Source organism: Pyrgilauda ruficollis, unplaced genomic scaffold (genome assembly GCF_017590135.1).
Source record: "Pyrgilauda ruficollis isolate IOZ18807 unplaced genomic scaffold, ASM1759013v1 scaffold75, whole genome shotgun sequence".
NCBI lineage: Eukaryota > Metazoa > Chordata > Aves > Passeriformes > Passeridae > Pyrgilauda > Pyrgilauda ruficollis.
Genome location: NW_024529377.1, coordinates 680,261 through 752,349, shown reverse-complemented (window position 1 = coordinate 752,349; position 72,089 = coordinate 680,261). Strand labels below are relative to the sequence as shown.

General features: G+C 39.2%; 1 protein-coding gene across 2 annotated transcripts; it reads right to left on the bottom strand.

The window, feature by feature from the left end:
• Window positions 1–31,424: 31,424 nt before the first annotated feature.
• Window positions 31,425–70,970, bottom strand: SUSD1 (sushi domain containing 1). 2 transcript variants are annotated; one of them, XM_041486299.1, is made up of 16 exons: window positions 70,717–70,970; window positions 68,746–68,877; window positions 67,425–67,580; window positions 66,637–66,789; window positions 65,125–65,301; window positions 63,049–63,228; window positions 60,889–61,068; window positions 55,417–55,511; window positions 53,526–53,715; window positions 52,432–52,526; window positions 51,187–51,373; window positions 41,149–41,242; window positions 39,767–40,022; window positions 36,163–36,202; window positions 35,266–35,359; window positions 31,425–32,500 (listed from the first exon to the last, which is right to left on the bottom strand). In XM_041486299.1, the coding sequence occupies exons 1-16, from the start codon at window positions 70,796–70,798 to the stop codon at window positions 32,362–32,364; spliced, it is 2,250 nt and encodes a 749-aa protein (XP_041342233.1). In that variant the 5' UTR covers window positions 70,799–70,970; the 3' UTR covers window positions 31,425–32,361. The 2 variants fall into 2 exon arrangements, with proteins under 2 accessions (XP_041342233.1, XP_041342234.1); XM_041486300.1 differs by lacking the exon at window positions 65,125–65,301.
• Window positions 70,971–72,089: the final 1,119 nt, after the last annotated feature.

Genomic DNA, 72,089 nt, shown 5'->3' with positions numbered 1-72,089 from the left:
CACCTGGACCAAGATAAGAGGTTGTCTTGCCCTGCTTTTGGGAAGGGCAAGCCAAAGCATGGACTTGGTCCCCACTTTTACTACATGCACTCAGGCAGTCTCTAAAAGTTTTATGTTTTCTGTGGCTCTAACCAGCATCAGAAATTACCAATCTGGCTTTATACTACCTGTACATTCTCTGCTGACAGCAGCTAGAGGAGATCTGAGCAGGCCTTAGAGGGAAATGCAGACAGGTTGTGCAGGGATTCCCTGCCTGAAAGGGTGGCTTCCAATTCTGCAAACCCACCCACAAGTGAACCCCAAGGGTAGGAAGAACCAATGAGTTGAAGAATTGGACATGTCCCAGCTGATCTCAGTGAGGATATTTTGTGTGCTGTGTCCTATCTCCACATTTTTCAACAGATGTAAAACACATAAAAAACACAACAACATTTGGATGAGACGCAAACATGATGATCAGGATGATGTCCAAGCTGTGTACTTCAGACCTGTCACCACTGTTTTTCCTGTTGGACGGAAGGATGGTGACAGCCATGCTGCAGTCGCTGCAGTGCTGAGCAGTTTCAGGTTTCCACTCACAGGGGGCAGGTTCGATCCCATCTGGCCAGAGGAGGGGCCAGGTTAACAGCTGACTGCAGAGCCCCATTACCTTTGCCACAGGCTGCTGCTCTGCCAAGGTGACACCAACTCAGGTGTGCATGGGCCAAAATCACAGCACAGCAAACAAAACCACAGGAGCACAGGGAAGGAGCCCAAACCCACAAAACACCCATGATTCCTCTGGTGTCCAGAAATCACAGCAAGACAATGGGTAAGACCCTCCATCTGAAAGATATTTTATTTGGATTGAGAAAAAGGAAACAAATGAAAAAACAAAGGTAGAGACTACCTCTGTGGGGAAAGCCCAGAATACACTTACTTCCAGTTTTTGTTAGCCAATCTTCCCTCACAAGCAGCTACAGTTATCAGCTCCTTGCAGCAGTGTTCTGCACAGACAGTAAACCCCAACCAGTTCCCTAGATGCTACACTAGAGAACAAAATAAAAAGAATGGCATGGTGGAATCTGAATGTCTATGTGCCTTTGTACATTTCTTTTGCACAAACCACTGATTTAATGTATGCATACTGAGGCAAAGATCAATATTTATGTACTTGTACATTAATATTCTGACTATCTTTTTGTTCTTGAGAACATTTGCATTTCAGCACCTTTTGGCCGTGTCTTGGATGAGGTTTTTTCAAAAGGAGACCATTTTCCGAATTGCATTAAAGAAACTCTTTGACTATTTAAGGAATTAACTACTTTCAGTGTCTGGTGTAGGTTCTTTCCATTCTTGATGTATGTTAGAAAGATCTTTGCAGCTGGAACAATTTTTTTATCAAAAAGAAACCTCCAAGTAGCGCTGTGGAGGTGGAAGGAAGTGATTGAGAATCATAATGAAAACAGACTGATTTGGATCTTCTTACTCTGCACCAACAGTAAGTGAAGTCAGTATTGATTCATGCACTGATTCTATCCTTTCCTCTCTGGAAGCCAGAACACCTTGAAGATCTCTACCTCAAGGCAAAACTGGGTGTCTTTTTCTGATGATCTGAAGTCTGGGTCCTCAGGCTCCTCACAGAAACTCCTCACAGGTTCCTTAAGTGCACTAGGGAAAAGTCCAGCCCAGAGGGACATATCATCATTATGTATGTTGTTTTATTACTGTCAGATGTTAAAAAAATCCAGATTTTCATGGAGAGTGGGATGGGATATGTGTGTTGCTAATGGCTCTAGGCACAGCAGGAGGTTCACACCACTGAGTAAACCTGCAAACAAGAGCATGAAAAGGAAAGGAATTCCATTGGTGTCTCATGAGGAGAAAGGGAAAGAAAAAGAAGAATTTTCATTTTACTGTCCAGCACAATGGTAAAGATCCACTGATGACTGTTATTTCAAAAATATTTTGACAGTGTTGGCTGCATTTGACCAGGGGCCTATGATCCTAGGTAACATCAGTTCTTACCTTTTCCATTGAAGCATACCCTTTAATAGTGTCCTTCTTCCTCAAGCATTCTCCACTAGAAAATGTGTTTAGCCTGTATTAGTCATCACAGTATTCACACAGTAGCCCAACCACTAGGCAGATTTCGCCACAAGGCGAAACAGGCTTCACTGATTCAACTTGCTATTTATTATGAAGCCAGGGAGACTTATGTCCTGCTGCCACCTGGGCTCTGCTACTTGAAATCAAGAAGTGGAAGGAGGGCAAAATTACAACTTAAGTAAGAATTGTACCAGGCTGTTAACTAAGTGATAGCAGGGCTACTCAAACCCCATGCACACTGTTTCCATGACAAGATTATGGGTTTAAGGACAGTTACAGCAGAAGTCAGTGGCCATTGTTCAGTATCCGTCATTGGCACAAGCTGGCACTGAGACTCCTAGTAAAGGATGATAGCTGAAAGATGCCAGGGAGCACTGGCAGTACATGTTGGCACTCTAGTTTGCTCCCATCACAGCGAGCTCATTTCCAGGGCTTTTCTTCAATCTGCATTTCCTTGCCCTTGCTTGTCCCAGAGAGAAGCCCATACAGGCAATTTAAGTCAGTGTACAGTATGATCTGGTACCTGAGTGAGGAAAACCAAGTTTCTGAGACTGATTAAGTTGGGAAAATGGAGTCACTCATATAGTCTTTTGCTCTTACAGAATAATTGTGCAAAGGAGGAGATAAAACAAAACTGACGACTATGAAGAAGGATGGGAGAAGGGGCTAGTGATCACCATCTGGGTAGTGATATTGTGGAAAGAAAAAGAAAAGAAAAGAAAAGAAAAGAAAAGAAAAGAAAAGAAAAGAAAAGAAAAGAAAAGAAAAGAAAAGAAAAGAAAAGAAAAGAAAAGAAAAGAAAAGAAAAGAAAAGAAAAGAAAAGAAAATATTTTTATGATTTTGACCTACTTAACAAGAACAATGTGCAAGCTAGTAAAAACTTTGATTAACAAGAAAGGCTTGGTTGGGTAAAATTGTCGTAATACCAGGTAGTAAAACCAGAAAATATTCAGAATGTAACCACTTTTTTTTTTTTTTTGCCACAGAGACCAAAAGTGTTTCGATCCTACCATGCAAGAGAAAGCAGAATGAATGGCAGAAGTGATTTTGCTGCTCATCTGTCATTAGGGTTCGCTGATCCTGCTTACACCTATAAGAAAGGCAGAGCCTGCCTTTGCCTCAGGAAGAGCTGGTTTTTATGGTTTATTCTGACTTCCCACTATCATGTGTTTTATTATTGTTTTATATACATATGTGTATGTAATGAGGCACATAGCCTCTCTGCCTGCACTGCAAGCTAACAGTGTCCACTTTGTCCTGTCTCCAGACTGCTGTTTCAAGAGATGCTCAAGTCCCTCACAAGCCTCCAACATGAAAACTGTTTTCATGTTCATGGCATATGTACATGGAAACAGTCTGCCTCACTCCACCAAGGTGGGAGCCCCAAGCCTCACATGTCTGCCAGAGAACAAAGCCTGTGAGCACACTTAGACTGGAGGAACTGAGACAGCCTCCCCTGAGATGCCTGCCAGTCTCTGAGAACACCAAGATCTAAATGCTAAGGTCTAAAGGAAAACAACTCCTTCCCAATGCTCTCACAGAAAAGAAAATATCTCAGAGGAAGAGGAAATTCAGAGAAGAGATCTGACACAGAGAAAGGGAGATAGAAAGAAGTGGTCTGAAAAGAATTTTCCTTTAATTATGTTTCATGTGAAAAGGGAGTAATACTGTAGAGTGGAGAAAAGTTTGCAATTGTATCAGGTGCAGAAGTCTAAGCCAGCTCATCATCTGCACATGCTTGAGCATCATCTTCACTTGCAGCATCAGACTCCAGCACTGCAGCAGAAAGGCTCACCCCAGAGAAAGTGAACAAATGAAACAATCAGATGAGAGTGGGGGGAAAAAAATGGGTAGGAAAGCTTAATGAAGAGCAATTTAAAAGAGAACAAAAGCAGTCTGAAACCCCTTGAAACTTGAGAGGCTCTGTTTATGTTACTGAGCTACATATTTGTTACCTGATAACAGAACCCGTTTGATGGCTGGCAAGGTTTGCTTGGGCAGATACAGGAGCTGGGGGGTGGCAAGTGGTAGCTGGAGCTTGTAAGAAAGGAACAAGAGGAACAGGTTGCTCTGCTGTATCCATCCAGTGCCAGGAGGCCTTAATACTCAACATGAGTTTTGCAGCTTGAAAATGCGTGAGGGTTACATTGGAAGGGTGAAAGTCTTCAAAGTGGCCATCCCAGAAGAAGACTTTAAGAGAAGGATTTGGATTTATTTTTATAGTTTGTATTGAAATAGTTAGATAAAACAAGTTTTCTTGTTTTAGTTGTGCTTGCAAATGGGAAAACTACCTCATCAAACATCAGAAAGTTCAGATTAAGCATCACAGATTATTGACAGTGTTCAAGTTTCTTGCAGTGAGCCCTGTGTACACCAAGGCTGTCAATGAATTCATGTGGTCATTTTGACATCAGTGAAAAACAGAATGAGATGACAGATAAGGAGAGATAAGAGAGAGAGAAAACATTAATCCATTCTCCGAATAGCAAAATTTTTTCCAGCGTTACATTCTCTACAGAAACCTTTCTGAATCTGTTTCAGTCATGTCAACTCATATTACCATTCTTCTGCGGTCAAGTCAGGAAATCAGTTATCTGATGAAAGTATCTGAATGTGCAAAGTATCAACACTGCCTAAAAGAAAGCCCCACCAAAACAAAAAACCAATAGCAATGCCCAGTAAATACAAAGTTTTTGTTTTGGGCTCTGAAATCACTAAAATATCTGAAAAACAACAAAACAGTCAATTGCATAAGAAGTATATCTTTAAGGGCATTGTTCCCTGATCTCCACTTTTATCTTGGCTGCAGTGGTAAAATGCAAATAATTAGTCAGCCTTGGGCAGCATGAGAGTTATAATATACTCATTTTTTTAATCAAAAATGTAGGAGGACAATGAATTATAACCATGCCCAGTGGCTTCATGTTCTTTCAGCATAACCAAACACATTCAGAGGTTGTCTGCATCCTGAAAACAAAACCACAATTTTTTCATTTGCATTGCTTCCTCTTTTAGAGTTCAAGATTCTTCTTTCCCACGGTTGTTCCTACCAAGTTGCTACAAGTAACACCAGGCTGGATTTCATACTGGCACACTACCACCCACTTCAGGAGTGGAAGCGTCCCTTCCCATGGGTGCCCGTAAGGAATGCACTCAGGCCTCATGCTTCTCTGCGGATTTGTCAGCTGAATATGAAGACCATTTCAAGCAATAGGGGCTTTTCTCAAGACTTACTAGAAGTATGTGCTCATGGGCATCTTAAAACAGAGACTGTATTTCCTGTTGGTATCAGTCTGCCTGGTCACAGCAAATTTAAGAAGGAACAACTCAATTAGTTGGGCTATGCAGACAGTGCAGGGCACCCCTTGGTGCCTTGGAGTGGCTGCCTAGAACAGAGGCTGGACAGGGTTAAGAGAATAAAGTAGACATTTATTAAAGGCCTTTAGTAGGTACACCTTGGGCAGGGCAAAAGCCTTCGAGAGGGGCTACACACAAGATGAGGATGGTGGTCATGGGTTTTTCAGGCAGTTTTAGGTTTGGTCTATTCACATATCAGAGGTCAATTGTCCAATTCCAGCTTCAGGTAATGAAGTCACATACACCCAGTTTGCTCCCCCCCCTAATTCACTTTTGTTCATACTTTTTGGGGCCTGAGGTTGTGACAGTGTCCTTGAATTTCAGGTCTACAGGGATTGTTTTGTCTGACCAAACAATGAGGAGAGCTTACTAACACTATATGGAGTTCAGAGTTATACACTAATGCACTACAGCATCTGAAAAATACAAAAGCTAAAACTTAAGGGGTCACACTTTTACCAAAACTTATTGGTCCTTGAATTACAGGCAGTGAAGAACAGTGCCTAAAAAAGCACTGGTTGGCCTAACCTTCTGCATGCATCTATGTAAGTTGCACTTCTAAATAACAACAGCAAAAGACAAAGCTCAAGAGTGTGGCACTACAGGTGGGGAGGCAAAATAGCTTTGTTTTCGTTTTCTAAATTGGTTTGGATAATAGTGACTGCAAACCGAAATTTAAGAATGACTATTGCAAGCACCAACAAATCACAGCTTCTTCTGTCTTGTTTCAGGTGAATAAATAATTGTTTACCTATTGGACCCTCCTTTTTTACAAATTTATAAAGTTAATTTCGGCCAGCATGATGGCATGGCAGCATAGGGGCAAACTTGTTATTTTCTATTTCCTGTAAAGCTTTCAAGAAATTATTCTCTAATCTGTAAAAGTCCCTTTTGGAACCTCTGACACAAACCATGTGATCAGTCCAGCAATAATCTTATCAGGCTGCCATTGTACTTTACACAAGCACCAGCAAAGAGGGACAGCTGGCATTTATTTTTAAACCTAAACATGACCATGAAAGCTGGAAGTGCTTGGGGACAAATTAGTCATGGCTCAACAATGATAATCTTTGTTAATGAAGTTCCAAGCAGACTTCTATCCAGAAGCAGCAAGTAATGAGGTGCAGAAATATTTGCAAGTCCATAGAGAATTCATTAACCAAGCTCCTGTAGCAAAAGAGCTGAAGGAGTCTGCAGGATTTGAAAGGTGATATTTTTACCTGGGTAAAAGTTAAAATACCATGCTGGCAGTACACACATAGGCAGGAGCTGAGCTTGTTAGCAGATTGCTGACTGTGCCTGTAAAAATCTTGCATTCAGCTGCCCCTCCTTCCTGCCTGTTGAGGGAGCTGAAAGATGGACATTGAGCTTGTGTTTAAAGTTACCTGCGATTTGGAAATCTCTGCAATTTCCTTGATGACAATATAGAAATTCCATGCCCACAGTGCCAAATTTTTCCATGAGCGCTGCCTCCTCCCATCCGCATTGGTCAGTGATCCAGAAATCAGGTCCTCTGTGACACAAGGCACCACAGTTAGTTATGGAGAAGGACCACCTACAAGTGGATTGATCAACACTTATATGTGTTTGAGTCGTCATTTCTGAGTAGGAGATGGCCTTACGTAGACATCAGAGAGGCTGAGTGGATATCCACACATTGAAGGTTAAAGTTGTTTAAACCCTATGTGATTCCATGCCTGGGGCTAGCAGTGACAGATGGGAGAACTTCCCAGAGGGTCATGGCACAGGTGGGATAGCACGTTGCAGAAGCAAGACATCCCAGGTCTTGGACATTTGGCTGCTGATGAAGAACAGCAGATAGCTACTGACTCCTAAGCCTCCCATAAGTAGGAGGGATCATGAAAACAAAGGTGTCTTGATACTGCTTCTGCTTGAGACTTTGAGGAAAACTCAAAATCAATGTAAAATGCATGTGAATGTATGAATTTCTGTCCTTCTTGCTACTCAAAAAATCAGAGTCACTGAGCCACATTTGGCTGACAACAGACATACAGCGCTAACAAATGCCACGTGCTGCAATGCTGCCCCAGGAACAAACCCCCTCTGAAGTCAAAAGCAATATACCCTGCTCTGCCCCAGCACTGAGCTCTCCCTACTTACAGGGTGCTGCCTCTCATGCACAGTGGGGTGCTGACACAAGAGATTAAGGAGGGGATCACAGCAAGGAACAGAATTGTTTTGACTTATAGGCATTTTCTCTATCCCTCTGAAGGGGTAGTACTAAGCAGGAGTGTAGATAGGTATTTGGAGCCAAGGTTGCACATTGCTATCAGACTTGGCCTGAGTTTTCCCTTGAATACATTCTACTCTCAGGTTGCGTGAGAGCTGTACAGAGCCAGAGGATCAGGGGTAGTGATTATCATCTTCTCTGCTAATCCTAAAGGAGGATTATCAAGAAGACAGTGCCACAGTCTTTTCAGCAGTGTTCAGCAGAGGTAACTGTAAAAAGTTTCAGTAAAGCAGATTCTGGCTAGAAACAAAGGCAAAATAATTTACCTTGAGGATGGTGAAGTAGTGAGCACAGTGCCATGAAAGAAAGTAAAATTTTCCTCCTTGGGAGCTTTCAAAATCAGGCAGAATAAAGCCCTCATCAACCTGACCTGGTGCTGAAGGTAACCCAGCCTTGTACAGGAAGCAGGATGTGGGGTTTCTAGTGATCCCTTTCTGTCCATAGCTGTCTGTGTTTCTGCTTTTTTGCCCTCCTGAAGTTCTGAGCAGCTTTTATACTTCCTCTCAAGACATCTCTCAGACTGGGAGAAAGGCTTGTTAAGAATGATGGATTTAAACTAGAAACACCGTCTTGCAGGAGATTTTCATGTCTAGGAGAAGGAAGAAAATGTCCAGAATTTCGCAAAGTTCTTGTGGCCATTTCTGCAGCATATACAAATTTAACATGACCCAGCTGCCTTTAGGTTTTTTTGCATGCAGAGGCATGCAAATAAGGCAGAGGCATGGTCTCCTGGTTAGGTCTTTTATTTCTTTTTTTTTTTTTTTTTGCAAGATTATTTGCCTAGATTCTGTCCAAAACACATGAAATTTCAGATGCCTATCGCCACAGTTGTCAACAGGCATTTGGTTCTGAATTACATACTTAAGGGAGTGATTTGCTTTTTCTTTCTATGTCTTTTTTTTTTAAATTTCTTTTTTTCCCCTTTCATTTCACTTTTCTGAAGAAATTCCTTAGTCTTGATTGTGTCACAATAAATACTTTCAAAAAATAAAAATCAGTCACTGCAAATACTGGTCACCTGCAGACGACCCCAAATGGGAACAGCTCAGGGGCATGGTTGCCCAGTGGAGAGGCAGGGACAGGATGAGAAAGGGAGAAAGGGGCCAGCTTGGATGGGGCAGCCCTGCCCCAGACAGGCAGAGCCCAGCAGTGATGCACTGGAGCCAGGGGCAGTTCTGTGCCCTGGCATGGAGCAAGCAGAGACAGGCCAGTGAGGCTGGAGGTAGGCATAAGCTTTTTTCCCCTACACACGCAGCACAGGGAGGGGAAATCACCTCCGTCCTTGGAGATTTCCAAACCTTAGCTGCATAGAGCCTTGAGCAACAACAATTGATCTCATTTCTGACCCTGCTTGGAGCAGGAAGTTGGTGTTACAGACCTCTTAAGGTCTCTTCCCCTCCTTGCTACTTCTGGTTTTTTTTGGTTTTTTTTTTCCTTGCAAGTCTCTGGAGAGAGTAATTAGATACAAAGGATATATAAGCTTTATATTTAGACTGGAGTATACATTAGTTTTTTTGAAAGGTCTTGTCCTTCCAATGTTTTGCCAGATGCACACAAAGAACAGTAAATTGAGGAGATAAAACAAAACAGAACAAAATCAGAACAAAACAAAACAAGAAAACTCAAAAATTTTGTGTCCTTTCCCATAGAAGAAACTTGGAAAAATCAGCAGAGAACCAGCTGAGTTAGCCAATTTTACGTAAAGTAATGCTAAAAAAGGAAGATTAAACATCCGCCATCAGCCAGTTAAATGAAATCGGAAACCAGGGACATTATTCAGTTATTTTCAGAGGTGCTCCACAAGGTAAATTAGATACTTCACACGTTCATACTTGGTCTGCTGACAGCTATTAGGTGCTAATTTGTTAGCCTTTTTATACAAACAACACTAAAAAACCATCATGTGGAGTGTTATAGCTGAATCAGTGAATATTCTTGCTTTAAACTTCCATTATTTCTGCAAAGGAGAAGTATTTTGTTTTACTCTGATTACTAAGTAGGTACCTTAAGGTTTTCCTGATCTCCTTGTTAATCTTAATTCTTGTAAGAAAGGATGTAGATTTTAGTTTTTAAATCTAACATAGGGAGAGCAATTCTCAGAATTGGAATGGGCTCTTTGATTTTTATTGGGAGTTTTGATTCTCTACATGAGACAGCATGAGCTTGGTCACTAGGACTCTGGTTTAAGATTATTTTTTTAATGGCACTCTCAACAGCACAGCATAAGGAGTTACTTTCTGGTTAGCAGCCACATACTGCAGCCTGACCTGAACATAAGAGGCTTTTGTTTTTTCTGGGCATATTTCTCTTCTTATCCTCACAAGACATGTGGTTAAATCACTTGACTGTTTGGAGACAGGAAAAGCTGTCCAAAATACAGTGTGATGAATTGCAAGGACGCCCCTCGAGGGAGCAAACTGCTGACCCATAGACCATTCTGTGCTGGATGCTGTTTGGAAACCTGCTAGCAAAGGCAGGCTTGTTGTGGAGCAGGGGCCACTGCCTCCTACGTGACCAGCAGACGGTAAATTTATAAGCACTGTTGCACTCAGCTTTAACCTGAGCTCAAGCTATGGTACATGAGACAGAGATGACTGGAAATCTGCTTGGCTTTGACTGGGGCTGCTCCCTAGACTGACAGGGAGCAAATTCTCCCCAGTATTTTCTAGAATTAACCACCAGCAGAGAGTATAAATCAAGTAACTAATTTTTTGTTTTGTTTTGTTTTGGTTTGGTTTGTTTTTTTTGTTTTTGTTTTTGTTCTGGTTATTATTAAGTTATTTAGAAAACAGCTGGATACAAAATACAGAAACCTTTTTCTTGGGATATTATCTGTGTGTTTGAAGTTACAAGATTTGCTATTTTGTTAATATCTCCTTGTTGGTATTTTTCAATTTGAGCTGCACCACCAGCAAGCATTTTAGCCCTGCACAGGGTTTTTCACTGCATCCTCTTCACTTGCATGTAATTTCTGCATTTTCTGTTAAAAGGAAGCATATGAACAACCTAGGCAATGAAAGAAAAAAAATCCACTTTGACATTCTTACAATAAGAAAAAAAAAATATCCATGATCTGATGAATATTAATTTAGAATCACAGAAAAATTTTAACTTCAGCTAGTAAACTCCAAAAAATTAAAATCTGTTTTTTTTGTTGGAGATGCTTATTTCCAGGGTTAAGTGTCATATGTCTTCATTTGGTAAATCTTTTATTTAATTTGAGGCTTTAATAAATGGAAATAGGATTTGGTGCAAGTTTCATATACCTCAGTAATTAATAATAAAAAAATAATAGAATTATAATAAACACTATCAAATGTATAAGACGGAATTTTTTATTCTGACAGAATTGTTCTAAGAAATTAAATTACTTAAATGAACACTCTTTTCATAGGAGTTTTGTATATTTCTATTAAGAAAATAACATACCGTTTTTGGTACTTCATAATATAACATTTTAATAATTAACACATAATTTCAGTAAGAAACAATACAAAAATAATGTTTTCTATTACCCCTCCAGGAACTAATAAATTTTGCATTTGGGCTGCATTTATTTCCTTACATTTAAATCTTTCCACTCTAAGCAAGAATAGGTTTAACAAAAAATGTAGGTAAATTACAAAGCTGATCCTAAAAGAAACGGTAATTCACTATTCTCATTTGCCTGGAGAATAATTAGAATTATTTCTGGTTTAAAATCTTTTGTAAATATTGCTTATAAATTTATCTGGAAAGAGTAGCAACCATAGAACTAGACCAGATGATAAGTGATATTCCACCTATAGTCCTTCTACCTTTCTGCTTGGATTAGTTCATCATCAGGTTGAGACACAGCTGGACTATTTATTCCTGCTCATGACAAACATTCTCAAGGGGGTTTTATGTTCAAAATTTTTGAAGTCTTCACAGGAATGTGGAACACTAGTGAAATCACATTTAGCACAGGTTTGGACACTACAAACTGTCTCATGTTGTATAAGAAAATGTAAAAGATGATTTCCAGAGGATCAAAGCTCTTTCAGATGTTCCTCTCGCTAGCACAGGCAGCTGTTACAGCAGCCTTTTAAATAGAAGCATTTTTTTTGGTATCACTGGGAACAATTTGTGCAATAAACCTTTTTTCTCTTTCTTCAAGCAGACATATAAATTTTATTGACAGAATTACACAGTTTATCCACAGTATTATAGAGGAAGGCAACTGGACTGTAAAGTGGTTTTATCAGGCAAACATTTTTAAAGTCTTGTCTCTTTCAATACTTTTCAAATAATGATTTTGCTTTGTGAATGCCTCTCTTTGGTCTTTCCACTTCTAAGAGATGGATAATTACCGTGGAAAGATATTAACCCTTTTGATTTCACTGCTGGTCAAAATACTCCAGTCCTGAATAAACAGCACAATCCAGAAGTAGCAGCTGAGGTTCAGGAAGGACCTAAAATGCAATTTACCCTAGGACCCAGTCTGCTAACAGGATGTCCCAGTTCTCACTACAGTTTTCTAAAATCTTTTTCAAGGATGAAATTTGTTATTTTTATTGTAGTAGACCTTTGAAGTCAGTAAAGAATAGCTTTATTTTAGTGTTCAGCAGTTGTGTGTGAGCTTCACAGACCTCTCTGGCAAATTATGATCCTTTCATTAGAAATAATTTTAAAGTAAAGGGCAACTTTGCTTTAGGATAACTCTAGCAACGACTTCTGAAGAAGCATTTTTTAAGACTAAAAGTTTAATCCATTTTTCAAAACTGTTGTGGAAGATTCTAGTACTACAACTACGATAAGAATGACTGGTTCCCTCAGGTGGTTGTGGAAGTGACTCCACAGATTTGATCTAGACTTCAGCAGGAAACTGGAAATTGCTTCTGACATTACTTTACAATTAATTTTGTAACAGGTAACTATTACAAAATTTTCAGTAGCAGTTAAATTTGGAATTCACACTCTTGGTGCATTTCTGCAGCTTATTGCTTACTAGAGGTTCTTCTATGACATTTTTGCTTCTTTTTATCTGGAATTCTTTTAAGTGCCACCTACTCCCTAAAGGTTTTCAAATTCCCTTTCTGAGGCTATAAGGCACATGATGTCTACCACAGGAATTAACTGTAAAGCATTGCTTACTTCCTCTCTATAGACAAAATGTTTTCAGGAATTGAGATGGTGGGGGAATTCATCCAGGAATTTATTTTGCCAGATTTAACTGGAACTGAAGAAAGCAGAAATTGGTTTGGTTTTTGTTGTTGTTTGGGGGTTTTGGGTGGGTTTTTTGGTTGGGGTTTTTTTTGGGTTGTTGTTGTTGTTTGTTTTTTGTTTTGTTTTAATAGTATTTCTTCTTTTGAGTTGAAAACATGACCTGCATATTTAATGAACTTCTGTCATGTTGGATCTCCAGTGCTCCAGCCAGCTGCCTCTGCAGCAGCAGGAACAACATAAATCCTTGCAGAAATGGGCTGGCTGGTATCTCTGCATGGTGGTCTCCGACCCATGATCCCTCCCACCCTCCACAACACCCAGCATCCAGGACAATGCAGTGGGTCAGAACTATTTGCATACACCCCTCTCTGCACTGTTTGAGACCTGTGCAGATCTGAACTGGAGAACAATTAATCAGGAACAGCCTCACAGGGATCTGATCCAACCTCATCTACCAGAGACAAAAGAAGGATACTTTTTTTCTGTTGATTCAAAATAATAGGATTTAAGGAATCTAACCAATTTCTGTCCATGTAAAACACATAATAGGTTTGTTGTTCTCTTTCATTTAACATTTCCATTTCTATCAGAGTCAAGAGTCTTGATGCAGCTGAAGCCTGCTCTGCTCATTCTATTCACCTGAATACTTTCAGGACAAAGGAAGTCTTCACTGCAGCAGCACATTCCCGGTTCTCTGTCTGTATGCTCTCCTATGAATGAGGACCAATCATGGCCATCAACTAAGCATAACACAGTGTTATAGGATGGAATTTGCTCAATCTCTCCAAGGCATTTTCAGATTATAGTAATAATCTTTCTAAAGCACTGAATGAATTGCTACTCAGAAGTGTTTAGACATTTTAAAATACACCATGTTTCAAAAGTTTACAGTTTTCTGATTTTCCTTTCATGATCTTTTTCCTAACCAATGCAAAATATAACAAAAAAGTCCATGACTATGCATCTTTTTAGTCTTTCATCAAATTTAGGAAACAATTAATGTTGACAAAACTCTGGACTGTAAAATATTTTCAGCAGCTACTACCTTGGTTTCTCTAAGCGAAACACCCTGAGCCAACAGCACCGAGGTGCCAGACCCTGAACACCTCCCCTTGGGTCTGCAGAGCAGCACGTGTCAGCACTCAACACACCTCAGCTTGCTCCTGGAGATCACAAGGGAAAGGTGCCGCAGGAAGAACTGGAGCAGGAGACATAGAAATGGCTCCCCATCTCCTGGCTAATACAGAAATGAACACAGAAATGCCCAGGCAGGGACGAGCCAGGAGATGGGGATCACCCTGGCTCGCCCATGGCGGGCGACCGGAACGCACCCTGGAGACGATCCGTACAAGAAGCAGTGAAATGCGGGCGAATTCCGTTTTAAAGGTGGAGGTCCTGGCCCAGAGGTGCTCTGCAGCTGGAATCGGGGCCCCTTCAGGCCCTGCTCCACACAGAAAACACCGACGGGGCACCAGCCGGCGCCCGTGTGCCGCGGGCCGTGAGCTCCCGCCCGCAGCTGAGGGCAGGGTGGCGGCTCACTTGCTGAGGGCTGCCAGCCAAGGTCCCCTGCAGCACGTCTCGCTGCTTTCACCCTTCCTTCCTTGCCCGGGGCCGTGCACCTGGGCAGACGCGCTGGCCCCGGGCGCTGCTGGCCCCAGAGAAAGAAAGGCCCTTTGTGCGGCGGAGCTCGGGCTCCCGGCCGGAGCCGGCCCGCGGCCCGCGGCTGCAGCGGGGCTGGGCCCGGGCCTGGCAGCGCCCTGGCTGCGGCTGCACGGCTGCTGCCGCTGCATCCCTGCCGTCCTCACCATCCACAGCCTCTCGGCCACAGAGCGGGGGAACAAAGACACAGTCAGCAAAGGGAATCACGTGAGTGGGATGGCCAGAAATGACCAGTTCTGTGGCCAGATACTACTGAATGTGGGTTGAGTTCTAAGGAAATTAAGCAGATAACCAAACCCATACTGCATTTTGTTTTCAGATTACTTAAAAAGAGTTAACAGTTTCTACGTGATGCTGGATGAACTGATGGTGATACATTCTCAATCTTGATGCTGTAGAAAGATTAGCATCAGTTTGAAGAAGACAAAGGCTACTCCTCTCCTGATGGCTTTAGGTGAAACAGGATTAAGTAGTATGCCATTCTTTGGATTGTCTTGATTTGCCGACCCAGTGATATTTGCTGAACTAAATTAAAACAGATTTATCACAGCAATAAAACAAAACAAAACAAAACAGAAACTGGAAGGCAGAATAGACTGAAATAATAGACATCTCAAATACAGGGATTTTAAGTTTATGAAATATTTAATGGTGCTGAGATAAAAGTAATGGGACCCTAAGGAAGAAAGGGAATTCCACTATTCCACTCAATTTGGCTGCAAAACTGATTGGAACATGTTTGTTGGAGAACTGCTGCTGCTAGACCAAACCACAAAATTTTGCCTGGTATGGGGGAGCAGATGCAGGGGGAAGGAAGAGCATGCATGAGGTGTGAGGGTTATGTGGAAGAACTCACCCTCTTACAGTAGAGCTACTTTGCAGCAAAGCTGGTGGGGGTGATCCAGCTCTACTCGCCTACACTAGTTTTTCCAGGTATTCTTACCATGTGAAGAAAATATAAGGCTTTCCTATGAGACTGCAGGCATGTGTTTTTTTCAGCTTGAGCTTTCACTGGGAGAGTGCCTCTGAAGGGAAAAAAATACTATTTTTGGCCAAGGGGCCTGGCCAAGGGTCTGTCTTAGAAGAATTGTTTCAGAAGTAATAATAATGCACAAGATAGCTTGTGGCTACAAATGGGCTTTACCTAAAAATTATGTCTTTTCTGGATGCAGAAAATTCAGTGATCTCTCTGTGTTTGTAAATGACAAGAACATGCATCTATGTAATGAGCCTACATATCCTATTCTAAATGAGAATGTCTGCAGTTCTCTTTTTGACAGTTTTGTACCACATACCCTACCTCAAGCCTGCTTCCCCTTTTAGAGCTTGTCCACTGCAGCCAGTGGGCTCACCAAGTGCTTATTGTTGCCAGACCCCCTGCACCGAAAAAATAAAGATGATGCTAGCATTCCCAGGCTGGTATTTACACTGTGAAAAAACTGCATAGAAGGGAATGCCTTGCCCATGCCAAGGTCCCGGTGGAAGAGCAGTCACTACCACCCCTGTTGCACAGAGGAGAAACAGAGAGGGCATAACACTCACGTCAAGGAGGTCAAAGCTGAAGACGTGCAGAACAGCTCTATAGTGACTGTTCTGCTGGCACTGTACTCACAGGTTTCTCTTTCTACCATGTGCTTTAACAGTACCTGTCCAGTTTTTAAAGGAGTCTTGTAAGTCTCCCTCTAGCAAAAGAACTTTATTAAGTGAACTTCCACATCATATAGAGATGCTGCCGTGAAAAATATACTGTAGTACTGTGTAATCAAACACATGGCAATGGAAGCTGCATAAATATTGCACGCAGAGCTAGAGCAAGACACAAATCTGTGATTTTATCTACCATTCAACCCCTCTACATGTATCAAAGGGACACTGGAAGGCTAATAAGGAATAAATAATTTTTTTAAATCACTACTAAGCGAACATTTCTATGGCTTAGGCATTATCCACCCTATTGGAGGTAAAGGGCATTGCTCTTTTTATGGATGTGAGTTGGCTTACACACTTTGGACTGCTATTAGAACCTTTCCTGCTGGACAATAAGTAAAAAGTAATTTTTCATTTGTAATGCCAGATATTTCTAGGCCTTCAGTTGTCTGTGGCGTGCAGTAGCTGTACCCGTTACTTTGTTTTCAGTTCTGTAAAAGTTACTCACAGTAAACAAGAGCTGTTGCCCTTGACTCTCCCGTCCATCCAAAACATCCAAAACATCTCCAGATACCTCTGTCCTCAGGAAACCTAGTTTGCAAATGTGTAGGTACCCAGATATTTATGAGTGTTTGCCTACCCCCAGAAGAACAGCTAGCACCTAAATGCCTTAGAGAACATCTATTAAAATCCCAGTGGAACAGTCCAGGCAGAGAGCCTGCCTTTGGATGTGAAGTTAATGCTCAGAAGCAGTACTATGAGATATAAAAGAATACCTTCCTATTTCCCCAGCTCTTCCCTGACATGGAGAAACTGTGGAGAGAAAAAAAAAAAAAAAAAGGTGGTTTTAAATTACTGGACTTCCATAGGTTGTACCTGAAAAAATGCCTATTTATGTATGCTTCAGCAACCCTTAATGGTCTTGTTATAAAATTACCATTGTTCTCGTAAAAAAATTCCAAAGCCAGTGCAAGTCCTTAGATATATAAATACCAACAACCATTTATCATCTGTGGAAAATAGTATGAGACTGTGAAACCCAGCTGTACCAGATTTTAACAATCCAAATTTCATACTTCTCAAAGTCACAGTCTCACAGAGACCCTGTGTGTGAGAAACAAGGCTGCTAACAGGTCAGCAGTGCCAAAGCAGGAGCTGGCTTTTTGGTTCACATGTCTCTCCCAAACAAAAGAAAATAAAAAAGAGGAGACAATTTATTTCAACTTACAATATTTTAAGGCCCTTTTTTTCTAAAAGAAATGTGAGTTGTGAAAGCAGAGGGCAGGCTACAGTGCCAGACAAAAAAATGCATGAGGTGGTGGATTTCTACATGGCAGGACAGCAGGACAGCAAGACAGCAGTCCCATGAGCATCAGAGGCTGCAGCTGGTCTTCCTGTGCTGTGCAGCTGAGACTCAGCCCAGCAGCTCCTGCTCAAGCTCATCATAGCTCTGGCTATACCTGCACACTGCTCGAGCACATGCACTGCCTTTGTGCTTCAGTATAAAAATGGTGCAAACACCCTGCTTGTTTGGAAAAATAATTTAAAAATTAAAAAAAAAAAATTAAAAAAAAAAAAAAAGAAGAGGAGCAAAAACAGCAGAAAGCTTTTCTTTCCTTAAGGGGGTCACAGGGAGCTTAGCATTATTAGCATTGGAATATGATTGGCTGGGTGGATAGGGATGTGCTTTCTGTAGTTACTATGAAAGTGTCTAAGATTACAGTATTCAGGACATTCTGCATGAGGACAGATTCAAGTTGAAGCTCCTGCTCTCAGTCGCAGAGAAAATCTGCCTTTTGATAGCTGCCTGAACAGCCAAGTTAGAAAAGTGTGCATAGGTGCCTTCTTCCCCCTGAGCTTTGCCAAATTTAATCAGGGGAAATTTTTTTTGTATTTCTGGAAGGGGAAAAAAAAATCTGTAAACAGTTATGTTTACAGAGAAAATTATGATCTCAGCTTCAACTTCAGGCTGCTTCAGCTGTCCCCACTCCTCCCACTACACCATTTTTTCTCGATAGGTAAATATTTTTCTGGAGAAATACAATTTCTCCTGCTCCCCACATGAGCACATCCAGAGCGACCATGACATTGCAATCACTACAGCTGTGTTGCCGACCTGCAAATGACCTGTCTTGCTGGACTCTCAAACTGACAGCTAAACATGGCTGGCTATGAGGAACTACAACAGAGAGGACATGGGAAAAAAATAGCACAAAAAGCAGAAGTGGTGCATTCATCTCTTTCCAAATTCTATCTGCTTGCTTTTGCTTTATCTCTTGAGCAACTCATTCCCCTCCTTAATCATGTTCTTGTGACAGTGTTTCTTATCAGTGGCCTCTCTCCAGAGGGATAATGAGAACCCTTTTCTTTCCCCTCAAGAATGTCTGTATTTTTCACAAGTCTCTTCACTGTGGATCAAAAATATGAGTGTCAGCCACAGTTTAGCACTGTTTCCAGTTGTCAAGAGGTGTTTCTCACAAAGCAGGAGAAATAAAAAATATAATTTCACTAAGGGTGGTTACTTTTTATTTTCCTTACTGCTCCTCAGGCCCAAAGGAGTTTCAGATGTTTGCCATGCCTTAGCCGCAGTACTCAGATCACAACTATGATGTATGCTAGAGTTTCTGATATTTCTAGCCTTCTCATCTGTTTCCTTGTATCACACACTAGCAGATAGAGACTATCAGAGGAAGCAGATAACTCCACTGAAATCCCACAGGAAGGGCTCTACTGCTTTGCCTCCCAGTGCTGTTTTGGAGCTGTGGAAAACAGGCCACTGCTGGTGGCCAGTTTAAAGCAATAGAAACTGCAAAGCTCACAGCAAGACTGAGGGGAGCTGTGCAGGTAACACTGCCTGCTGGAATGACACCATGTGTACAGGATGCAGACAGGGTACTCTCTACTCAGTTTCTTCAGATGAGTAGCCACGAGATCTAGTGGAGGCTTATGACCTCCTCCTCTTGCTGAGAACCAGTGTCAGGCATGCAGCTAGAGAGTATATACATAGATACAATACCCTTCAGAATAACATTCACACTGATAATTTTCACCAGTTAAAAAATAAAAATGCATTAATTTCTACAATGGAATATTTCTATTTTCTATCTACTCTCAAATTGTATCACTCTAATCACAAGCACAGTGGTGGATAAAAATGCATGGGAAATGCCCCTATATTAACAAGCACTTTATGGAACCCTCTCATTCAGCAATGTAACGTAAAATCAGCTGTAGTATGAAAACCAGGCCTTGATCACAGACAGATGTGTGTGGTAGAATCAGTTTTTAAAACATAAAAAATAGTTGTCAGAAAAGAAAGGAATACCAGTGTTGCTGTTGAGACGGACACACAACATACACACACACTTGTGTAGAGGCAACAATGGCTTTTTCTTTATTACAAGTTGTTCTCAAGTTTTATACTCTTAACAAAGTGTGATCTTAAGTCATTAGTTACATCAAAACAGTTTATTATATTCATTGGATAAAGGAATAGCTTATTGTATTTTATTGGTATAAAGCAATTAATGTCAATAATTAATTGTCAGAGTTTATAACAAATTATTACTCAGGCACATACACTGCTCATTAAGGCATGTATCCTCTAACTGTAAATACCTTTTATGTGTCTATCCATTTTTATGCTAATGGCCTTGTTTTTTCCTTGCTATGGATAAATTAATATTTTATCAATTTCTTCTTCTGCTGACTCAACTGTGTGGCCTGCAGACCAGCTGCTAAGCCTATCCATACTTCCCCTTTTTTGTATTTGAGCTACAAACACAGTTGTTAAGGATTTTTGTAGGGCTCTTTCTAAAAATCTAAGTAGGTAGGGGAGACACAAACTAATAACTACAATCACTAACAAAATTAGCAATCTAGTCTTCAACAATGACCTAAGCCATGTAGTGAAACTCTAATGACTATGTGTTAATAACAAAAAATTAATAGTTGTTTTATTTTATAAAGTGGTATGTCTAATGATGTCTGCATCTAGGAGTAACCTATTTAAAGTTACAGATGTGTTATTGCTTTGTTTGGTTAGTAAAGCTAACAAAGCAATAACATCTGTTTAGTAAACTGAATTTATTTAATGTGGTTAAAGTGTGAGCTGTAGCTACCCTAGGTGTTAAAACAGATGTAGAAATAATAGAACTAGGTCTTTAAAAGGTTATGTCATCATGACACTGAGAAGTAAATTTGTGTTGAAATGATCATGTATTTCTTTTTACTTTTTGCTGTATTCTTGTTATGTTGGGTGTTAGTAGGGTTAATCGCTCTAAACTGTTGTTTTACTTGGAATAATAAGTATGATCACTACAGACCAAAAGCACACCTTTTGGCAGCTGTAAAGGCACATTTAAAAAAAAAAAAAAAGTGAAGAAATTTTTTCCCCACCAAATAAAAATTTAACACATAAACTACTTTATCAAATCCTACTTAATCTTGCTGTCTAAATCAGGGCTCACGATACAAAATTGACAGTCAAATGATAACAGCTCTAGTTTAATATTTTTTACCAATTCTGTGGCAGTCAGGACAACACCTAATCTCTGTGTTCCTCATGCTTTCTTGTGGCAAAGTGTTTTGGGTTCTTTGGGAAAGAAGATAAGCATATCCATATATGATATAGAGAGCATGTAAGGACTGACACGCATCTATATTCAGAACCAGACACAAGGTTTTTTTGTCCCAGTGAGGGGCATTTGAAGATAAATAACCCCAGATAAGCAGCAGAGGAAACATTATAAGAATTTTGTTGTACAGAGGGAAGAAAGAGCATTGGGTACTGACACTGTTTTTCCAAAGTACAAAGGAGAAGCAACAGTTCAAAACAAATAAAGAAGTGAATACAGGAATGCCTAAAAATGTAATTTGCCTATAAAATCTACATTTCTTTTTCTGAGAAGCAAAATCAGTTTCAATAGTGCTTTTTTACACAAAACTTTATATTTGTATTTTAAAACGTCTCATGGTGTTTATCAGGATTTTACAAAAAGGAAAGGAAAAAGGAATCTATAAATGACTCAAAGGGATACCAGTGTCTCTGTTGCACAGAGGCAAAAATGCATACCCTGACCACCAACATGTATCCAAGTTCCATATCCAAAACACTCTTTTCCTTCCCTAAAGGCACATACCCCAGGTCACCCTTCCAGGAAAAATTTACCAGCATTGTTTTGGTGCAAATCTTAATCTACTTCTGCAACATCTTGGGGTCTATTTACCTTATGTTTTTCCTTCTTAATCAGATTTTATGGTTTTGTTTTTGGCACGGTTTTTTTTTTTTTCCAAGGGAAGTGAACACTTCCATAAAGAAATCTAAAGAATTTAAGGACACTGTCTCCCTGAACCGACACATCATTTTTAGAAACTGCAACTTCAAAATAACAGCAGACCTTCAACCTTCCCTCAGAAGGAGAGCTATTTGCATGGAAATGGTCAGTCTTGACATCATCACAGTCTTTTTAAAAAAAGCTCAGCAATTACACAAAATTACACAAAACGATGGTCTCAGGTCACTTCCTCATTATGCAGTTGGGTCTTTAATTGGAACTGTGGTAATGCTTCTCTACTGATACGTATAAAAATTGTGGACTTTGACAGCCTGAAATTGCAGAGGTTCACTAGCTTTCATTTGCTGATCCCTTGATTGAAAATGTATTGGCAAAGATCATCTCACAAGCAAGTATCGGATATCTCTTCCTGTCAGATCCATTAGAAAGACTGACTGACTGCCATGAGTGCTGGTCTTGAGTCACAGTTTGTTAAAAGTCCCATGGAGAAATGCAAAGATTAGACAAGCAATGAATTCTGTGATTACAAAATATATGTTCTCAAATGTGATGTCAAGTGTTTTAAGAGCCTGTAGGGAACCATGACAAAAGGCAGAGTTAAAGACTGGCAGCAGAAGAAGAAGTTCCTTCTCAAAATTCTGATAGCAAAAGAGCCAGTCACATATGGGATGATGTTCTGAAGCAGTTTGGGACAATATGACTCCTCACTGCATTTTTTAGAATATGAACTCTCACTAGAATTTTTTTTAGATCAATAATTTATTGTGAAGAATCAGCAAAATTTTGGTGCTGTCAGATTGCAAGATAGGGATTAAAGTTGCATTAAGAGGCACTTTTTTATCTCTCTCTGATTTTCCTCCTGCTGAAGAAAGTTCAAAATTTAAAGTATATCCATGTACTTTTTATGTCTTGATTTGAAATGTAAGTGGAACAATGCAATAGAGCAAATGTCACAGCAAGCACATTTGAAATCATCAGGGTGGAAGACCTTTTAATTAGAATATATTTCCTAGGGGTCTAACTGATTTTATTTTTTCCCTCACCAAAGAAAGAGTAATTCCTCTCACTCCTTACTCCAAAGAGAGAAAAAAAGGCAATCCTATATTCCCACAGCGTGTTGACTCCACTGGGAAAAGACAAAAGGAAATTAATGTAGCTTGCAATGGAGGATAAAATTAATACAAGATAAAAAAGGTAACAAAGCAAAAGTTCAAAAATGGTAGGCTTGCTCAGGGGTGTCAAAGGTAGGAATGAGAATCATTTCTATTGGTTTTGAGAGCTCCTTTTATACTTTGAAAAACAAGGACTGATTACAGTGATTTGCATTTGGGGATGGCAGGAAAGGAAACTGCTGCTTCTGCAGTTTCAAGACCTGTATTTGTTGTCTGTGATTTTCCAGCAGCTGGTAGCCAGATTTCTACAGCTGTGAGAAGGCTAAGGTTGAAGTGAAGACCTCCCCTAGATAATTAAAAATCAGCACATTAAAAATCAGCACATTTTTGCTAAAGTCAGTCAACAGCAAATTTAGCATATAAACTACAATCTGTAAAAACAGTAATAAATTCCTGCTAACACACACAAGGACCTTTAATCTGCAGCCTCTCATACAGGGCGTACAGACATAGGTTCAGACATTCATTCTCAACACAGTTTCTTGAAAGAACAGGAATGGGTAAGAGCATGAATGGGGTGTGAAGAGAATGGTTTTAGCGGACATCTTGGAAAGCCCACTGTAAATATCTGAGACTCAAAGGCTTTTTTTATCTGAATCTAAATGTTATCTTGATTCACTCTTAAAATCTTCTGTTCAGTTATGCATACCTGCATAAACCTGTTTCCTCTATTCATATGAACACCAGGGTTTAGCTTTTCCATGCATTGCATATTCCCTGGATAGTGTTTGTGCTGTGTCCATGTTTCCCAGAAGACCAGAGCTGGGGAAAACCACATTCCTCAGGGAAGCCTGAGTCCTTTTTCTCATGTGTCCTGTCATCTTTCTGGACCAGCAACTATCAGAGATGACCTGTTTAAGGAAAGATTGCCCTTATATTAATTTTTTTTTCTCTTAAATACAGATAGATGAGAGAGATTCAGAGAATGTCATTGTTCTTATCTAGTGAGAAATACTCCTGTGATTCTCTATGGCAGCCACATCCAGCTCCACTGATTTTCTGATTCTCGTAACAGGTTTTAAGAATTAACAGACTGCAAATGAATAGTGAAAAAAACCATTACTTTATAATTCTTTCAATCGCTCTGCAGACAACAGTCTGCAGGGATGCTGAAAGAGTTTAGATAACAAGCAGATCTATGAACACTGTGTTCAATCAAGCCTAGTTTTCTTTGGATTTGTATCTTGTTACTGACCTGAATTGTTAACGTAACTTGAGTAGTGTTATTAAATGAACTCAGCTCTTAGAAGGCACAGGAGACCAATCACATACTAAGCAGTAAAAGTTTTTCATTTCTGTTTGCATGCAGGAGACAGAGAGAATTGACTGTGCAATGGATTCTACTGTATTCCACATTTCATAAAGCTTGGGCAGAACATCAGTTATAAGTGCAGTAGATTCTCTGGGGTCTGACAAGTAGAGAGGCTGGATTCTTGCCCTTCTCAATTGCCTACTTTCACCAAACTCAAAACAAAACAATTTTAATATTACTGTTACTCTTGAATGTGCCTTTACACAGACAGGAGGCAAAGATATTATTGTGGGGAGACAGAGTTTGTAGCACGGTCATTTCTTTAGAAAACCTAAAACTGTGAGGCAGCTACTTACAATAAGTAGTGCAGAAGCAACATTTGGATGTGCCAGTCCCAAGCCTATGAATGAGGGCAGTGGGGGTCAGCAGAGGGGGGCATGCTGATCTCTCTCTCTGGTGACCAGCAATGGAAATGGATAAAGAAATGGAATGAAGATGCATCAGGGAAAGTTTCAACTGAGCATTAGGCAAAAGGTTCTTCAGTGAGAGGCTGGGCACTGGAATAGGCCTCTGGAGAAGTGGTTACAGCAACACACCTGTCCAAGTTCAAGAAGCTCTTAAACATTGTCATATGGTTTAGTTTTAGGTAGTCCAAAAAGTGAAAAGTGAAAAGCAAGGAGTTGGATTTAATGGTCTGTATGGGTCCCTTCCAACTTGAGATATTCTATGATTCTGTGATTCAAAGTCTTGACTCATATGCCACTCATAGGAAAATATACCTTAAAAATGGAAAGGGATATAGAAGTGAAGTTCACTATAAGAGTTTGAGGTTCTTAATGGCTGCTGAGGTAAGATTGTTAAGAAGGAGTGTAAGTTTTAAAAAAATTAAAAATCAGCGCCTGATATTTAGAGTGCTGAGAAATAGTATCACTTTTAAGTATTATAGTCTCTAGACACTGTATCAAAGTATTTGAAACCATTTTCACCATGCCTTTATTCCTATAATGAAGCATATCCTGACTGCAGAAGTTTTACCCATACAGAGAAAGCTTATAACTAAAAGGAAAGGATATGACTAAATACAGGAAGCAATTAGTCAATACCTAAAGCAGACTTCCAAGGAAAATATCTGAGAAGGGAAAGTCCAAGTACCAGATAAAATTCCTGTAGGCTAAAGAATTTTACTATCATACTGCTTTACTCTTGTGTGCTGTGACAGGTTTGCACAAAACCAAGTGACATCTAAATGGCATTACACTGGATTGCTTCTCATATTAGCTTACTATTGTAGCTTGATGTTCTACCAAACGTTTTGGGTTCATCACTCCCGTCATTACAAAATCACTGTAACTTAAGTCTTACTCTGTCACCTTAAATGCAGCCTCTTTTCAATACATGAACTCTGCTTTTTGCTTTGGAGGATGAAGCTGGGCGAAGCTAGAGCTGCTGCTTGCAGTAAGTCATATAGTTAGTGAAGAAATACTTGTTGCACCTTGTCAAAGATGGCATGGCTTTTCGTTGCTAAATGCCCAAAGCCAATACATGAAAAATGTGCTTTAAAAATTTGGTTTATTTGAAAAATATTAAACAGCCTGGCAGTAATTATCAGGTTGTGCAATGAAAAAAATCCCAGGAGTCCCAGAAGAAAGCACAGCAGATCAACAGGATCCTAAATTAACTCCAACAGTCTTATTTCATCTCATATGCTATTGTTGAACAGATTAAAAAAAGAAGCCTTTCAAGAAGGAACACACACACATAAAGTACGGAACTGTATCTTCAAACAATAAAGGGAATTGCACAAAGGCAATGTGCAGAAGGAAATTCCTATCCACCTTGCTTCACACTGACCTCCTGTGTAGACAACAATGGATAAATAATAGTACTGCTGAAGATTCTGTGGGTACTGCTGTGGCTACACCAAGAAACATTCTTACATCTATTGTTTCAATCTTCTTGAAAAAATACACAATACATTCACCTCTCTGGTCTCCTCTTTCTGTCTTGAGTTAAAGCATAACAGTAGATTCTAAACTAATGTAAATATATGTCTCATTGCACTAAATTTAGAAATAACAATGTTATATGGCACAGAGTGAGAATGTGGGTGATTCCATAAATTTAAAGGAATTTAATGAAAATCTGGGGGAGAAAAATAAATTCCTCAGTATACCTTGATCTAGGCCTAGTTTTGAATCTGTTTTATTGTAATAAAAATTAACATCTGGCAGATTGAAGCCATGAAGAGTAACGTGATTAAGGTAGTATTTAGCTGAACTGGAAGGATCCAGATATCATTAAGGCATAAACCATTCAAATCGTCGTACTGAAACATGCTGTATATATATCACATAGTAATAATAATATTCATTTGCCAGTTGTAGATTGGCATACTGTAAAAATGCAGAACTGCTGTTGAAGCACTCTTTCACAGAATCACAGAATATGCTGTGTGGAATGGACCCTCAAGGATCATTGAGTCAAATTCCCAGTCCCACACAACACCATCCCCAAGAGTCACACCATGAGCCCAAGATTATTTTCCAAAATTCTCTTGAACTCTGTCAAGCTGGGTGCTGTGACCATTTCCCTGGGGAGCCTGTTCAGTGCCCAACCTCTCCTCTGGGTGAGGAATCCTTTTCTAATACCCAGCCTAAACCCACTGACACAGCTTCAGGCCATTCCTTCACGTCCTGTCACTGATTATCCCAGAGAAGAGATCAGTGTCTGGCCAAGCCATTTCTGAAGCTATTGAAGAGCACAGGGTTGAGCATGGAGCCCTGTGGAAACCCCCAGTGACAGGTGACCAGTCTGGTGTCACCCCATTCACTGTAACCACTTGTGCCTGACCCCTGAGCCAGCTGATCACCCATCACATGATGTGGTTATTCCGTGTGAGCTGGATATTTCTCCACAAGGGCTCTTCAATACTGGAAGGCCAATACTGAAAGCTTTACTGAAATCCAAAAAGATTGCATCAACTGGCTTCTCTTGATCAGCTAGGTGGGTTATCTTGTCACAAAAGGAAATCAGGTCTGATAAGCAGTGCCCTTTCCCCTCATGAAGCTGTGCCAGCCAAGACTAGTGACTGTGTTGCTCTTCAGGTGTTTTTCATTACCTCCCAAAATAATCTTTCTATAACTTTACTGAACACTGAAGTGGAACTGACAGGCCTGTAATTTCCATGTTCCTCTTGCCTGCCCCTTTTTGAAATCTGGAACAATGTTCATCAGCTTCAATCACCTGTGACGTCTCTGGATTCCCAAGATTGCTCAAAAATCAAAATAGGTTTTGCTATGACATCATCTAGTTCTTTAAGGAAGCCCATCAGGCCCCACAGATTTGTAGATGTTCAACTGGAGTAGCAGATCCTGCACAATTTCAGGGTCAACTGGGAGTTGATCATTCTCACAGTCAGGGTGAGACCCTCCAGCTCAGGGTACTGAGACCCCTTTGGTTCATTATCCACATTGAAGACAGAGGCAAAGAATGTGTTAAACACTCCTGCCTTGCCCTGTGCCTCTCAGCAGATATTTACAATCACTACTAATTTGGCATTCCACAGTGATCTGGTTCTGTTTTTCTGCACATGAAGGAATGCTCCAGGTTAGAAGAAAGGACTGGACAAGTGAATGCATGAAAATAAAATACCCAGAATGGGTCAGAATTCACAGGTATACAAAACAAAATGAAACTTCCTAACATTTTCATCAGCTAAGAGAAAAACTGAGGCAGCCATTTTACACAGCTGAAAGGGATAGCTGAGAGCTGGCTTTCGCCAACCCTACCCTTTGTTTTTGTTATATTAGTCTTTTTTCAGTGTGTTGGCACAGCTGATTTATGGTCATTATCTTGGAACATCTTCACCAGTCTGCTGCTTTTTCAATTCTCCCAGGATGGCTGCAGGAGTGACTTTTATATGAACTGCTACCAAATCAGGCTAAAATATTCAATGCTAAAAGCTGCTTAAGAAAATCTGGGCCTTTGGAAATTACTTTCTGTAAAGAATTTGCTTTATTTCTATGATTCTTTCTCTGTTGCTTCTCATTCTACTAGTATTTTTGATAGTCTTGGGGTGGAAACCAAGGTTCTCCACTATTGGTGGGAAATTTAGACTGTATCTTCAGTTAGTTAAGTGCAATGGAACAAACAGGAAAAAAAACCACACACACACACACACACACATATATACATATCATACATGTATAATGTACAACATGGTAATCCAACAAGGACTCCAGGGAACATAAAATATGAACTGCAACTGAACTGCATTAAATTTTGCTAACTCAAGGTTGGGAAAACATTAATAAAATGTTTTTGTTCCTTATTCCACCATGAGATTGCAGGAAGAAAGGCACTGTTTCTGGAAAAAATACACAAAAAATTTGAGGAAAGAGGGGGAGGAGGAAAAAGAGAACTCCAGGGCAAGACTCCCCTTTTTCCTCTGTCACTGTAATGGTGCCATTTTGTTAACTTCAAAATGGAAATAGCTCCGTAATAGCAATACCACAATTTAAATCATTGTGCTCTGACTCCTCAGACCTCATCACTGTCAGAAATGAAAAGACAGTGCCTGTGTTGTCCAAAGAATCATTCATCTGCTGAGAGGAGCTGCAGTACTTCTGCAACACTGACACTTAATCCCTTACACTGGAGTTCAGCACTGAGATCACCAACTAATTTCACAGAATCTACTCAGTATATTCAAGGACACCAGTTGACACCTTGAAAGGATTGCAACAGTTAGATTTTTCACAGACTTTCATAACTTCCTAGCAGTTCTATCACTAGGAGCAGAAATCCTCTCATCTGAGCTAGAGACCTGTGAGCCCATGCTGGATTCTGGCTGAACCATGCTGAACATGAAATGGCCTCACAGAATAGTGCAAGACCTTGGAAACAGGAGTGGTAACTGAGAATAGTTAAATCTGAGAACATACACAAACTCAAGCAGCAGAGTGGCTGTCCTGGTTACAGATGGGGTAGAATTTATTTCCTCTCAGTAGCTGTTACAGTGCTGTGTTTTGGATTTAAAATAAGAATGGTGCTGATAACACAACAATGTTTTGGGTTTTGCTGAACAGTGTTTATCCTTAATCAAGGACAGTTTTTTTTTCCCTTGCCTCATGCTCTGCCAGTGAGGAGGTATGCAAAACAACCACGAAACTGGGAGGGAGCATAGCTGGGCAGGTGACCTAAACTGGCCAAAGGGATATTCCACACCACAGAACGTCATGCCCAGTACATAAACTGGGGGGAGTCACCCAGAAGCTCGGCCAGTCTGGGTTCAGGAGGGGGGTCTGGCATCTGTCAGTGGGCAGTGAGCAAACGCACTGCGCATCACTTGGTTTTTTCTCTTTTCACTACTCTTCTCCTTCACCACGATTATTGTATTTTGCTTTATTTTCAATTATTAAACTGTTCTTAGCTCAACATGCAAGTTTTACTTTGATTTTCCTCCCCTTTCCACTGGATTGCAGGGAGAAGGGAGGGAGGGAGTGGCTATAAAGTGTTTAATTTTCATAGACGTGTGGGCTTAAAAGCATGACACCGGCTCACTTGTCTGGTCCTGTTTGTACAATTGATTGACAATACAAATACTGAAACAAACAAGCCTGGCCAACTTCTGTGTTTATCATGCCCAAAACAAAGAAATTTCACCAAAAGTTTTAAGGACCCATCAGTGACGTGTAGTAGAAACTGTATTTTACAATAAAACTTTTTCATTTTATATACCATCACAATTACTTGCATAAGGACTGGATTTTTACAGTATCCTGTGTTACTTCACAATTATAAAATAAAATAGAAAAAATAGTTTCACTTATGCTTACAAGACTTTTTTATCCAGGACTAACAATTTCCCCTTTCCTATAAAGAGGATTAAAACGCTCTGCATATAGTGCAGACATTGGTATGGATCTAAAGCAACAATTTTCTCAATAGCACATTGCAACATAGCACCATGAAGTGATTCAGATCAGCAGTAAAAGTATAGTAGGTTCAGTTCAATTAACCTTACTTGGCCCAGGTGTGGAAAACCTATCCAAGGAAGCACAGAAAAAATTTGAAAAAAAGGAAAAATTTCAGTGTTAACTGAAGGTATTAGAAATGTCTCTAGAATCACTAGAAATGTCTCCAGAATTTCTGGAAACATGAGAATGTGGTTATGACATTGCAATTAGTTCAGCAGAAAAGCTTGAGAACAGTAGAGCAAGGGTCTAACAAAAAAATCCTGTTAACATTTGCACATCTATCTGAGGATGGCAAGGTAAAATTAGCCCTCTATTCTTTCTATATTTAACTGAGACAGATACAGGTGTAAGAAAGATAAGTAAACATGAAGTAATAAGTAATAAGGTAAACACATATGAAGATATGTTCACAGCCAGAGGCATGTCTGCCAAGAGTGACAAGGGAGGCAGAAGGAATGAGGGAAACTTGCAGAACTGTAGCTGATGTGGAAAATTGAAGATGACAGAAAGTCTTGTCTCATCTCTTCTCCCTTATCAGTCCATTCCTGAGTATCAAGAAGCTACACTGTATGGAGATGTCCAAATCAGTCATTAAGTATGTTATCTAACTACCAGCAGAAGTATGGATGTTTTGTAAGAAAAAACCTTGCTCTGAAAACTTTATGAAAAAACAACTTGGGCAAGTAAGAGGCACACAGAAAAGAAATAACCTGCTGAAGATCACACAAAGACCTCCAGTTTTCCAATTATACCCACTGACAAGATGGACTGCATAGTCCTGATCAAGTGTAGCATACTGGAATACCGGTGGTCTCAGTAAAGCGTAAAAAGAAGTTCAGCTTTTTAACAGAGGATGGCACATCTGTCTCTCTAAATAATTCCCAGCCTCTCCAGCTCTCCCTTACACAGGAACAGCTGCTCATGAACTCTCTCTAAGGACCAGAGCAGCAGGAGACTGAATCAGAATGAAGTGGTGCAGTTCATACTCATACCAAACCTTGCAATCCATTCCACTGAGAAAGGGAATTAGGCACGGAATGTGTGAGAATGAATTCCACACAAGAAACTGAAAAATTAAGGCATGGTTTCCCAGTATGAACAGTTTAATTATTCTTTCTCAATTAGCAACAGAAAATGCTATCGACTTTTAATCCCTAGTGTAGACAGAGGTGTTACTTAGCTATTAACTATTAACTTGAAGGACAGCTCTGGAAATGCTGTATTAACAGAAATGGTATCTGCCCAGACCTGGAAAAAGTACTCTTAGCTGGATGCAGCAATTGAAAACTCTTTTTGGATGTAACTCCTCTTTGCTTCTAACTATGAAATCTGCTGTTGTACTTTAAATCCAAAAAGACCCTAATTACATGTTATAGAGAGACAGAACATCTAAAATTGTAAGAGCAGTAGGCATCAGAATCTTAGTAATTCAGAAATTAACAATTCCAAAAATGTGCAGCATATATTTAAACTGGTAAAACACAAAACATAACTTAGAAAAAAAAATCACAAAACCAAAATTCCTGCTTTTTTTATTTCACCAGTTAACATTTTTATTGCTAACATATAACAAAGCAGCTTCTGAAGGGGTGTGGAAGTAATCAAAGCCACTTGATTCTTTCATACAGAAGAAAAAAAAATTATTAACTGGGAGTATGCCAAAAGAAATTGGTTAATTGTACTTTATTAAGTGACTCTAACCAGATGTTACACACCAGCCAATTAACTAGACAATGATTTAATGGCTTTACTCAGCTGTAATTACAGAACAGAGATTAACAAAACTGCACTTAACACAGGAAGGTCCTTCCTTAAATTAGTTTCACCTGCCATTAAAGCAAGCAGCTTTTGAGCAAACTGCAGTTTTACAGATTGGTATATTATTTGCAATTACTGCTAATTGTTATGAGCAATGGTTGCAATATCTTTGGAACACATCAGTTGCTGACACTGCTTGAATGTGGCAACTTCATGGCTAATAAGTGTACATGCTACTGATGTATCATTACTTGTAAGTGACTGACAGAAGTGTTCTACCTTTATAACTGGAAGTACAATAGGCACTTTATCTCGCATAAGGGTAGGTCTGTATTTTTGCTCCTAATAGGCCAGTTCATGTGTGCAAAGGTATCTAAAGTAGCAGTTAATCCTCAAACAGTCTCCGCTGGATCAGGGGATTATTCATGTAATCAAGTACAATGCAAGCACTCATTATCAGGCGCTCATGCAGCTGGAATAGCTGAAAGACTGTGACCAACACATGGGATGCATGATAACCTGCTTGTGAGGGAAGGTTCTCCTTTATACACCACACCATTCGGAATTAGGCAAGACAATAAACATCTCACTGCAGTGACAAGCACATTTAAACTGTCCACGCTGTAGTACATGTGTGACATGCAGATACCAGACACATGCTGGCTTTGAAATAAGAGCACGCTTTTTTCTACGTTGACTTCAGGGAATAAACCATCAGAGAAGAGAGACACTTTCAGTCTCTAGGAATGATGATGCAATCCCTGCTTGTGCCACGTCTACTGTAGTAGATAAGTGCACAGCCTCACAGGCTACAGCAGCAGGTGGGGGATGCACTGAGCTGTGAAGACAAGACCTGGAGAAAGAAAAAATTCCAGTTAAAGAAAAAAAAAATCCTACAAATTATTCAAGACTCAAGCATGGACCTGACAGGGAACTTGTATCACTCATATTGATTAGATACATGACAATGCTTCTGAAGTTTTTTGAAGATGTATGGTGCTGCTAACAAATCCTGATCACTATAGCCAGTGTGAGATGGGTAGGAAGCATTCCCATAGGTTACCGCATGACTACCTGACCAGTGTTAACCTTGGCACCAACAACACTGATGCCCAGTGCAGATCTTCAAAAATCTGGAGTTCTGGCACTGTCCTTATGCATATGAATGGGCATCACATACAAAAGAAAGCAAAGAACTAAGAGGAATGGAGCAAGGTGTATAAATGACAAACCACTTTAATAACAACTATGCGCCAGTGCATTTTTCAAAATGAAAAATGTAATATCTAAGGACATCAGGAGTCAGACTTCACTTTGTAAATCCAGTTCCAGACTTCTACTTATTGAGGAACAGTTGGAATTGCTGTCAGCAACCATACTAGCAGGAATTCACACCCTGAATTCCATCCATTGTGGAAACAGAATTCCTGAGACAGCAAACATGTGGCAAGCTGGTGAGCACTTGAATACGGTGGCGCTCTGTGACAGAAGCTTACAGGGACCCCAAGAAATAATCTAAGACCATTCACCTGACACCATGGCAAGATCAGCCATAGCTATGTCATTACTGACAAGTTTGTTTAACCTCCTCTTGCAGACCACCCAGAAGCTGCATTCACAGCAATTTGTTCCCATACCTCCCTCTCCCAGAGCTCAGAAGCACGTGGCCATGCTGTACATGTACTATTGGCACTACCAACAGGAGAAAGTTGATCTTTATATAGTGGCATTTTGTATATTTGCATATTATGCTTCTTGGCAGAATCTTCTCTGCCAGGCTAAGCAACCCACCACTAGAATACCCTTTTTGCAGTTAAATAGATCCCAGGTCTCCCTTGTCAAATTCCACTCTCTTTTTCTCCTGCTAGGCCACATCTGTCGTGGAGTATAGTGTCTAAAACAGGACCATGGTTTTACAACTAGATAGGGCAGAAGGCTGACTTCACACAGGTTTTTTTCAAATCACATTCTTACTCAGAAATGCTTTAAACTGATGGTAAATTATAACTAAAAGCACATTTTTTATTTAAAATATTACAGATACTTTTTTTGTGAGCATTGTGAAGTGTCTTACCACAACTGATATCTAGGGATTCCCTTCTCTGTCTACTGCTGGCATGGGGCAGTTTTAATTTCTGTTAATGATTCTGTCTGATATTCCTTGGAACAGGAGAATGGATTCAAAAATTTCTCTGTACATGGGATCAAGGGCCTAAAAGATACTTGCTGACTTTTTAAGTCCTTGTCCCCTACAATACACCACTATCAAATTTACTCAATGTAATCAGATCCTTACTGATTTCATTTTCTCTCTCTCCTTTTGAAAGAAGGCTGAAGTGGAAGCTCAGGGTCTGTCTTCTCTGCACTCTCTCACAAGTGGCTCATAATCATACATGATTCTTCCAGTACTGTCTCGTACGTCAAATCACTCTCCTATCACTATGAACCTAATTGATTTGACATAGTTTTGAACGGTACTAATATCCATCTGCCACATTTTTGCCAGAGAAACTGAAATAACTGAAAAGCCTTTCTCGCCATGACAGTCCAGGGAACCCCTTCCTCCTGCAGTAAGTCCTCTGTCAGGAGTCAGCTGCTTTAGAAATCAAGACAGTAAAAGCCCCTTCTTCCTCAAATATCAAAGCTGAGTCTGACAATGTTTTCAAAATCCCCCAAAACAACCAAGACTGCAAGCTCAAGTTTACCACTGCATTCTACTTACTGCTAAGGGAAGCCTGAGATCTGTTCATTTAGATACTTAAAGAAAAAAATGGGACCATGGAACTTTTAATTCAGAATTTTGATTGCAAGAACTGATTTGAAATTTAGACAACCACAAACAATCCAAATAAACCTACTTTCTTCAGCCCTATATACCACTAATTCCTAATTTGGTTCCTAATTACTAATTTGGTTTCAGAACACCAAACCAGCAGCTTAACCAATCAATGCGATATTTCATAGTCCCCAAGCTGGAGGCTACTGACCTTTCAAGGGAAATACATCAGAAGACTATTCTTGTAGATATGCATATTGAAACAACAGCAAAGACATAGATTTTAGTGAAGAGATTTTACATGTATGTAGGCATTTACAATTATATAATTTGCATATTTAACTTTGAAAGACAGTTATGAAGTTACTAACACTGATCATGAAACATAAATTAATAAATCCCCTAAAAATTTTAAATATGTTTTTATCATGGCCTTTAGATAAAACAATTTTTTCAGGCCTTTTGAATAAATTTGGGAAGACAAAAAATTAGCTCTGTACATAAGCAAAGTGCATCAACATTTTGACAGCATATAAAGTTCATGTACTTAATTCCCATTAAATCAGAACACTTCTGTACTAAAGTCCTGGTTCTATTCACTGTCTTAAATCCTTCCTTTATTAAGATAAGCCCTACACATTTCACATGCTTTGCCAGTAATTGCAAAGACAGAGGACATCAGCTGAAGCAATGGACAGCATCAGTGGCCACTGAAAGCACCCTTGATTACAGTTTCTAACCTCCCATGATGCCTGAACCAACCATGTTGGCAAGAAAATCTATCTGAAAAGAAAAAACACGTGAAGGAGGACTGCAAAACTGCAGGCAGCAACATCACATACCGTGCCACGGAGAATGACAGGAACAATATAAGGCAGACAGCAGCCACTGACCCTAATCCAACAGCCGTCATGTATTGCAGAGTGGGTGATACATCTGAAAGAAAGTGCCAAACAATTCAAACAAACCAATCAAACAGTGCAGCACCAGTCTGCTCATAGCTGAAGTATTGCAACAAAACCCAAATGCTGGACGTACAGCTCAGTTAATGAGAGTAACGGAGGTGACTCCCTAGGAGCTACCATCCAGTTGAGGAATAAAGATTAATTAGAATATTAGAAAAATAATTATTATGCTCATTTTTGGTAAAATATATACCTGCCCTTGTAGCACTATAACACCAGCTTCCATCAGCAAATTACAAATCTCTAGAGAAGATGCCAACCCTCCATAAAAGTTACAGAATTGTCTTCCTTGCATATTGTAGATCGTATATCATGAAAAACCCATAAACTTAATTTTAACTTTTTTGTAGCAGAAGAAAATGTGCTTTTAATATTAGTGTTATTTCCAGTAATTGTTGTTGTTCTTTGACTGATTTTTTAAATCTTTAAGCCAATATAAAACTTTCTTAAAATAGGCTTCCAAAATTCCACATTTTCTGTGCTTCAGATCCTTTGTACACAAAAATTGCTGTAAAGATTTGGATGTGATGCAAAGAAATAACAACAGTGAAAACCAGGGAAAAACAGGAGAGTACATTTTAGAATGGATTGCTGAATCCACTGGAATGGAATAGTAAAGAGCAAGGAAAATTTTCTGTCTCTAATTTTTTCAATCCTTGAAGTCAACAGATAATGAACGGCAAAAGAAGAAACAGCCACAGCAATTATTAGCTTATGCTGCCAAGCAAAGCCAGGACAACTTCAACTTCTTTATTGAAGGAAAAATTGACTTACTTTTAATTTGTGCCCAAACAGCACAGGACTGTCTTCTTACCTAAAAAAGAAAACATAAAAATCACTGTTTCCCATGAGAAAAATTTATTGTTACTAACACCCTCTGAATGATCAGCCATCAAAAAAAATTATTTGGAATGGAGTTTGTTATTCCCTTGGTAGCAGCCTCTATATTGTCTTAAAAGATTATTAATTATAAAAATAAGATTAGACATAGAACTTTGATGAAAGGCCGGCTCTAGCTTTTAGCTCATTATTCTTCCTTTCTTTTTACAACCTTCCATCCATGGAAGGATCTTTGACATTGCTTTGATAAGGGTTCAGAATTTATGAAATGTGAAGATAAGGCTAAATATGCTGTGTTAACTCTCTCCCATGCAGAACATGTATGTTAAAATCGGGTATCTGATGGCATGTTTTACAAATACTAGATGTAGCATTTTCTTCCGTTATGATAACATGCTTGGTAATTTTTAATAACTGTATAGAATACTTACAGTTAAATAAATATTTATCATGGGTCTGCTTTTCCAGACTTCTTAATCGAGTTTGATACTTTTTTAAAGTAAGCTTTGGTCTCTGTAGAACATTTTTCCCCAGCTCTTCATAGTCATAAATACACAAAGTTCTATTCTAGGTTCTATTATCTATTATGTAATTACTGTGAAGTGTATTTTTGTAGTGCTTCCTGCTAAATGACCTTCACAGACTTTCACATAATACATACACAATATATGCATTTTTCATATTGTAGCAAAGTGTGTATTATGTTGTTCTGAAGAACAATACATTTGAGAAAGAAGGCTACGGTTTGAAGTATTTGGATAAAAGGATGAAGGCACATTTTTGTGATTAATCTCACTTCTGTGTATCTGCATGCTGAATCGTGGAATCTCAATGATTCTTAAACCCATTATTTATCAGGAATTTTCTGGTTAATTAAAAAGACAAAAGACTGACAAGAAAAATCTTCTCAGAAGTGGGAAGATAAAGGGATGGGTCTAGAAACCCAATCAAATGCCACATTCTGGGGCAGTGGTGTGGGTGCCATAATTTTGAAATAGCTACCTTCATGACACACTCTAGTGTGCAGAACATCAGACATCTCCTGCCTATCAGGGGAGTTACAGAGGTCTCATGAATCTCAGAGAAACAAAAAATAAATGGAAAGTAAAAACCTCACAGCAGACACCCTTTTCAAGACCTCCAAATGTGAAAAATGGAAAAATGAACATGATAATATGTTAGGGATATGCAGAAATAATTTTAATAAAAATCAAAACTAAGCAATGATTTTGCAGCATGATGATACAAATTGTACCATTTTTAGTATGAAAGGAGACAGAACAGATCCTTAAGGATGCCAGAATATGAAAGAGAATAATGAGAACGTTAGGAGCCTATTGCATCTGTTTCTAATTTGTCTGTATTCAAATGGAAATGTGCTAACAAGTAAAAGACACTTCAGAAATGCTGATTTCACAGGTATTAAGAATTGAGGACGAAGCAATTTTTTTAAAAAGAAGACTGAGCTCTTGAATCCAAATGCAGTTACTTAAGTAATCACATTTTTAGAAAGTCTCAAAACCCAAAAACCTACACAACATAATTCCGATTTTTTTTCAGCCTTCTCATACCAGCAATTGCACAAAAATAAAAGGGCATGACAATTGCAGATAAACCAATACTTTTGGTATTTGAACCAGCAGTCCAAGTTCCATTTTAAAGAAGCAGAGCTGCAAACCAAAGCAGTTTGGCATTTTCAATCCCAATAATGATTCATAACTGTTGCATGTAACTTTGTGTACTTTGTCAACCAAAAAAAGCCATACAGGAAAGTGTACATGAGGGAGCTGATGCATTTTTAATGGTAGGAAGCAAGAGTGACCTCTACAAATAACTGTAATATTAATCTTTCAAATCCGTGGCCTAGAAAATACATCTGCAAATGTCAGCAGTGAAAGATCAGGAAATAATCCATAAGAAAGAGGAAGAGTAATGTAAGTTAGAAGCAGCTTCATAAACGGCTGGTAAAGATGTATAAGAATCTACTTTGTTTTGTGCAGCAAAAACCTCCACAAAAGTAAAAGAAGCTAAAATACCCTAGTATTAGAAAACACTGAGGGTAAAGAGCCAGGGAAGCCAATGCATAAAACCCCAGGATAAATAAACTAAGCTCAAAGATGTATTTAATAGTGCTTGAAGAGGCCAAACTTGTATACATTTGATTGATTAACAATCCTGCTCTACAGAGCACATTTTTCTATGAAATTCAGTTCATTGTCCAAATTCCAAGATATTTTGGTTGTCAATGTCAATAATTTAATATTATTTATGAAATTAAATACCTTCTATTGCCATTTTCCTATTTTCCCCTCACACAATTAATTAAAAAATTATGACAAACAACAAACTTGTATCAGGATCGGAAATAACTTCATATCTGCTATAAAAATTTCTCAGACTATTGTTAAATAGTACTGCACAGATTAGTAGGTACCAGAACCCTCTTATTACCTGCACTTGTTTTATTTCACTGACTTTGAACTGAGGCAGTTACAGGTAAAAGGTAAATCCTTTTACTCTAGAAATACATTTTGATAGTAATACACTACTATGAAAACAGTACTTTCGAGTATGCATAAATGAAGATGTTATTCACTATTTCTTAACAGAAGCTGTTTTAACTTACTGAGATTTGTGTGTAGCCTTCCAAAATTGTAGAGAATTATTTATAAGTGACTCATGGATCAGTTTTTGCATGCCTCCTTGCTTTGTGCTGTATACACTAAGTCCTAAAAACTCTATTTTGATGGCAATGTGAGGCACTCTTTAGATGTTCCGTTCTTTATTAGAGGTTGCTTAGTTCAGTTTTTGTATTTAACATTCAGGAACTGTATTGAATGCAAGGAGTTATCCCCTGTCCCATACAAGAAAAACTTTTTACTGCTGAGATTTATGTTATAAAAAACTTTAAAACTGTTGACTCCTGAGATAGATAAAACTGGGAAATTAGACGATATGTAAATTTTAGAAAATTTTGTTTCTAATTAAAAATACATATTTACTTTCAAATAATAAAAAATTAATGATAAAAATATACTTTTTTAAAAGGCCTTTCTCAATGGATCTCGAGCTGACATTCACTGCCTTTTGGAAGGTAACAATACATAATAAAATATATTTTTCCATGTCATTTGGAGAATTGGTATATTTTATTACAAAATATTTAATTAAAAATTTAAATGGGTGAATTCATCATTGCTAAGGAGTGATTTTCAAATTCTCACACTAATCTCTTTTAGTAAATTCTGGTCCAATACAGACATCTTCAATTACTGAGGGCAGAGATGGTCATTCATTTTTAATTATTTTCCATTGTTTGACTTTTGGCATTCAGAGTTGCTTCAACATTACAATGACATAAGTACCATTAAGGAATTTTAAGAGATATTTAAAGAGCTTCACATTTAAACTAATTCTGTCAATTAGGAGATTCTTGAAGTGTCATAAAAAATTTAATACCCAGCTAACATTTTCATCTTTTCCCCCAGCAACATTTCATTCAAGAGGTGTAAAGAAGAGGTTTTAAAACATCCATTACCTTATTCCACTCACTTATGATTTTCAAAAAAACACAATACTCTTCTCCCAGCTTTAAAGGAGCATTATAAAACTTCCCATAATAATGTCTGTCTCCAAGAGCAATTGACATATTATCAGCAACATCCTTTGCCCGAAATTCAGCTGCCACATATCCTTTAATGTCAGTGGTGTTACTAAAGAAAGTTGTAGCAGCAAAGGAGTCACAAATAAAAGTGCTTTGCAAATCCAGAGGAAGCACAATCACTTGATAAAGACTAGAGTAAAACAAAAAAGAAAAGTAAATATTAGCCCACATTTCAATGAAATAAGCATCAGATATTCATTAATCCATACTGTTTTTTTCTATTTGTAGCCTCTTAACTGTTTTTTATTAACACTGTCCAATACAAACACTTCTTATACTAAAATATTTCTCTGTGTGTGTGTTCCACTTCAATTTTAACCAAATGCACTGCATGCACTGCTTAGCCTGGGTCTTCTCATCACATTCATGTTATTGCTACATGCTTATTGATGTTCAGAAGAACATAAAGCTGACATACTTCAGACTATCTCCTCCTCCTCCTCACACTGAAGTTCACCTATGAAATAAGATACCATTTTCTCCAAAAATTACTTGTAAGTTCAAAGAAATGAGACTTTTTCTATTGAAAAGAGGAGAGGGCAGGTGCCATTTAAAAAAAAAAAAACTAATCAAATCTGTCCTCATACCTCTCAAAACAATGTTTAGTCTATTGTATTCAACAATCGGAAGACTATTCATTAAGGCTGTTACACCTGCCATTCCATGAGATCTTCCTAGCTTTCAAGTATTTTTTTCAAGTATTATCTTCCTATATTTCAAGTATTTTCTGCTTCAGTGTAATATTGAGTTACCTTTTGCTTCAGTCACAAACAGCACTCAGTAAGGTTTAAATCCTTTTACTCAAGAAATTAATTTTGATAGTAATAATTACTATGAAAACAGACTTCAGAATTTGAAAAAATGAGGACATTATTCACTATTTCTTCTGGTTCTGAGGGGAAAAATGTAATGTCTGCATGAGTTCCTTGGAAAAGAAAAATCACCTCAGTAGAGGTGTGTTTGTATCCATCAATAAAGATCTTTTGTAACCTCACTATGGATAAAGGGAAAAGAAAAACAAAATCAAACCACAAAGCCAGTGGTGAAAACTCACAATTATCCAAACTAGGATTTTGTTCCAGAAAACAGCAAAAAAGCTTGAAGCTAAATATTACTCTGCTAAGGGGAGAGAAACTGGGAGGTACAGTTCAAGCTTTTTCCCATTGCTAAAAAAATAATCTTGCTACCCAAACCAGTTATAATCTGTATGTAATATGAATCTGCAGAATGTTCTTTGGAAGGGTGAATAGACAAACCTGATTGGTCCATTTTGATCTTCTGCTTTCCGGAGTCTGAGCAAAGGTGCAGAACCTTTAACTGCAACAAATTCTACTTCTGGAAAGGGGGGATCTGAAAAGTGAACGAACACCTGTGGTTCAGAAAGGTTTTAGAAATATTTCAGGTATCAGATCCTAGCAACTTTTCAGTTCCTTTTTCAATTGCTAGCTAGTTTTTCTGCCAAAACATCTTCAGTGGAGCCTTGAACCCCAAACACCTGCAGGCAACATAAATTGGCCAAGAAAAACACAGAGCAAATATGATCATGATGGTCTGACAACTCCTGTACTTCTGCTAGCTGGGAAAAAGAGAGATGCCCAAAAATGGTGGTTGACTACAGAGAAATGAGCCATGAAAACTTTGTTGGGAGGAAGCAGTAATATTTACTAGACTAACTGAAATGGTCAGGGAGAACAAAAATAAGAAACTCTGTACAGAGCCCATTGCAAGAAATATAATGGTATGAATAAAGGAGAATTTAGTAGTGCCAAAAGTAATACTAAGGCAACTTCCTTAGATACTGTTCATAGTCAGGTAGAAATCTCCAAGCCGTTAAATTGGATTTTAATATGGATACAGAACTCTAATCTGTTTTAGTGGAAATTTGCATCAAGGTCAAGGCTGAACAAATAGTTCTTCCTCTAATTTCAATGGTAGTGATGACAGCTGGACACTGATAAGGAAATTACCACTAGCAGCCTGGAAGGAAAAATGGAAATAGATTCACTGTGTAAAACCAAGGGGGCAGAGTGTGAAGCACAGACACCATCTAGCCCAGAAGTCTGAAAGAACTTGCACAGGTAAATACACAGGTACAGCTAGGCTCTTTGAACACCAGTGTATCAGGCTGCTGACGTGATATCTGACTGAAGAGTAACAAATGTAGTGCTTATGTACAGAACATCAAGGCTTCAGAGCTAGAAAGAATAATCAATATCATGAAGAGAAACAAAAGAAAATCAATGCAGATTTTCCAAAGTTAAGTGATATCAGACAAAATATTGCTGAGATGCATGGATTTTTCAAAGAGCTGGAATACAAATAGCTGCACATATCTTTTGAAGTATTGAAAATCATTAGTTTTGCAGGAGAAAATGAGGCTTGTTAGAAAAACTGTCAAGAGGGTAAGTAACTGCTAAAAAGGGAGCTAGAAAATCATGTTGAAAGCAGAAGTACTGGGGCGCGGGAAGGTTATTAGAGGTTAGTACTACTAGCATTTTGTTAACAATCATGGTGCAAAATCCCAATATGTACAGATGAATTTTGCTGCTCAATGTTAGAAACTCAGAGATTTTCCAAAAGGAGAACTGAACCACCCTAACAGCTGCTGTTGTTCAAAACTGGGATTGAATTCACCAGTGCAAAATACAAGGTGATACAAGGTGATACTATTGGGCTTCTAACATGAATTTTTGCAAAATATTCTAACTGCCTTTGAGTAGTAGTAATGGCATATTAATATATCTCAGAATGAGTTTTAGTCATCAAAGTGACAACAAAAAGAGAAAATCTGGAAGGCTGCTCTAAAAGGCATAAGAATCAGGCTTACATAACACTGGAATAGTAGCACCCAAGATACACAGGTGACCATTTCATGGTGCCTGGAGTCCCAGTCATCAGTGTGACAGAGCTGCGTGAAACCAACTTAAAGAATACAAGGAAGAGATGGATAAAGAAATCCTCTTATATGAGGATTCAAAATTTCGAGTTTGTAACAGATGAAGAGGAAATCTGAAAGCTTATATGACCTCTGCTTTAAACACAGATGAAACTTATGTGGGGATACAACTTTAGCATGGTGTGCCCAAAATAAAGCTATTCTGAGAGTTTTCCGAGTTGATGAAATGTACTGCATGGCTGCCTGCAAGAACTGGAAGCGGTCTTTGCTCCTGTTCTTTTCAATACATCTGCAGCCACAGATACTGTAAAAGGTACAGGCAGAATTTCTATCTGAACAAAATAAATGAACAACTAATATTTGACAGACAATCTTTAGGCCCTTTGCACTTTGCAAACTTAAGCAAACATTAATTAAGAGACAGAAATTATCTGTTCATTTCAGTGGTTCCTTAGCACAGACACTGTCAATAGACAGAGTGACAGGAAAATATATCTCTCAGGGTGGTTTTATCTGGTATACTCCTTCTATCTTCCTTTCCTTTGACATTTAGCATCACCACAAGGCACTATTATTCATTTCTCTAAAGAATTTTTCAATTTCCAAGAAAAACTTGGTAATTTCTTCCCTAATGCCAGCTAAAATGTGCATTGCATGCAATGGTCTTGCATTGTTTTTACAGATAAACAGCACAAGAGGAAACAGATGTGGACTCAGATGACAGGAAGATGCTGGCTAAGGTCATAACAATTGATTTTTCTATTTTCTATAATTTGACACGGAAATACAAATAATGAAAATAAGCAGCCATCCAGAACTGACAGCCCTAGTAAGTGAGTAAAAGAGAGAAGAGTCTGAAGAAACACATAGTGCTGTTAAAAGATGGAGTCTTTTACTATGTTTAGTTTCTGGTAAAAAATACTAGTTATTAAAAACATCAAGCACACAGAAGACAATCTACCTGTTTTAATAAAAAGAGTGAACGGTTTGTAGCAATGTGAAGGAGTAATTATAATACTACTAATAATATAATAGTTTATAATAGTCTGTAATAGTTTAATTTTTGCTTTGGTGATCAGAAAATAAACTTCGAAGGAGTTATTCCATATGCAGTTTTTGCCCACTTTTTGCAGCTTTTTTAATAAAATAAGAACTTTGCCAGAAATTAAACACCTAAAAATATAATTTTAAAAAAAGTAGTCTGCTAAGAGGTCAACATTATTACCAGATTTAAAAATTCACATGTTAAAAACACTAATTTAACACCATAGAGAACAGTTGGAGGGAAAAGCAGAATACTACAGACAAGTAAGGACTTGCACTAGGTGAAGAAATCAAGATCCTCCAGTCTGTCCCGGTTCTGTTAGCACCTTGCCTTTCTTAAAGAATTAATTTTTTAATGACTTCACAAGCAGAACAGACTAACATATCTGTAGCAACATCAGGAAAACAGAGAAGAGCATAGCAAGAAATCAAAGTATATGCCTCGACTGTCTCACTCTAAGCACATCCCTGTCACAGCAGTCTTATGGTTAGTAACACTTGAACATTTAATATAAAGGCTAATTTTCTACAATAAGAATCCATCTACTGATTTTCTCTCTGAGCCTGAAGGCAAGCTACAGGGAAGAAAGTACATGCCTACATGCCAGGAAGTGTTTCCTGCTGCAGCAACACTTAGAATCGTCCCACGCCTCAATGCTGGAGCCAAAGCCCGCTTGGTGTCACACTGCAAGGGCAACAACAAAGCTTTAAAAATAACAACCGAATTGAACAACAAAGTTCAAAATCACATGGCAACTCTTCACCACCCTTGACATTTCAAAGAATCCAAATCAAAGACTCTTCTTAAGGCTGGCTTTTAAATAAAACAACCCGTTAGTGAAACAAGACCATTTGCATGATATTAATCCCCTGCACACAAGGGAATTCTTTCATGTGATGCCTACATAACTTAGGCCAAAGTTACAAGGTGCTTATATTGCTTGAGTTATAAGCTATCAATATAACCTGATATATATATATATATAACCTGATATCAGTAGAACCTGTATCATAACTTTTTATATGTAAGTAACCTGAATCATAGCCTTTTATACCTATATAACCTGAATTCTAACTTTTTATACCTATATAACCTGTTAAAAAATAACTTTCTATACAATGTAATGGCTAGTATATGGTTAACTAGCTGCTGAATGCTGAATAGACAAAAAAGAAGAAAAAACACAGCAGGTGGATAGATTCAGAGAGAGGTAAGTATAGTACTAATGAGCTCACCACCAGCGCTGCAATAAACAAATACCTGCTCTATGGACACCGGTCCACAGGGATTTATTTCCAGCCTTTTTTGGGCATCACATGGTCATTTGAGGGCTTTATGTCCAAAAGGTTTTTGCTGAATTTTAAAACAAGGAAGCAAAAAATACTGCTGTAAAAGTAAAACTAAAATAAGGCAGAAATATTAATACAATAGAAAACATTGTTTACTGTTTGTATTACTGTTCAAAGAGTAACTAACTTTACTGTACATATTTAAAAAGAATTGTTCTAGTACAGAGTGAGAATTTCCAATTATAGAGGAACGTTATGTAAAAAGAAGGAAGGAGGGAGAATAAATAAATCAATACCACATCTACAGAAAAAATAATTTAGATCTTCTTTAAAGACTGGTCATTTCTGGCCATCCCACTCACGTGATTCCCTTTGCTGACTGTGTCTTTGTTCCCCCGCTCTGTGGCCGAGAGGCTGTGGATGGTGAGGACGGCAGGGATGCAGCGGCAGCAGCCGTGCAGCCGCAGCCAGGGCGCTGCCAGGCCCGGGCCGAGCCCCGCTGCAGCCGCGGGCCGCGGGCCGGCTCCGGCCGGGAGCCCGAGCTCCGCCGCACAAAGGGCCTTTCTTTCTCTGGGGCCAGCAGCGCCCGGGGCCAGCGCGTCTGCCCAGGTGCACGGCCCCGGGCAAGGAAGGAAGGGTGAAAGCAGCGAGACGTGCTGCAGGGGACCTTGGCTGGCAGCCCTCAGCAAGTGAGCCGCCACCCTGCCCTCAGCTGCGGGCGGGAGCTCACGGCCCGCGGCACACGGGCGCCGGCTGGTGCCCCGTCGGTGTTTTCTGTGTGGAGCAGGGCCTGAAGGGGCCCCGATTCCAGCTGCAGAGCACCTCTGGGCCAGGACCTCCACCTTTAAAACGGAATTCGCCCGCATTTCACTGCTTCTTGTACGGATCGTCTCCAGGGTGCGTTCCGGTCGCCCGCCATGGGCGAGCCAGGGTGATCCCCATCTCCTGGCTCGTCCCTGCCTGGGCATTTCTGTGTTCATTTCTGTATTAGCCAGGAGATGGGGAGCCATTTCTATGTCTCCTGCTCCAGTTCTTCCTGCGGCACCTTTCCCTTGTGATCTCCAGGAGCAAGCTGAGGTGTGTTGAGTGCTGACATGTGCTGCTCTGCAGACCCAAGGGGAGGTGTTCAGGGTCTGGCACCTCGGTGCTGTTGGCTCAGGATGCTTGGGTTAGGGGCCTGCCTGGTCCTTCCACATGAGGGGACCTGGTATGACAGCCTCCTAACCCCTGAAAGAGGTCTGGTCTGCGACGCTGCTGTCACCCCACTTGCTAAGCTGGTGACAGGACCTTGCCTGGGTAAGCAGAGGGGTGCAGCACTGTCCTGACTCTCAGGGTGAGCACCCAGGCTTACAGTGCCAGCCATTTCCTACATCCTCTGCCTTAACTCAGCACTCTGCAGCTCTCCCTTCCTCCTGGACTTTGTCCAAGTGTCCTTTGCACGACTTGGAACCGCTTTAATGGGATGTGTGGCACAGGAGACTGGCCACATATGCATATGTTCACATGCACCAAGATGAAGGCACCTCACACTACCTGGCCATGGGAGAGGAGGAAAATTTGGTCAGGGAAAACTCAGCAAGGTGCTTTTGGTGCTTTCAACTAGAAAGCTTGACAGAAGACAAATGTTTACTTTTCATTGTTTCTCTTCTTTGAGCAACCCACCCAAAGCAAACAGTATGGAAATCAGAGTTCTATTCCTCTTGCAAAGCACTGGCAAGTGGAATAGAACTCTGGCAGTAAAGCACAGACTGTGTCACCAATATCAATTGCTTTGTAAACAGAATAAGATAAATTATCTGAATGTTCGTGAGTTCACAGAGACTCATGAAAAATTCTTACTATGGAGGAGTTCAGAAAAATTATAGTGAAGTGGTGTTCATATGAACTTAATTATCATGCATTTAAATAATCTCTGCACAAAAATATGAAGTGTATGTATATGTATGAAATAATTTACATGTCTGGCAGCTAATTTCCCCCTACATGTAAAACAAAAAAAGTTATCATGCTCATGTTTTCATCACTACTCTTCCCTCATTACAAAAATCAGAAACTCCCTTCTTGGCAATTCTCGTGCTCTGATGCTGCACAGTTTACTAGATAGTTTCTCTGGAGGTACATGATGCTGGTGCCCTGGTGCTCTCAGAATAAGAGCTGTGAGATCACCACACCTCCAAAAGTCTTTCACTTCCTCACTAGAAAGTAGATTTTGGGTTTCCCCTCCTTTTCCAGACCTTAAAGAACTTCCTTTATGAAAGAATGAGTACAAATGTTTTCCATCCTACATCAGATCAGAACAATAGTCTATCTTTTATGTGCATGTGTACATCCATAGGCAGATGAACAAATTAGACATCACAATTTAATCTGTAATGTAGTACATTTTCCATACACCAAGACAACGGGCTCTAGAAGATTATTCTTAGTATATGATGGAATACATTCTCCTTATTCAAGTAACTTCCTAGACTCTCGGCTTGTGAGTCTACTTTCTCACTCACATGTTCATATGAAGACAGAGATGCGACACACCTGAGTACGTGGCCTGCAGGTTAATCTTGGGCTAAACCAAAAATAATAGCAGCTGAGAAACACAGGAAGTACTACAATTATCTGAGGTACACAGAGTCAAGGTCAAGCCTACTCAAACCCCCGGAAAGTACATGTACAAATATGTAAGGAATTGCAGCATGTGTGAATAGTAAGCCTTAAGCAAACTCAAAATACAGCTCGATTCTAAGCAGAAAGTCAAGACCAGGAAAAGCAATGAGAAATCCTAATTTAACCTAATTTTAATTATTTTACAAGAAGGAAATATAATCAGTAACTCAGGCACAAAAGATCTGTTTCTAGTGTCCAGAAATACTTTTGGTCATACTATGTCTTAAGTCATAGTGGTCTGCTCTAAACCAAAAAAAAAGCTAACCAGACTCTGTAAGCACATAGGCATTCATGAACCCCCAAACCACCAGAGTTTTCATAAAGAATCTACCCAAAGCAAAGCTCAAAACCAGATTCAAATATCATTTGAATTTTAGTGTGGCTGAACTGAAAGAATTATTCAGAACACTAGCAATGAAAGTAAAATAGACCTAGCTCCTTATTTATTACTCTGTTTTTCAAACACTTGAAAAAATGGTTACAAAATGGTTCAATCATCTTCACTTCATATGTAAAAACCGATAGTGAAATTAAGAACAGTGCCTCACCAGACCATACTTTAATAAAGGATATTCCAAAAGGAAAATACACAGAGCCATGTGAAAGCAGTATAACCACAAGTATGCCCACAAGACAATCCTTCTCTGGAAAGGGACATGGATTCCTTGCTTAAAAGACAATCTTGCTGCCATCTTTTTACAGCTACAATAAAATCACTGCCTAATAATTTTTGATAATTGACTCCATTTCCTAATTCCAGTAGACAAGTGGTGAGAGCTTCTTTAAAATAAGTTAAGACAACATAAAAGACTGTGCAAGATGCCTGTTACAATGATCCATGAAGCATTTGCTAGACTGCATTTACCATCCACAAGATGACAGGCAAAACCAACTTTGTGCTCAGACCAAACTTATTTTTTTAGAGGATGCTACTTGTCAGGGACAAAAACAGGCGTTTAGGTCCAAGTTCTTGGCTTTTTTTTTCTTTAGAAATAATATTCATATAATGTATCCTCATTCAGGATGAATATAGGCATAGATATAGATGTTCAGGATATAGAAATAACTTCCATTACAAGCATTCACAAATCTTGGTTTTTTGAAAAAATACCCAAACTTACTCTTAGCATTTACATACTTATTGTATTCTGCAACAGTCTAAAAATTTACACAATCACTATCCTTGTCAGGAAATTAGGTCTGTAAGGCAGTGATCATGCAATTGTCTGGGACATGTCTCTTCACACGTCTCTTCAAAACTCCACAGTTAAGATTTTCCAAACTCTCAAAATGTAGAAGGTTTGTAAAAGTCAAGGAGACACAACATCTGGATTTACTTCCAGCTGTGGCTACTGACCAAGTGATCATGTACCTCTTCAAGGATGGCATATGAAACCTCAAACAACCCATGAGAACATAATCAGTAAAGCACTTTTGTAAGTCTCAGTTTCCCTAGAGCAACTTTGCTTAAGGCATATCTTGCATTTTTACAATACCATTTAGCAGGAAAAGCAAGAGAGCTAATAAAGCCACTTTTCAGAATTAATTTGGCAGATAAATTGAGATTATTCCATCCACCATGGAAAATGCATATATGATTACAAAATAACTGAACAAAATAAGATGAAAATAATAGTTTAAATAGTTTAAATAATAGTTTAAATTATAGTTTTTATATAAATTAAGCTGCTTGCGCAGGTAGCACAATTCCAAGACATAAGACGCAGAAGTCAAAGCAGTATGGCCAGAAGAATTATTTCAGGTGGATCGTTTTAATCTTAGATGAGGTAACAACACAACTAATCTTATTTAAATTCCATTATTTGGCAGGCTTTGCCACAAGATCATTATTGTCTTTTAAATTTTCTGTAATTTCTGCAAAAACTTCAAAAATACATACTTTTATGGTTTTTGAGTGGAAGTCAGAAAATAAGAAATGTTTTCACACCAAGTTTTTGATAAAGACTCCTAATATGACAGAACAACACCTGTCTTTTATTGCTTATTGAGTAAGATAACTACCAGGTATAAACAGGCTTGCATAGTAAAATCTCTTTTCAAAATGGAAATAACCTAACTTTTATGCAAAGACCTTTCCTGGGGCCATGCAGACACTTTTGTTAAGCACTAACTCAGCAGAGAGGAAAATATGCCAGCTGCCAAGACACAAATCCCATTTCATACAGCACCTGCTGCAAAGTGTTCTCTAGAGCTCTGCTGAGTAAGTGACCTTATGCAATCCTGCAGAACTGAGGAAATACCACAGGATGACAGAGTAAAAAGCTTTTCCTTTTCTCTGAGTATGTATTCAAAAATTACCATTATCAACAAATTCTGAGATATCTTACTAGCTTTTCAAACAAAGACACATGTACTCATGAACGCAGGGGCACTACTTATGAGTGACAATTAGGAAACTAGTGAAAAGTAATTACCAAATCATTACTGTAATTTCATTAAAAAAAAAAAAAAAGAAACAAACAGGTAATTGTATATTTTAAACAGCAGTTTTAAGAAACAAGAGATGTTTTACCTTTCATGGAGCTTAAATCCATCAGATTTACTATTGAAAATACAGCAAAACTATCAATTTCAAAACACAAGCCTCCAGCTCTTCCTAAGCAGTCAGAAGAGAATTGATTCCATCTAGTGGCTGAACCGAGTTACAGACGCTCAGAGAGCTTTCATGCTCCTTACCTATTATATATAATTTGTGTCCCTGACAGGAAGAGAGCTACCATCATCAAACACTGCACTGCACTTCACCTAATACAGAGATTCTGACAGTACAGAGATGATACAAATCAAGACCCATAAAATGTTTCTCATCATGGCATTTTAATGACATACGTCTTGCTAACTTGTGAACCCGAGGCTCTTCCTTCAGAAGCTTATTTGCTCAAATGTCTTTTATGTTTTGCACTCTGCCAGTCAGAGTCAAAAGTATCTGTATGAGGTACTTGCAGATTCCTGTACTTTACTTTGGATTCTTGCAGACTTTAGTGATATCTGTTTCTTTTGTCACAAATACCCATACAAAGTGCAGTTGAGCTATTAACTCCACTGTGGGGAGAAGTTTTTCCTAAGAAAAAGCCTCAGCCTCTAACAGGGTGGGGAATTTAACCCAGCTGTCCTAGATACTTGTCTTGTGTCCAACCCACCAAACTATCTTTTCCCTGATGTCCCAAAATACACATTAACACTCTGCACATCAATTTTTCTCCTCCTTCTGGTTCTGAACTCTACAAAATCCATGAAAACAAACAATGGACAGTTTTGAGCATGGAAAAGAATACTTTGGCAACCCACCACACAACACTGAGATAAACAATGCAGATTCACTAGAGTCTCTTACACCCACTAGGTGCTTTTGTAAATATATAAAATAAATGGCAAGACCTACCTGTAATTTGTGTTGTCATGGAAACAAGCAGTGAAAAATTCAGAGCTACCATGGAAATATTAATAGAGTAATTGGTGCCTGGTTGCAAATCTAAACAAACTTCAGGAGCTTGCTTATGTGTGGAAAGTTCAAAGGTCATTTCATGAAGGAAGTTCTTCTGATACCAACGCTGGCCTTGCACATGAAACTGTAACAAAACAATCACAGCATGAAAAATTGAAATGTTATAATACAATACTTGCATTCAGCCATCTCATGCTCTTAATTAAGAGAAACAGCAGAAGAGAGCACTGCTTATGATGTGTCAAAACTGTAGGCATTGACAGTTACTCAAATTCCAATCCTTCTAAAAGTCTTGATCAGATCTGATATGTTCCTGGTTCTTTCACTTCTCTTCCTAGTCTATCCTCTTTTTTATTAATTTCCTCTAGACCATATTTCCTGCTAGCATATAGGCTTCCAGTAACGGCTCACTTTTATTGAAGTATACCCTCCTGGTGAATTGTAAAAGTAAGCTCATGTGAACACCTCTCATTTCACCCTGAGGATCAAGACAAAATCAAGTCACTTTGACCCATGTCAAAATGCCAGCTACACTCTGGGATCTGTCGACAGACACCTATATCTCCAGGGAAATTTACAGGCTCATGGGTTCTTCTTTTTTGTTTCAGTAGGATTCCCTGTTTTATTCTTGATGACTGAAATGATCATGAAGTCAGTAACTTAAGGCCTCTCCTGATCAAATGATTTCTCTGTTAATGAAAACAAAAATGCTTGCTGGATATGAATTGTTCATTAAGTTTCCTTTAAATAGATCCTATGCCTTCAGATAATCTCTTACTGTCTCCTGGCACAGAGAAACTTGAGACAACAGCAGGTGGTCAAGAGTCCTGGCAGAAGTAGCTCATGTAGGAATTCCCCACTGGGATAAGGGCAGACTGAAGGCATACCACAAGGCAAAGAGAACTGACTCAGTGGAACTGGAATAGAGTTGTGTGAATTGTTTGCCTGAACATGGCAAATTTGAAAATACAGATAAGAAGAGCAATTAGGAGTTAATATGGGAAAAATAAGCAATAAACAGGGGACTACAAGAGAGCATGGTCTTTCTTTGGCTGTTTTGCAAGATGATTCCTCGGGTTTTTTGAGACATTATTATAAGGAACACTGTGAACGGTGTTTGAAAATTAGGTTTTTGATTGATAAAAATTGTTTTCTAGATTCAAAATAGAGGTTGTCACTTACTGAGTATTTGTCTTCCACATCAGTTCCCCTGACATTTCTCCTCCATTTCAAGCAGGTATCATTAAAAACTAATACATTATTGAAAGCTTCCTTTACTGTAGAGACAATTAAAAAAGAGATCAACTTAAAAAACTCTGCCTCCTTCAACTTAATTGAATATGAGTAGCAGAGAATAAAATTTTTTAAAAGTTTTAAATTTCATTCACTTCTGAGACAGAGAGGTAGGCTATCATTTCTTTTTGAATGAACAAACAGGATAAGTAAAGCATGATCATTTTCCAGTGAAATCAGCTTTTGGAAAAACCTAAGCATGCTGTTCAGGAAATCTAACACACAATTTACTTTCACTTTGCTACTTTACAGGTCTAGAAGGTTATAATGACAGAAATATCAAGGGTTCAGGCATCCTGATGTAAATAAAATTATCACAGAACAATTTGTCATAGTTGATGCCCTTTAGGAAAAAGCACGTGAGCAAAAGCATTTTTGTGAATTCCAAAAGCAATTATTTCTCAAGGTCTGTCTCACCAGAATTAGTATGTCAGAAGACAAGCCTAAAGTTTCCACGACTAAAATACTACAGAAATCCACTGTTAGAACATGACTTCTGTACAGTTACTGACAAGTGCCAGAACCCTGTTAATCACTGGTAAACACAGCAGCATTGTCTATAATGCTCATACCACTTAGATTAGTATCACATAGCCAAGCAACAGGGAATTCTCCTACAGGCAGAGAACAATATTTCAAGGCAAAAAATAGAAACCAGTAGGCACTGTACCATGGACCAAAATTCTTTACCAATCCTGCCTCAGCCAGAAGGCAAGTCCTGAAAAACCAAATTTGCCAAATCTTTCTGAGGGGTACTTTCTGACTCTGCTGTCCTTGCTCATAGAGTCAATGGCCAAGTGAGTAGAAACAAAAACATCTAGCAGAAAAAGAGGATGCTGACAGTGGCTACATGCACGTAGCCAGCATAAAGAATTATAAAGTCTAGGAAACAGCCCCTTTTCCTGTCTGTTAGACTCAAATCAGTGAACTCTGCAGGACAGTAAGTTCTTTTATAAGCAGATAGAATACAAAACACAACATACCCTTTGTCTGAATTGCTACTGTAACTGAGACAGTGATGTTTGTAGAAGAAATGGTGGTTATATTCACCAGGTAGTTACTTCCAGAGTCCAGATCTAAACACACCTTTGGATTATCTTCACTTGTACTGATGTTAAATATCACATCTTCTGAGAATATCTTCTCATCCAATCTTTGGCCCAGTATATGAAACTATTGAAACAAAGACAATAGTGCAATTTGTTGTGGCTCTCAAAAATTCAGAATACTAGTTTATTTAATCCTATTGGTTCTTAAAGGGAGCACAGGATTACATCTGTTTTAGAGTATCAGTTCAAGGAAAATATATGGGTTTTTTACTAGCTATGGGATGTCTTAATAAACTAGATCTTTAGTTCTTCTGGCTGTTAAAATTATTCATATTATTACATATATTTCTACAACAGATAGAAGGAACCTATTATGAAATCTAATCCAATATATTAGGAACCTAATCTATTGTAGATCCTACAAAGATCTCCAACTCAAATTGTAATGTGAGAGCAAATATTGTTTCTTGTTTACAGCACACAGACAAAAAGTGCATCTACTTGTTACTTTCTTTCCCTTTTACTAGTTTTTCCCCCTTGCCCCACAGAAGCAGCAGTAAGACACAACGCCAAACAGTAGACAAGTTTGTGTAAGATTGTCCCAGTGCAGTGAAAAAGAAATCTGTTGCTTGTATGACATGAAGGGACAGACAAAGCTCACCTTCTCTGGCTATTCTGAAGTGTCTTTCAGATGGCAGAATTCAGGAAAAGCATGTGAAGAGGGCACATTATACCAGAGATTCACAGCTTGCCAGTTACCATTGGCTACATAAAAAACAGTTTTGACCTGTCGGGGAACTGGGAAGCTGTGTTTTCAATCTCAGCAGTGCTCAATAAGAGTATACAAACTAAAAATACTTTGGTTATAACATAGGAGGAGAAAGATGGTCGTTTTCCAAAATTATTACCCAACCTTGAAATGTTTTCCACATTTCCACATTTAGGGTGTCTGGTACTTACCCTGGACACCCTAAACAATCCCTTTTACTTTTTTCCTTACTTGTAAATACTAAAAAAAAGGAAAAAAACCAAAACCAAATAACACGCACACACACACACACACACACACACACACACACACACACACACACAAAAACCTCTTTCTTGGGATGTTATTGTGAAAACATGGAAATTCTTATCATGTTGTTTTGGCCTTCAATAACACTGACCAAACTTTTGTTTCTGAGAATTTATGCCTTAAGTTTTATTCTTATGCTCATATACATAAAAAAAAAAAAAAAAAAAAAAAAAAAAAAAAAAAAAAAAAAAAAAAAAAAAAGAAGAAGAGAGAGACAAAAACCCAGTCCTTACAATAGGTTGTTTTCAATTTCCAAGAAAAATTGTTCTAAAATGTTCAGATATACATTAATTGAAACTTTTGAGCAAGGCACACTATTTCAACATACCTTGCATTTTTAAGACATGTTATACCCCGTATCTGCAAGTGAGACACAGTCCAGTTGAGATGCTTGTCAAAGACAGGGACAGAGCCCAAGGTCTGCAGTGTTTTCTGTGACAATGTGAGCTTGAGCTCTTCAATGGAACTTCACTAAAACATAAACTTACGCTGAACCTCTTACAGATTCAAGCAGGCATTTAGGTGATTTACTGGAATGAGACCCTGAACCCTGAGTTTTTCACCTACCTTTAGGACAGGAATTTTCTTCTTTCCTAACACAGCCAGTCACCTCCTGGTGCTCCACTGGGAAGACTGAGACAAACTGCCATACCAACAAAACCCACAATACAAATATCCACTGCTGAATCAGCAGATATAATCAGGACAAAGTTACTCCCAAACTCAAATACTTCCATTATTACTTACTGTGTATGTTTCCTGCACTCTCAGTCTTCCAGTTTTCCTTTGCCATCTCACACATGTTTCATTGAATATGGATAAATTACTAAATAATTCCTCCTCTGTGACCAAAAGCATGAACACAGAAAGAAAATCATTACTTCTCGTGCATATCTTATGTTTGGAGCAGTTGTTTATTTCTTAGATATCCGTGGTTTGGTCTTGGGGTTTTTTTGCTTTGCTTTTTTTTTCCAAACAGGAAAAAACCAATGAAGGTAATCACATGTTAGGCAGAAGGCTTTCTCTTAACTGTGTTGGTTCCTAAAATTTAAAACAACAGGCTAACTGAAGAAGCATGTCCTGAGCTAAAGACTGTGAACTCTTTAAACATACAGCCAGCATTACATAAACTGACCCAAGGAACTTTTAAGAAAGCTCCCGTGTTAGACTGGAAAAGAGTTTATTTGTAGCAGAGTCAAATTTTCGGTTCATTATTGACTCAAGTCACTTTCTAAAAGGTGTTGGCATTTTTTTCTTGTTGTAGAATAAATTAAATAACACAACAGAACACTTTTCAAAACAAACACTAGATTAAAACAGTGGAGCCCACAGAACCAAGCATGTAGGAAGTACAGCTCTAGCAACCAGAGATACAACCCTCAACACACATCTGTTCATTTAAACACTTAGAAGAGCAGGCTTTCTCAGAGACAAAGCACAGCTAGGAAGGTCAGCTCATTCAAGCTTTTTTCCAGCAGCTCTCTCACTGCTGTCATTAGACACAGTGCAGTTGCTCTCACATGAGGAGATAACTTGCTCACATAGCTAAGAACAAAGCTCCTTCTGGTCGCAACTCAGATTGACAGTGAGCATACTTACTCCTTTACTTCACCAGCTTTCAAATTGTCATTCCTTTGTCCTACTATCATATTTTTTTATTAAATTCACTATATGACCAAGGTCATACAAACCCAACCTGATATAGAATCTAAGCTGAAAAACACTTAGTAGCTGCTGAAAAATTGAAAGGTATTTATAGGACAGCATTGCTGGATACTTCAGGGAATATTCACAAAATAGTTAGTGTATTGTTCTGATGTTAAAGCAAGCACAGGTCAGGGCACTCTTCCTCTATATATAAACTTCATTACCATCTAACAGGGGCCTTCTTGTAGCATGTGGGTATCAAGCTGACACTAAAATAAATCAGTACATTAAGAGTTTCTGGCATTTCTAGCATTTCATATTTAGGCAGCTATTTAGAACTACAACATAACTGTTAATATATTTTGCAGCACTATTTTTTTTCTATTAGAACTGACATAAAGCTGTTTTCTAACATTATCTCCCTCTCCATATATTCAACAAATACATGCCTCACTCACTAGACACAGTTCATCTCCCAACTAATTTTAACTCCCCCATTCTACATTAATTGTATAAGGAAATGCTGTTGAAAGCTTCCATGTTTCCAGGACAGAAGAAAGAGATTAATCTGCATGTCCTCTAAAACAAATTTTTTCCAAATAGCTGCATGATTAACTGTATTTAAGGACTGCTTATTGTTATTGTTATCTGCTTTGCAGTACTGCCCCAAATTCTGCAGTCTAAGGCTTCCGTACCAACACAAAGCAAAAGATTATGTTCAGTTGTTGCATTCTTTAAATCAGACACAATTTTAACAGACAGAGGGAAAATGTTTCCATATCCATGAAATCTGAATTAAAATGCATGACAAGGAGGCGGGGGGTGGGGGGAATTAGTGAGGCAGTAATCTGCAAGACTTCTTAGCAATAAAATCTGCAACTTCACTTATGAGTTCATATAATACAGCTAAAAAAAAGGAAAACAAAGCAGCAAACAACAAAAGGGATTGCACTGGGTATTTAGGCAAGGAAAGAAATCTCTACAGTGGCCTCTTTCGAAGGAAGAAGGCAGAACTAGTAGCATTTTTTTTTCTTCTGTAAAAACATCCATATTTTTGTTATGCTTTCTGAACTTTGAGGACAAGGCCACCACGCAATGACCATAAATTCACAGAATAGCGGGCAGATCTTTTCTCAAAAGTTTCCACTGTAAATGGATGTGAGTGAAAGAGCATGAAAACCTGTACAGAGCAATTACCACAACAAAGTCTTCAGCTTTCTGAGGAGACTGCTTTTTCTCCTTTTCTCTTACTGATCACACAGTCTTTGTTTGGACAACCAAATATACAGAAAGGGCTTAGTTTAACATTAATCCCAGTAGCATAAACAGAGTATCCAATAACAGCACAAAGATTTCTCTGAAAAAACCATGCTGCAACTAGAGGGAGACAGGTTCCTTGAAACATTCATTCTACTGTGAAATCTAACAGTGCCACTGACTAACAGCATGTGGGAACTCGGTTTGTGAAACACAGCAGCAGACAGTAGCATCCAGGTCTTAAATGTATCTGATTTTGATCAACAGCTTGTACTTAAACTCACAAATAAGATCGGAGAAGCAGAGACCCTGCACTTGCCTGTATCTCAGCACTATAAATTTTAACTTGTGATTAACCAAGGCAAGTGAAGTTCACTGCTACCCCACTGATCTTCAGGTTACCTTCACAATCTTTTTCCCATCCCAACATAAAGTGTCCTAGAAACAACATGCAAATAAATATCTGGAGAACCAGAGCTGAAAGGTGAAAAGAAATCCTGGAGGAGTCAAAGAGAGAAAAGCAGATTTGGGAGATTATAGAGAGATGCAAATAGCACCTGGCTGTTGGCAGCCAGGAAAGACAAGTGCTGGCAAACACAACACAAATGGTAGAATGCAAAAAAAAAAAAAAAAAAAAAAAAGCAAAGTGTTTCTACAGCACCAGTGAGTGTTGGAGGGGAAGAAATTATGTCAAGAAATTCAAAGATACCAACTTTTTTACTAGAAAGCAGATAGAATCAGCTCCACTCTGATATTTATCTTCAGCAAGTAGCTGAAGAGAATCCACATATGCAAGTTCATTTACAGAGCTCTTGCTACGTACCCCCATGCATACAAGGAATTTAGTGGAAAGAAAAAAACCCAGGTATTAGATTTCTTTGTATATTTTTGCCTGTTCAATTCTGTAAGTGGTGAACAATGCTGCAAACACCATCTTCTACTAGTCAAACCACATTTTTACAATTAAATAAGTGAAAATATCTTGAAGACAGGTGCTAAGAGGATGGTGCCAGACTCTTTTCAGTGGTGCCCAGAGACAGAATGAGGAGCAATGGCCATCAACTAAACCATAAGAAGTTCCACCTGAACATGAGGAAGAACTTTTTTACACTGAGAGTGGCAGAGCACTGGAACAGGCTGCTCAGGGAAGCATGAAGACATTCCAAACCCACCTGGACATGTTCCTGTGTCACCTGCTCTAGGTGACCCTGCCTTGGCAGGGAGATTGGACTGGATGATGTCCAGAGGTCCTTCCAACACTAATGGTTCTGAGATTCTGGGAAACCAAGAACTTCTACTTCACAGAGAAAGAAGTTCCGTGAGGACCAGCTACACAAGATGTCCAGGCTCACACACTGAGCCCACTAGACAACAGGTACTTCAATTGCTGGTCTGTTTTCTGCACTTCAATCACTTCATTTTCTGTGTATAAATCAGAGGTGGGTAAAAACTGTAATCCAATTTACTACTGCCTTACCTTACTGATGGCTTAATCCAATCAGCATCACAAGTAAAACTGACTTTGTAAAGACATTTTTAGTATTTAAACTAGCTATTTAGAAAAGTACTTATATACACACACACACGCATATATATTTACCATATATCCAAACAGACAATGCACCAAACAATGCAAATATAAGGCATCCATAGCAATCACTTTTTAAGGAATGAAGAAATTAATTGTCACAGACAATTTCCTGCAGATATTCTCTTAACTGCCTTATTTCTAATGGAATTTTTCAGGCAGGATAAAAAGACAATTGGTTTTCTAATGCCTATCATGAATTATTTTGGAATGATACATAATTTGCTCTCATTTTAATGGGTGTTTACTGTTACATGCCATTAAGAGCATGTAAATGTCAAAGGCATCCCTGAACAAACAGAAGTTTCTCTTAATTTTAAAGCAATTTGTTAATTCTAGTGAATATGAAAAATGTAGAAGTCAAGAAGATGAAAGATTTTGTAACAATTTCCTGTTGATGATTTTTTTATTTTTTAAAGAAGTCTGGACTAGTTAGGCTATTTTTCTAACTCTTCTTTACCATTCTATTTGATGGGCTGGAATCTGGCAAAGCTCTTGGTAAACCTGGTAAATCCATACTAATCCTGTAAGTGCAGTCTGCAGGTTTGGGCCCTTCAAAACTTCACAGCGCTCAAGACAACTCTTGGCACTTCAAAGACTGACAGACCTGACTAACTTAGTCACCTTAGACAATGCTGGCTTCAAAATCAATTCACAAAATACTGTCACGTGAGTTTCCTGAATGAGATATGAATCATGACTTCTAACAACAGCAGCTCCATTTTCACTTGGACACTTGAACAGCTGAGAGAACTGCTTTTCTGCATACTCATTTTACTTGATGTCACATGTTTTACATTCACCATAGGTGCTCAAGAGGTCAAGTGAGGGATGAGAGGCCTCATGCAGTAACTCCGTATGAAGTTAAGTGGCAGCAGTCAAGGACACATTTCTAGTCATTTTAAAAACCGCAAAGATGTTTCAAAGCTAAATGAACACTGTCTCCTGCAAAAGACAGCACTGTTACTTAAGAACTAGAGATGGCCAGTGATAGACAATTCCTTTCTAGGACACAGAAGAACATTAATGAGCACAACAGTAATAGTTCAAAACATTTGTTTGTTGCTGCTGTTAATAAAATGTCAGTACATCCTGTTTCCAAGCACACAGTACTTTTCCAAGTCCAAGGACGACAACACCTTTATTACACATCTCCCTTCTCAGGACTCATTCTTTTATAAGAAAATAATTCTGGAATAATGTTCAGACAACTAGATGTAGGCTGGAAAGGCAACCGTGAACAAATTTGGCTTTGGCCATTACGACAAAACAAAAACCAAAACAAACGAAAGAGGGAGAGATAAAGGTCTTCAAATTAAATTGCCACTATTTCCACTGGAGTGCACTTTACAGTAGTAGAGTAACAAGAAAATATTGTTAAATGTTCTGCCCCTCTGGTGACACTCCATGGGCTTCTAAAGCTGAAGGCCCTCAGTGAAGAAATAAAACTCCCGTTACATTAGTCTCTTTCTGTTTGAGATGAAAAGCAAGACAGCTACAGAAAGATCTGTGGCATCCAGTAGAAGCTGTTCTATTGTTAACACTCTTCTGTGACCTCTCCATCCAAAAGTACCACCACATTCCCTACATCATAAATTAGAAAGGGTTTCTTGCCCTCATTCTTCCTCCTGCTCTTAACTTCAGAGCAGGAATGACAAACTGATTAATTTTTTAATTTAAAAAATTAAATTGCAATTTGAGTAGCAACTTTGTATGGTAATACTTACCTTTGCATACGTATGTAATATTCTCCCATGACTGATCTATTGTGCATTCTGAAAAATTCCTGTCTCCATTGAAATAATATCCTTCTTTACAGTGATAGTACACTCTGCTCCCCAGAGTGGTAGAGTTGTCCCAGGTCATTGTCGTGTGTGGAATCAGCAAAGGTTTGCCACAGTCTATTTCTAGAACAGAGAAAAACAGGAAAACAAAACCTTGAAATGAAAACAGGCAAGACATGTCAAAGTGTTAAAGATGGAGGGATGAACTGCCCCAGCAAGTTACACTTGATTTTTTCTGCTTCTTAGAGATTCCTAGAGGTCAGGGAGTTAATCAGAATTTTGTGGCTGGAGACCTTCTAGCAGGGTGAGACATTTATCCTACAAGATGACCCTTAAAATAAAAGAAAGTGTCCTGATTAGAAGTGGAGAGCAAGGATCTTTAAGCAAATTTTTATGAGTAAGTCTGTCTTCCCACAACACTCTCTTATCCTCCACATGCTATTTATTCCTTTATTTTACCTACCATTAGTAACAGTAGATATTAAAAAAGACACGTGGTCCAAGGAGTGTCGTGAAAGAACAACATCAAGAAGGTTATGTTCCTTTGTTAGTGGATTTAATTCGAGTTTTGAAAAAAGATGCTGCTACAGACAAGATGAATGAGCAATTCTGAGGGAAAATTAGATAGATTATGCAAACCACTTTACAGATAATTAGAAAGCTGGGATAATGAACTACTAAAATTTAATTCATTTTTTCAGGTTTTGGGGGCTGAATAATAAAAACAGGGAACAAAAATAATAAAAAGTGAAGATCAAATAGATGGAACAGTATTATTTAGGGTAAAATCTGCTTTTCAATTCACAATGAATGTGAATCTTCAATAAAAGATTCTACATCACTTCAGTTATAAGGAGCAAACACTGTAAGGACTAAAATCTTACCCTCATTAAAGCTTATATGGAGTAAAAAAAAAAGTTATTTTAAAACCATTCAGTAATTTTAAGTGATTCTGAAATTCTATTAAAAAAAAAAAAGGAAAGCAAAGAAGTAAAAACCAAAGCTTATAGAATCATGATCTGTACAACCTTTAAAGGAAAATTTAAACATGTCTATTTCAATGGATAATACATCCACCATCATGACTACCTTGTTTTTCACACACCAATGAGTATGAATATATCTACTATAAATCATGAGAACAAGCCTTGGAATAACTAATGCACATGGAAGCATGTGCTTAACTCATGGAAGGACAGTATGCAAAGAGACATAAAACTCCTCCTGTTCCAGCTACCTGCCCATGGCCATTCTGTAAGCAGACTGAAATGCAGAAGCACATTCTTGTGTAACATTGCAAACCTTCTACTTAGATTCATGATTCAGAATAAGAATATTAAAGGTCATTCTAAAAGTGGAGAGTGGCTGTAACATACACATGGAGCATTCAAAAAATTACTATATCTTATTGCAATAAACTGAAAGCTTGATCCTGAATCAAGCTGAAAAAATATTGCTTACCCAACAAGTGGAAAAGTGAAGCTGTGAAAACTGACTGAAGAGTGTAATTATTCTAAGGTCTCCTTACTAAGAATATGAGCCTAGATTAAAAAAAAAAAAAAAGAGGTTTTTTTTTTAGACTGTCTCGCTGTGTTCCATCTTATTGAGGAACTCTTTAGGCTACATTCCTCCAAATCATAGCATTGTAAGAGACTTGAGTCATCTCAAATAGCAACAGCATGTATGAGCAATCATAATTTGCAGCTGGAAACTGTCCAAATACAGGAATTTTGAAGGTATGTTAATAACTAATAGCAGCTTGATTTCTGATAGTGGCTTCAACTGCTAGCAGAAAAGTAGAGTGGATATTGAACTGGAAAAAATGTCAGCAATTTAGGCTGTATTTTCATCTCATGGTAATCCCAATGCCTGACACACATTGGGATTACATTCTTGGAATACTAACTTTTAACAATTTGTTGCAACTTCTTTAGAAACAACGATTAAAAAAACCACCATGTTCAATATATGGGTTTTGTTTTGGGACAACTTTCTGTGTCAGAAGACTGCATAAACTGAATGCCCAAAGAGGATAACTGACATTTATTACAGTGACTTAAACAGTACCTATGCTAAACAAATCAGAAGGCAGACTTTTTGTACCTTTGCACACCAAATCAGGGCCATCCCACTGTCCTTTGGCATTGCAGACTGCAGTGCCACTGCCGCCGGCCATCAGGTACCCATGAACACAACCATAAGTAACTTCACTTCTGTATGTGGTCCCACTCACAGATGTTGGATGGGCATTCAAAACAAAAGGTGGAACCCCACAGTCCACACCTGAGGAGATGAAGAAAGAGGAAGATAGACGTGTTAGTCAACCAGCAGGAGCAATGACAGCTGCGCTCACATAAGTATTTCTTCATCTTTACCAGCTAGCCCTCTTCTGTAGTAATGCAACATTCCTCAGGTCCTCTGGAATATTCCCACTATGCCTGACAGTGCTGTAGCTACTCCAAACATCTACTTCCAAATAAAAGGACACTTTTCTGTGTTTCTCTCGGAATAGCATGCTAAATCCATGACTCCCTCCTCAGTCAAGCTGATGGTATTCAGAAAAGTCCTGGTTTTCTTCTGAATCTTTAGACTCCCCTGCTTTTACAAACCTGATTACATTGGATAAGGTGGTTCTATACTATTCACAATGAGCAACACTCAAAGGAAGGCCAATAAGCAGAAACTGCCTTTAGAAAGTAAAATTTTAAAAGTTTACAAAAACTATAAAAATGCAAAACCATAGAAAAGGTCACAACATACAACATAAAAGTTTCCTGTTAAGGCAAGGACTTAAACAAAGAAGTCAAGTAGCATACACATGCACACACATACACGAAAAATTTGTTAAAGGTACATTTACTAGTATTAAAAAAAAAAAAAACAGACTTGCTGGTCTTAGAATGGTAAGTCCTAACTGGAAAGGACTTGCAACACAACGAGGAAATAAGTTTGACATTTTAGACTTTTGCTGTTTCTTGGTGTATCATGTATCTTATTTCAATTAACCATAAGAGAGATGCTGAGAAAGTCTGACCTATTGTTTGATTGTAGAAATTTTTAAAAAATCACGTGAAAAAGCAACATGAAAAATCACATGAAAAACCTTAACCAAAAAAAAAAAAATCAACAACTTGCAAGAGTTACATTCCACAATCTTCCTCTAGGGACCACTTGAGACTCTGGGCACTCCCTTTCTGTTTTCAAATTCATTGTCCTTTATTTTTTTGGGGGGGAAGAGTGTTACTTGCATTGTTTAAAAATTGTTTTATCTTTTCTGTCTTATGAATTTTTATTGATAGTTAATATTTTGCTTTTCCCAGCCACACTGTTTTAGCACCCTTATTTTAATTTATTCACTTCTTATAAATGTTACATTTCTATCTATTCTTGGAGGAAAAAAAAAATAAGAGAGAGAAGGGGAAAGAACTGGAAAAAAAGATGACTGTTTCAGAGAAAGAATGAACCCTCCTCACTAAGTGACGATTTCCAGGATGGCAGTTCTCCCCTATAGAATTGCTATACACAGTGTGTCTTCTGTTAGCTAGCACTTCAAGTATCATGTAACTGATATAAAGGCTTTCTAACTACTCACAGGAACACAAAAAGAATCCTGCACTCATAAGCAGTAATGTTGCCAGAGAATGGATGATTAGAACACCAAAGCAAGTATATGTTTTAAAGACAGTCATAGGAAACTTAACTCTTCAGAGATGTGTAAGTGCTTGTTCATGCACAAATGTTCTTAAAATTATGAAGACTACCCAGAGATGAGGAGTGCTACGATGCCCTCTGTTGCATCTACAGCAAACTTTCAGACAAAAGTTCACAAGGTGTCAGGAAAATTGGTGTTTTCATGAGAGGTCAGTGATGTCTTTCAACTCAGTAGTCTTTCCCATGAAATGCTAAAGAAATCTAGTTGTTTTCTGGGCCTCAGCTCACATGCAGAAGGACACACTTCAGTGTCTGTAAACATGCAGGGACCAGCATAAAAAATGTCACTACACTAAAGAAAAAGGTAAACAATAACATGTCCTTTAATTTTCTTCTTTTTCTGCAAAAAAACAGTTCTTGAAATAACACTTCCAGATTGTGGAAATAGTCTACTATCATTACAAACACACTTCCCATGCATGAACCCCCTTAATGAAGAATTTAACAAAAACGTAAGACTCTTTTCACCTTTACAGCTTAAAGTGGCAGGTTCCCAAGTTGCATTTGCAGTGCAGTATGAGAACTTTCCTTCATTGCTGTAAAACCCTTCTTGACACTCATAATTAACTGCACTTCCTGGTAGCAAGCTGTAGTTCCCCACAATGTAGCCATGCTTCATTTCAGGAGGGGAACCACATCCGATTTCTGCAAAGAGACTGGGTTGAAAGATCTCACAGTACATAAATCACAACACTTGACCCCTTTAAAATCAGCTAAACTAGATGGCACATCCCAAAATACACCTGATCTGATGAATCTGAGGGCTTACCAAAGAGGCAGAATAATAGATTTGGAGAATTGTGCTGGCCACAGTTGGAGGAACACAGGGAAGCAGTTACTGAGCTACACTTTTACTAACATACAGCTGGAGCCTTTCACAACAGCAAAGATGAGACACTGCAATGTGATGGTGCTTTGCGTGGGCCAGTCTCGTTACAGCCACAGCTGAATGACACTTCAGCACCACAGGAGAATTTCAGGCCCCAACACACAGCTTTATTTCCCTGTGCATGGGAAAAGTGAAGCACTCTGCAGCAGATAAATTGAAATGAATTGTTCTGCCCCTCAAATCCTTCATCTCATTGAAACAGCCTGCATACAAAAGCTCCACTCCTCCAGCACATCTGCTTGGACAGGGCTCCCTTGTGCAACTCTGCAAGAAACACAATCGGTACAAACACTCCACCACAGAACATGGAGAGGCCAGTCAGTGAGATAAGAAGCAGAGTTATCAGCAATTCTGGCAAACAAAGCGGAGCACTTCAGTCAGAAAAACTGAGCAATTACGGGCTGTGAGTTGTACTGATGGTTCTGGCAATAATTCAGAAATAAAAGCTGAATATAATCTAGGCAGCTCCTTACACCTGGGATGCCTGTGTTCATTATATACTCTGATATCCACAGCTTACACTGCTAGCAGTTTGCATCTGTGAAAACTGGCACTAAAGACAGATTTTCAAATTGGAAACTTGATTCTGGATTCTTTTTGTTACGGCAACATAAACTGAACTGTTTATTTATACTGTGCAGGAGGCACAGTATGTAACAAACTACTAAATTGTTATTTTATTACTCCTGTCCCCTAGGCTTTTTTCATGCATCTAACCTCTCTTATCAGCTATTTAGTCTCTCTTCTCTTCCCCTTTATGTGGTGTGATTATATAAAAAACTGGATTACAACACACTTCCTTTCTACTCAGAAACTAACTACATTACTTTCAAAACATTGTCAAGCTTCTCTGACCCTGCACATCTGAAGCACTGCTAAGAACCTGTAGGAATGTCTGGTGTTGACTCCGGGATCCTGACGTCACTGGAAGGAACAATACAAGAAGAGAAAAAAAAAAAACCATACAGCAAGCAAAGTCCAGAGAAACCATACAGCAAAGTCCTGGAGAAGCACAGGCCAGAACAGGCATTGTACGATGGTGCAACATGTGATTTTATCTGCTAGCAAAAACAGCATCCAAAGATTCTCACCTTTGCAGGAAACTACGTTTCCATCTTGACGAAAAGAACGCTCTCCAGTTTCTAATTTGTAACCATCATTGCAGTAACACACGTAGCTTCCTTCAGTATTCACACATCTTGCATTGTGACCACACAGCCCAGCCTCCTCACATTCATCAACATCTAAAAATTCAGAGAAAAGTAGATGCACTTCATAATAGGGGGTTTTGTTTTAATTCATTAATAAAGGGCCCAAGCTTAACTCTTCCTTGAAGAGTTCTACATAGCTTCTCACAGCTCTTCTAGGAAAACAAAGGAGCTTATCCTTGTCTCATCTTCAAGCCTGTGGAAAGAGGACTGTTCAATTTTGTCACTAGCTATCTTTACATTACTGCTGGTTTACTTGACAAATAGTTTCCAATGTTATATGCTGTTCAAACAATTCCAGAAAAATCCTGTATCTGGATACCTCTTAAATGGTTACAACAGTTCATCACTAACAAGAAAATTCTACACTAAACACAAAAATTACAATCTGGGGAATTTTAAGTATCATCCTATTTTGTTAATCTAGCTGCTGCTGCTTCTTCTGAAAAGGTCATTGTTTGAATGAGATTGTGAAGCAATGATTTGTAACATAGCAGAATTCAAAATGGAACTAACTCATAGCTGTTAGGAACCTGAATGTCAAAAAAGCACATCAGCAACAGAAGTTCTCTGTTATAGTGTCATAAAATAAGTTCTACAGTGATGAAAAAAAAAAAAAAAAATTGTGCAGTTCTGGATTTGTCACGCTTAGGATTCTTTGTGATGTCTACCTGTACAGTTTGTGCCATCATTGGGAATAAATGTCTTGTTGTTGTTGGAGGCTCGGTATCCATCAAGGCAAACACAGTAAAAACTTCCATGTGTATTATGACACAGGGTATGATTTCCGCAGATCTTGCTGGCTCCAATCTGGCATTCATCTTTATCTGTCAGTACATTTAAAAAACTTCAGAGAGAGATTAAGAAAAGTGGGGTGTCCTGTCCTCCTCACTCATGCTCAAGTATCCAGACTTCTCCTTACTGATCTCCTTTATATTTATATATTTAAAAATAATATAAATTATTTGGGATGTAAATACTGCTGGTAAGCTGCAGAACAACTGAAATGTCCCTGGATGAAAATGTGAATGCCCCTCTGCTCTGCTCTGGTGAGAGCCCACCTGGAACCCTGCATCCAGCTCTGGAGTGCCCTACATTGACCAGCTGGGGCAAGTCCAATGGCGGCCATGAAGATAATCATGGGCTGGAGCACCTCTCCCACAAGGAAAAGCTGAAGGGGTTAGGGGTTGCTCAGTCTAGAAAAGAGAAGACTCTGAGGAGCCCTTATTAAGGCCTTCCAGTACCTAAAGAGTATTTTCAAGAAAGCTGGAGAGGCACTTTGGACAACATCCTGTAGTTCTAAAACAAGGGGGAATTGCTTTAAACTGAAAGAGGATGGATTTAGATTTGGCACTATGAAGAAATTCATCATTGTAAGGGTAGTGAGGCACTGGAACAAGTTGCCCATAGAAGTTGTAGATGCCCCAATGTTCCACCCCTGAAAGCGTTCAAGGCCAGCTTGGACAGAGCTCTGAGCAACTTGGTCTTGTGGAAGCTGTCCCTGGCCACAGCAAAGGGGTTGGAACTGTGTAATTTTTAAGATCCCTTCCAACTTGAAGCATTCTATAGTTCTAGGGTTTTCCTACAACAAGATACCTAAATTCTGCGCAGCATCCAGCAGCTGCCAGTGCTTTGTGAAAGAAGGGTAAGAGACAGGGAGGAGGAGATCACTGGTGAAGGACCACCCCCCTAGAGCACTGGCAAGCTGTTACAGACACTGAGACACAGCGTTTGACAGTGTCCTTTGATTCACATATTGATATGAGGTAGTCTCAGAAGGACATTATCAGCCACAGTAACAAAACTTAAACAACACTTCTGAATACGTACAAGTCTTTTGGTGAGGAAAAACAATCCAAATATATTCTATGGGGGATTCTTCCAGGAAATGACCAAGTTTTTAGCATGCTTAGAAGAATTTATTAAAATTACTTGAGAATGAGCATTTTAGGAATTTACAGTTTCTTTCCATTTTATAAGCAGGCAGCCTACCTTGACAGTGGGTTCTCCCATTGCCTACAAATCCATAATTGCAGATACAAACACTTTTTCCTCCACTTTGCTGGCATGTTGCATGAATGTGGCAAGTTGCACAGACATCTGGAATGGATCTGTTCACAATTACTTTAAGGACAAAAAAGTAGCATTATATTTTTTAAAGTACCTTACAAGTTGCATGGTAGGAAAAAACAGCACAGAACTGAAAGTGGAGATAAAATTCAGATTAAAACACATAGAATAAACTACTACCTCCTCCCACCTCATTTTAAAACCTGTAGGAAAACCACAGCTATTGTATTAAAAGACTAAAGATGAAAAATAAACAGAAAAGATTAAACAAATAACTACAATGAGCATTTTTGTCCATCCTTCTCTTCTCTGTCAACAAAGAAAAGAGCTTTTTGGCTTTCAGAAAGGTTTAGAAGGTATACAGTAGGTAGCTCTCTCCAATATTATTAATCTTTTCTTCATATGCATTTGTTTCTCTTTTGTCTTTATTTCTGTTTCCTCTGTTTTGTTGTGCTTCCTTCTATTATTTACACATAGACATTTGGGATACTTTTCAATCTGTTTGTATCATGTGTCAATATGGTAAAAATGTTATTCCATAAAAATGTTGCTAATTCTGCTAGGAGTAAAATTACTTACACTAATTTTAGAAATTAATTTATATTAAAAGGGGTTGAGAAGCACACAACCCAATTTACTATAATTTGACAGGGCTGTAAATATACATGAAATTAGAATACAATAGGTTTTTTCTTTGCATTCATACTTTCAGGGCATTATGTTAATTTCCCTCCATTTTTTTATAAGCTCTTTTTGTTATCACACATAGCCTCACTTTCCAAATGACAAATGTGAGAAAGGATGGATTTGATGTAGACAAAGCATGTGTATGCTGACGCCTTTTTACATTTTAAAATAAAGAACTAATACTGCACAAGCTGATGTCTGATGGAGCTTGACACAGAAGTATGGAATATTTTACTTTTCTAAGATAGCTGAAGTTGATAAGAATACTACCATCACTGCATATTTAGCATCTCTGACAAAATTTTGACTACTCTACAACGTCTAAATACATAACCATAACTGGAAGGAGAAGGCAGCTGAACGATCTACTATTTTTTTATGCATCAAATTTATCACTGTGATAAAACTGCCCTTCCACACGCACAGGGTTTCAGTTTTTTCAGGGTTTTTATGAGTGCCTTAAGGCTGTGGGAAGCGTCATAGATTCCTACTCCTAATTATTCATGCTTTTATGTACTTGTGTTTGTGTGTGTGTTTCTGATAAGAGCAGAAAACAAAAACTGTCAGCTTGCAATGGCAGCCAACACAGATCAGAAAATTTAATTTACAGGCACGGAGAGAACTTTCTCATGATACCTCAGCCTTCTGATAAGACATGGGAGTATCCTCCTCAGATTGCTGCTTCAGGAGATGTAAAAACGTGTTTCCACCCCCCGCCTCCCCTTCCTAGTACAGCTGAAATTTTATTACTTATTTGTCCTTCGCAACACACAATTTATCATGCCAGCACTACAGTCCCCTCACTGTTTTGGCAGGTAGGACCTCCCCCCAGGGCCCTCTCAAGGACACGAGGTCGCTGCCACCACCGCCGTCAGCAGCTGCCCAGGAGACACCCCAGGCAGCAGCACCCACCACGGCCACCTCCGCCACCAAGCCACGGGTGCCATCACCACCACTGCGGGATGCTCCCCACCACCGTCAGCTGCCTCCAGCACTGCCACCACGTGCTGCTCCGCCACCATCGCCAGGGGAAACCTGGACATGCATATCAGCATGGGCTGCCCCCAACACCGCCACCAAGGAAGGCTGCGCCACCACCGCGGGCTGCCTCTGCCGCCCCCACCACGGGCCAAGCCGGGCCCCTGACCCCGCGCTAGGGCTGGCGCTGCCCTCCAGCCCACCGCCGCCCCGGCCGGCCGCACTCACCCCGCGCCGCGCACCGCGGCAGCGCCAGCAGCAGCAGCAGCAGCAGCAGCGGCCCCGGGGCCACGCCGCCCCCCGAGCTCATGTCCCCGCCGCCTCCGCGCCCCTCGGTGCTGCACGGCCCCGGTGCCTCCGCATCGCCCCTGGGGGCGGAGGGCGGGAGGGGAGCCGAGGGCAGGGCAGAGCCCGAGGGCAGGGCAGAGCCCGAGGGCAGGGCACAGCCCGCGGGCAGGGCACAGCCCGCGGCCCCGGGCGGAGGGCGGCTGGCGCTGCCTCCCGGCGGGCGGGATGCCCTTATCGGCGCCGCCGCGCCCTCGGCCCCTCCGGGGCTTTCACCCTCAGCGAGGCCCCTTTCCTCCCCCGCCCCGCTGCCCGCAAAACCCTCTCATTTCTTTCTTCCCTTTTTTTCTTATTTTCCTTTTTTTTTTGTTTTTTTCTTTTTTTCCTTTTTTTTTTTTCTTTTTTTTTTTTTCTTTTTCCTCTCTTCCCTGGCACAACCCCTTTCCTTCCCCGGGACACCGCCTCTGCCCCGGCCAGGCAGGTGGCAAGGCTGATAAGGGCTGCTGCTGTCCATAGCCCGGCGGCGGGGGAGAAACGGATGGTAGGATTATTTACGATTCCCGGGAAGGGCTGCTGGATAGACACACCTGTTTGTACGTGGGAGCTGTGCCGCCTCCCGCCAGCCGCCGGCGAGCGGCCGGGGCCGGAGCGCTCGGAGCGGCGCCGGGCGGAGCGCCGCAGCTGCCGCCCCGCACGGCGCCCCGGCCCGGCGCGAAGCCGGCCCATCAGTCCTACGGTGCACGAAGCTGGTGCAGCCGTACACGGCCAGCCCGTACTGCTTGAAATAAAGTAAAGCTTTCTCACTGCAGGCCTTAGACGCCGCTCATGTTAATCCCCGATCCTCGTGTTTAGGCAGGACCAGCAGCGCTGCCTGCAGAGTTTTCTGCTGCAGAAGAGTAGTAATAGCCCTAGCGCTCAGAGTCGTCATTCATGTCTGTGAGCCTGCATTTTAGAATGCTGCATAAACTTCATCTACAAATGCCGTTGCCCAGTTGCCACAATAGAGGAGTGCCAAGGTGTGGAATCAGGGAAGCCTAACACAAAAGTAGAATTTGGCGTATTTGATAACTCTAATGAGATTTCTGAAAAAGTTTTGCTTATGTGCTATGGTGGCTTTTCATTAATGCCTTTGAATGCTAATTCAGCCCAGTTCTCCATCACCATTGCATTTAAGGGACATAACCTGATCTTTTCCTGCTGTATTATAACAAACACCAAACTATCACTGTCTGATTTCAAGGGACGCAAAATCCAGTTTCATTGAATCATCAACTTTATTGATTTATTTATGTAAGCTGCTCTCTTCCAGGTTTGAG

What these genes read in the sequence shown, in the direction of transcription:
- SUSD1 (XM_041486299.1), bottom strand. Translation starts at nt 70,798, where the DNA reads ATGAGCTCGGGGGGCGGCGTGGCCCCGGGGCCGCTGCTGCTGCTGCTG. An exon ending in TGATGGCACAAACTGTACAG is followed by an intron (nt 66,790 to 67,424) that starts GTAGACATCACA and finishes CTGAATTTTTAG; the next exon opens with ATGTTGATGAATGTGAGGAG. An exon ending in TGTTTGGGCACAAATTAAAA is followed by an intron (nt 35,360 to 36,162) that starts GTAAGTCAATTT and finishes ACTTTCTTTCAG; the next exon opens with ATGTATCACCCACTCTGCAA.